The 72,089-nt window shown below is 44.4% G+C and overlaps 1 protein-coding gene across 1 annotated transcript; it reads left to right on the top strand.

The window, feature by feature from the left end:
* Positions 1 to 36,508: 36,508 nt before the first annotated feature.
* LOC145391906 (uncharacterized) lies at positions 36,509 to 37,456 on the top strand. The gene has a single exon (XM_080266401.1). It carries the CDS (start codon positions 36,509 to 36,511, stop codon positions 37,454 to 37,456), a length of 948 nt encoding a protein of 315 aa, XP_080122527.1.
* The last annotated feature ends 34,633 nt before the right edge of the window (positions 37,457 to 72,089 follow it).

The raw sequence follows: 72,089 nt of genomic DNA, 5'->3' as shown, positions 1-72,089 counted from the left end.
GATCCCTAATCCTGTTGAGGAAATCCCTCACTTTCCACAAAGGGTCAGTTTGGGACGGGTTTTCATTGTCAGCGAAGTGCAGGTATCCTAGCAGCTGTCGGAACCGATCTCATGACATGTATTTGCCGAATGTTGGGATTGAAGTGATGTCATCAACCAGCCAGTACTCCTCCAACTCATGTCTCTTGATATGGGGCATCAAGAACATGAGAGCAAAGAACACATACAGCTCTCTGATACCGACAGTCAACCACGACACTTGCTTTGGTGAGCCAATAGGTCCCAGCCCTTCTGCTGCACACTGAGCTGCATACCTATTGGTCTCATCGCTGACAAATTGCACGATTTCGTCATTCATGGAGGCCAGGAAGTAGTCCACAAAGTCATCTCCTTCGATACATGGGAAGGCAGGCTGTATTCCCGCGTTTGTAATGTCAAACAGCGGATTGTGTGGCTGAAAATCAGCACCGTCAGACCAAACAAATGCATCCACTTTCCCGATGCGTGGTTCAGTGGCAGTGGCAGGTCGCATTGCACTCTTTTTCCCGGTGAGAAGGAGTTGAGGTGGAGGCAATGGGTGAGGCAGGAGGTGAGCGGGAGGGGGGTGAGTGGGAGGGGGGTGAGTGGGGGGGTGGCGAGGGTGAGGGAGCTGGGCGGGGGGCAGGCTGGGGGGTTACTGACCTGGTGTGTGGTGAAATCTGACCCTTTCTTCCCCGCTTATCACCTCGCTTATCACCCCGCTTTGCCCTCCTGCTCCCACGCATCCCCTTTGTTCTAGGCCGGCCTGCCCTGCTTACCCTGCCTGCACGGCCTGCCTTCCCTCGCTGTGCAGGCTCTGGGAATTCATATTCCTCAGATGCTGTAGACTGCGGAGAGTGCACGGCAGAAGATGAAGATGATGTGAGGGCAATAGGGCTAGGGGAACCGGAAAGTGGTGGGAAATGCTTGCTAGGGCCGGGTGTAGGAGACGTAAGTTTCCACTTCACTCCCTTCCCACGTGCTACACCCATTTTCCCCATGGGCGCCTTCCCTTTCCCAGAGTAAGTTGTGGGCAGTGGGGGGGAGACAACATGTTCACTTTCATCACTGTCACTGTCAGTCATAAACGGTTCACCACCAATCACTGCATAGTCATCACTACTTGCGGTAAGTGTATCACTCTCACTGCCACAATCCAGAGTTGTACTCACAGTTTTATCCAGCTCTGTCCTAATTTCTGGGGTACTCAACCCCTTCTGCCTCGCCGTCGGCAGTTCCTTCTTCGGTGTAGAGGTCGAAGGCACACTAGCAATAGGAATTTCTGAGGAGGAAGCGAGCGATGATGACTCTGGACGGAGCGCCATTATCACGCACAGAGCTGGACAGATACTGACTGATGCATGTCAGGGCAGGGGTGGGGGGGGGCCCCGGGGGATGGGAGGAGGGAGGTGTGAGAGGGCTGGCGTGAAAGAACTCGACAGCTACTCTTGCGTGAAACAATTTGCGCACAGGAAAAACGTGCGGTGTTCAAAATATTCATGAACATTCCAGAATGACACCCGCGGTTTGGTCCAGTTTTTTCAATGTCATTCTGGAATGACACCCGCGGTTAAAGAGTTAACAAGGCCGTAACTGGGGAGACACTCAGTGCCAATGTCAGTACTGTGGAGCTGTTTGTCTAGCATTTTCAGGAGCTAATGGAGGATGAGTGCCTTCACAAGTTTCAAATTTACAGTGCTGACAAAACTGGGCTCTTCTGGCATGCTCAGCCTTAAAATATCCAGGCTTCAGAAGATATTGGCAGCAGTCCAGGGCATATGACCATGAAGGAGCATCTTTCCATTCTGGCCTGTGCTAGTGCATAGTGCTCTTATTGCCTACAGTCAGTAATAGTATGTAAGAGCAAGTGACCCAGGTCACTCAATGACATCATTACCAAGCTTCCTGCTTCTTGTAGAGTACCATGGGAACAGGTCTGCCTGGTTTTCCCAGGATATCATTCATGACTGGTTCTACCACAGCTTCAATCCTTTTGTAAGGCAACACCAAAAAAAGTATGGCATTTGCCCATTAATATGAACTCAGTGCTGCTGTTGGACAAGGCACCAACCCATCCCTACTCCACCAAACTCAGCAGCTAGGATGGACGAATCAAGGCTTTGTTTCTGCCAGCCAACACCACTGCCTTCATCCAGCCATCTGACCAGGGAGTTATAGAGAATCCAAAGAGGTACTCTGCCTGCACCAGTGCCTCAGTATAACTAAGGATGGGTATGGATCAGGAAGACTATGAGGACACCAGAGACAAAAAAAAAACATGCACGACTTGAAGAAATACACCATCGAGGATGCCAGCTTCTTCTGAGCAGAGGCATGGAAAAGTCTCTTGCCTCAGTCAGGAGTAAATGGTGCCAACTCCTCAGAACCCCCAAGACTCCGGCACAACTGCGTAATTTTGAGAGGTTTGAGCCATAGATGATTGTAGAAATGTTGGCAACTGCAAGGCAGAGGAGCCTTGCTGAGGAGCAGGAAAGGTGACTAGATGAGGATGCTGGTGTGTCTGGATACCATCATCAGATGAAAGAGGAAATTATGGTTGAACTACAAGAGAAGGCAGTGGCAAAGGAAGAGGTCAAAGAGGAGGAGGACTGAACTGTCTCTGGCTGCAGACACCATCCTCATCATGACATAGGACCTCTGGCTCAGAATTATGAAATCATGTGACTCATCAGGTTGGAGCTAATGCAGATGCAGCAGTCAAGGAAGATCTAGGCTTAGATTTCCCAGTTTTTCCAGCCTGTGCCCCCTAGTGCTTCCAAGAGGCTTCACACAGTAAGAGACCTTCAGTGTGTCTGTAGCATCACCATCCTCAACCAGCCTCCATATAGCTGCAGGATCCAGCGGTATAGCCTCCAGGACCCCCAACCCCCAGTGCCTCAGGACTTTCCATATCAGATGTCCCACCAGAAATTATCTTTGCTGACATTAATGATGAATGACAGTTTACTCTGTCTACAACATATGAGAAGAACAGGAGTGTGAGAAGTGTACACTTATCTCTTGGTTATGGCACATAATTGGTACTGAACATGGTGCATGATAACGAAATTGCATGATTACGAATACACAGTAGCTGTGGGATTAATCCTAATTGGTACCTGGCATCCCAAGTGCAAGCCCAATTTTTCCCTTTTATGACAATTTGGACCCACTGAATACATACATACTGTTATGGTAAGTACCAGAAACACATAGGCATGGTTAGGTTAAGAGATAGTGATAGACAAGGGCACAATGAGGGTGAATATTTAACTCCTTGACTGCAGCTAAGATGGCAAAAGTGAGGCCCCTGGTGCAGCTATCCACCCAAAGTTAGCCATTTTCAGTTCAATAATTTTCATAATAATACTCAACATGAAAAAATATAATACATGCACAAGAATGCTAAGCCTTTCTACTTGCTTGTGAGCACTTCAGCGAATGTCTGGATGCTAATATGTTGCTGTAGAGATAAGTGGAAGGAACATTATTTTTGGTGTTTTTGTGTTTCGCGTAGCTTTCCGTTGTCCTCAGCCACCCCCATCATCACCCACCACCTTTCACTTTACCATCACGCACCATTATACCCGTCACTTAGGTTTGCACTGTGGTGTATGTGTCCCATAGCACTTCAGGTTCATTGTTTTACAGTCATAAAATAAAATAGTGTTATATTGAACATTGAAAAAAGTGTCTATCTATCTATTGCCAGACGCCTCAATCCCGTTCGGGGTGGCCACAAACAAATTGCCTCCATGTCGCCCTGTCCCCCACCATTTCACTGCCCTGCTCCCAACTCACACACCCCTCTCTCATATACCTCTCCACCCCATCCCTCCATCTCATCCTTGGCCTCCCCCTCCCTTTCCCCCCCTCCACCTCACTCACATACACTCTCTTTGTCAGTCTTTCACCTTCCATCCTCTCCACATGGCCAAACCACCTCAGTGTTTTCCTCCTAATGCATCCTATCACATCCACATCCACGCCACAATGCTCCTTTATATCCTCATTTGTCAGCCTGTCTCTCCATGTGACTCCACAGGCTCCTCTTAAATAACTCATTTCCACTGCTCTCACTCTTGACTTGTGTCCTTCCAACAACGTCCAAGCTTCACTTCCATGTGTTAGAGTTGGTATCACAATACTGTTATGTAGTAACTTTTTCACTTCCATGCACACTTCCCTGTTTCTTATCACTGCTTTCAAGGAACCAGCAACCTTTCTTCCTTATTGTACCCTTTCAAGCACTTCACCCTCCAAACCTCCATCCTTCCCATCACACTACCCAAGTACTTAAACATACTCACATTTTCCAATTCCTCACCATCCAACCTCGCTGTACATTCACTGACTTCACCTCTCTCAAAGACCATCAAAACTCAAAAAACATTTACACAGCTTACACCAGACCCTTTCATTTTCCAGTTATTTTATTCACTTACAATCAGAGTGTTTCATTTACGTACATTTTATGAGTCACTGTTCTAGAAGTTGATGAGTGTGTGAAAGTCATAGCCACTGTTGCTCACCACCCTTCACTTCACCACCACACACCATTTTACGCATCACTTAGGTTTGCACCATGGTGTATGTGTCACTTAGCACTTCAGTATCATTATTGTACAGACATTATAAAAAGTAAAATAGTGTTATACTCAACAGTGTAAAACTAGTCAGTAATACAGTAGTAATGGGGGAGGCGGTGGCTCAATCAGTAGAAAGATGGCCTGCGATCCTACTGGACCCAGGTTCAAATCCCTGCAGGGGCAGGGAACAATTTAGGGATTTGAATTTCATGTAAAGCAGACTTTACCGATCTACCAGAAGACCTGTCAAATGTCGTAAAAATACCCCCGCTAATACCAGTACACCAGTCCTTTATGAGACAGCCCTAGCATGTATTCAATATGGACGGTGGGTGTTAGCCCCAAAGTGGTGACATGTACAGATGTATGATATGTAGGAGGACTACTGGGCCTTGGGAGGAGGCTGTGAAGCTTATGCCTAGAGTCGGACACAAAAAAAAAATATACAATACTAATCCTAAAGCCTTGGTTTAATCACAGTTGTTCTAATGCTGTCTGCAACAAGGAGAGGGCCTATAAAAGATACCGGAGCCAACTCACCCCTGAATCACATCATCTTTACGTTTCTGCCCGGAATCGTGCTAAGTCTGTTCTTCGCTCTGCTAAAAATGATTTCATCCGTACTAAATGCTCTCAGCTCTCCATCCCGAATTCTTCCCGCTCTTTCTGGCACCTTGCCAAAAACCTTTCTAACAACTTTACCTCATCATCCTTCCCTCCTCTTTTCTACTCTGATGGTTCTGTAGCTATTTCTTCTACTGATAAAGCAGATCTCTTCACCCAGACTTTCTCCTCCAATTCCACCTTAGACGATTCCGGTGCTGTTCCTCCATCACTTCCCCCCTCTGACTTCCTCATGGCTGACATTAAAATTTCTTCAGCTGATGTATTTTCTGCCATCACTGGCCTCAATACTAACAAGGCTTATGGGCCTGATGGAGTCCCTCCTGTTGTTCTCAAGAACTGTGCTTTTGTGCTTACATCCTGCCTAGGCAAACTCTTTCGCCTTTGTCTGTCAACTTGTACCTTTCTTGCTGGAAGTTTGCTTTCATTTAGCCAGTCCCAAAGAAGGGTGACCATTTCCAACCCTCCAGCTATCGTCCAATTGCTTTAACATCCTGTATTTCTAAAGTTTTTGAGTCAATTCTCAATAGAAAAATTTTAAGGCATCTTTCCTGTCACAACCTTCTTTCTGATCGTCAGTACGGGTTCCATCAGGGATGCTTCACTGGCGATCTTCTCACCTACCTTTCAGACTCCTGGTCATTCTTCCTTCGGGACTTTGGCGAAATCTTTGCCATTGCACTTGACATCTCAAAGGCTTTCGATCGAGTCTGGCATAAATCTTTAATTTCCAAACTGCCCTCTTACGGTTTCTATCCTCCTATCTGTGCCTTCATCACTGACTTCCTTTCTGGTCGTTCTATAGCCGCTGTTGTAGATGGCCATCGTTCTTCTCCTCGATCTATCAACACTGGTGTTCCTCAGGGCTCTGTCCTATCACCAACTCTCTTCCTTTTATTCATCAGTGACCTAAGCCGTACATCTAACCCTATCCACTCATATGCTCATGACTCCACCCTTCACCTTTCCATTCGGTTCCCGCAACGTCCATCTCAGCAGTTACTTTAACAAACAAGGGATGAGGCTATGGCACACCTAATGTCTGACTTTGCTCGTATCTCTGACTGGGGTAAAAATAATCTGGTTGTTTTTAATGCATCAAAGACTCAGTTCTTACACCTATCAACCCGACAAAATCTTCCACAGTTATACCCTATCTATCTATCTATCTATTGCCAGACGCCTCAATCCCGTTTGGGGTGGCCACAAACAAATCGCCTCCAAGTCGCCCTGTCCCCCGCCATTTCACTCCCCTGCTCCCAACTCACACCCCCCTCTCTCATATACTTCTCCACCCCATCTCTCCATCTCATCCTCGGCCTCCCCCTCCCTCTTTCCCCCTCCACCTCACTCACATACACTCTCTTCGTCAGTCTTTCACCCTCCATCCTCTCCACATGGCCAAACCACCTCAGTGTGTTCCTCATAACACTTCCTATCACATCCACATCAACACCACAACGCTTCTTTATATCCTCATTCGTCAGCCTGTCTCTCCATGTGACTCCACAGGCTCCTCTTAAATAACTCATTTCCACTGCTCTCACTCTTGACTTGTGTCCTTCCAACAACGTCCAAGCTTCACTTCCGTACGTTAGAGTTGGTATCACAATACTGTCATGTAGTAACTTTTTCACTTCCATGCTCACTTCCCTGTTTCTTATCACTGCTTTCAAAGAACCAGCAACCTTTCTTCCCTGCTGTACCCTTTCAAGCACTTCACCCTCCAAACCTCCATCCTTACTCATCACACTACCCAAGTACTTAAACGTACTCACATTTTCCAATTCCTCACCATCCAACCTCGCTGTACATTCACTGACTTCACCTCTCTCAAAGACCATCACTTTACTCTTCCCTACATTCACCTTTAGATTCCGTTTCTTACACACTCTCTCAAACTCATCCACCAAGCCTTGTAGCTCCCCTTCGTCTTCACTCAACAACACAGTATCATCAGCAAACAACAGTACAGGGAGTTTCCAAACACTATCCTCTCTCACCAGGGCCACTCTGACATCCGCTACCCTACCTTGTACCTCTTTTATTACCCCATCCATGTACAGATTGAACAACCATGGAGACATGGCACATCCCTGTTTCAACCCAACTTTCAAAGAGAAAAATTCACTTAGTTCACCATCCACGCGCACTGCAGCCTTCGCACCATCGTACATACTCTTCACAGCATTCAACAACTTCCCATCTACTCCATATATTCTTAACACTTTCCACAATCCTAGTCTATCCACCCTGTCATATGCTTTCTCCAAATCCATGAAAGCCGCATACAACTTCTTTCCCTTCTCTAGAAACTTTTCCACTAAAGATCTGAGAATGAATATCTGATCTACACAACCTCTTCCCTTCCTAAAGCCTCCCTGTTCTTCTCCAACTAATTCCTCTGTTCTTTCTCTAACTCTGTTAATAAGTATCCTACCATACACTTTTCCTATTATACTAAGAAGACAAATGCCCCTATGATTACCACACACTTCTTTTTCCCCTTTTCCTTTGTACAAGGGAATAATTATACCTGACTTCCAATCCTCCGGGACTCTACCTTCCTCCCATGCCAATCTGCACATCTTCCACATCCATTCTACTACTATCTCTACCCCATGCTTCAGCATTTCACCACACACTCCATCAATTCCTGGGGCTTTCCCTGATTTAACTTTCTTCATTGCTTCCACAACTTCTATACTACTGATTTCTTCCTGTCTTCTCACCTCCCTCCTTCTCCCAGCCATTCCCCAGCCACTTATACTCGCATTACTTCCATCCTCTACGTTCAACAATTCCTTAAAGTGTTCTCTCCATCTGCTCACTTTTTCTCCCTTCTCCACTAGTAATCTACCATTTTTATCTTTCACTCCCACAGTTATACCCACTAATGTTTAATAATATTCAGCTTAATCCTGCATCATCCTTGAACATGCTAGGGGTTTCATATACTCGGGACTTATCTTGGAAAGATCATATAACATCTCTTGTAAAATCTGCTTCTAAGAGATTAGTTGTGCTAAGCCGACTCCGTTCTTTCTTTACCCCTGCACAATTGTTGACTCTATACAGGGGTTTTATCCGCCCGTGTGTGGAGTACAACTCTCATGTGTGGGGAGGCTCCCCACATACAGTTCTTCTCAATAGGGTGGAGTCAAAGGCTTTTCTTCTCATTAACTCTCCTCCTCTTACTGACTCCCTTCAACCTCTGTCTCTTCATCGCACTGTTGCATCTTTATCTCTTTTCTATCGGTACTTCAATGGTCACTGCTCCTCTGAACTGTCTGCATGCATTCCTCCACCTCTATGACGGGCGCGTGGCACCCGTCTAGCAGCAAACTCTCATCCCTTTTCTGTCCAGCTCTCCAGTGCAAGAGTTAACTGTTACTCCCAGTCCTTCATTTATGCAACAGGTCAACTCTGGAACTGTCCCCCTCTATCTGTATTTCCTGCTGCCTATGATCTCCAGTCTTTCAAATGCAGCGTGTCCAGGCATCTCGAAATGATTGGATCTTGAATTTGGCTCTCTATTGTATTTTGTTTTTTTCTTGGAGGGAACTGTTATTGCTGGCTCATGGCCTTTGGTTCCTTCTTCCTTGCATAAAAGAAAAGAAAAAAAAAAAATTCATCTTAGTAGAGCCAAAGGCATGACCAGATTCGGGCAGTGAACAGATACGGAGCAATATCTTCTGCTGTACCCATACCCTACCTATACCCATACCCAGCCTTTACATTCAGTACCCCTCCTAATTTTGGCAGTGTTCTGCAGTCTTTTGGTTGTTTTTAGACATCAAAACACACATCACAATATGCATATGTAATCCTAAACACTAAGAAAACAATGCATAAACAACAGACCCCCCACACTAAGAAAACAATGCATAAACAACAGACCCCCCACACTAAGAAAACAATGCATAAACAACAGACCCCCCACACTAAGAAAACAATGCATAAACAACAGACCCCCCACACTAAGAAAACAATGCATAAACAACAAACACCCCCCCCCTCAAAAAAAATAAAATGCAAAACCCAGCCACTATGTACAGTACCTCTCCTACTTTTGGCTGTGTTCTGAGGTCTTTTGGCTGTTTTTAGACATGAAACACACATTGAAATATGCAGTGTAATCCTGAATACTAAGAAAACAATGAATTAAATATATATATATATATATATATATACACATATACACAGTAACCTCTCAAATAACGCGAGGGTTAGGTTCCTGGAGAGATTGCATTAGTTAAAAACGCGTTTTTTAAACAAAATTTTCCTATAAGAAACGATGGTATTATTGGGGGTTACGTTCCTGGACTCTGGGAAAGTCTACCCATTTGGGAAGTTATGCTGCACTAAACTTCATTCATTCATTCATTGCCAGACGCCATGTATCCCAAACGGGGTGGCCAAGGGCTCAGAGTTAATTGTTTTTACAGGGAGGGGCACTAATCCTCCACCAACCCCACTTGACACGTAGGGAGAACGTTACTTAAAAGCAACAATATTAATTTGAAGGAAAATCCACGAAAAAAACAAACTGTATATTTGGGGAGAAATAAACAACATTTGAGCCTTAGTTGGGCTAAAGCATTGTTTACTTCTCCCCAAATACATACTGTTTTCCTCTTTTACATGGATCTTCTTTCAATTCTGCTTCATTCACGGCATTGTGAAAATTCCTCAACATTATTTATGCATTAGTAGGTCATAAAAACACTACAGTAAAAGCAACAATTTCATTACAGTAAGTAGGTCACAAACAATAACAACACACAGCCTCATTTCATCTATGCATCACTCGTCGTCTGCTGCTGTCCCTTCTCACCTCGCTAACCCACCTCCCGCCACTCCCCACCCTAAATTTGTTGTCCCTCCTCTCTCTGCTGTCGTTCTTCTTCCTCTGACTCCCGTGCCACTGGTGATGAAGATAACTCCCTAAGGTTTTCTGTCTTCTTCATAAAGAACTGCTCTATCTTGGTCTGAGTGGTTTTCTTCTTTCTGTTCTGCAGCATCAAGTTGTAACAATTTAGATATGCCATCACTTTCCTGACCAATTTTTGTCCGAAAATGAGCCAAATTGCTCAGAATGGGGCCAAACTTCATTTTTGAATATAATAGTTAGAATAAAATCAGTTTAAGCAACAGACAAATAAAAAATTGTATTTATGCATAAACTGCCACACACGGTCTATCAGCTCGGGACTGTCCAAGGCGCACGGGGCTAATTTGAAACCATCACGAACGTGTAAAGTCGCGTTAAATCGAGAAAACCTTGTTAGTTAAACATATCTCCTTAAATATTTGCCCGTGTTAAAATGAAAACACGTTTTTTAAACTTTTGTTAGTTGAGAGGTTACTGTATATATATACTGTATATGCAAAACCCTACCAATATGTACAGTACCCCTCCTAATTTTGTTAGTGTTCTGAGGTCTTTCGAATGTTTTTAGATATCAAAACACACATTACAACATGCAGCGTAATCGTAAATACTAAGAAAACAATGCATAATCAAACAAACAAACAAAAACAGTATGCACAGTACCCTTCCTAATTTTGGTAGTGTTTTGCAGTCTTTTGGCTGTTTTTAGACATCAAAACACACTTTGAAATAAACAGTGTAATCCTAAACTTAAGAAAGCAAGCATAAACAATAACAATTATTTTAAAAAACAGAAGAAAAAAGTAAACAGTACACTTTCCACCCAGTGAACGGCAGATAGGCATCGTACCCTGCCAGTTTGCAGCAGGTGTGCAGGTATCCTATGTAGTCTAGTGGCTAACAGAGCAACCTAGCAAAGGTCAAAGAACTCCTCCTCCTCTTCCTCCACTTGCTGAAACTGGCCTGTGAGTGGGGACATGCGGCGAGGCAATGGAGCCTTACCCACCTTAGGACTCTCTGAAAACAGCCGCAGGCTCATGTGTAACGGCAAGTCAACGGCTGTGATGTGCTTGGTTGTGGGTTTGAGAGTGAAGACTGAGGTCAAGCAGGTGACAGTGGTGGTGGTGGTGGGGAGAAGTGGCTGGCACTTGTGGTGGTGGCGGGCTTGAAGAAGGAGTTGATCTTCGTCTGACGGTAGGTGCAGAGGACTGCAGTGTCCCTGACTGCCCACATATCCATGGCCAGCTTAAGTGGCACCAACTCTCTGTCGCACTGAGGGTGCTCAGCATACCCAAGCTCCTGCTCAAAGCCAGCTTGCAGTGCACCAAGACAAAGGAGTGATGGAGCAGTGGGTTGGCCAGAGTCAGGGTCCTTGTCCTCATCCTTATTGCTTTCCTCTGTTAGCCCTGCAGAGACAGCAGTGACAATGTCTGGTAATCAAGATCACCGCTGTCATCGTCTAGCCAATCCCTCACATCCTCGACATCCACATCCTTGTCTGCCGTTTGCAGCCGAAGATGGAAATAATCTATATAAAATCTTTCAAAGTTGTGCACAGGCCCGCATCCCTGAAGGAGACGAGACCAACCACTTTCCAAGGTTTTGATAGAAACTTCCTTCCAAGCATTGGCCCAGTTGAAAATCGCAACCTTGATGTTGTAATGCTGCAGATTCTCCATGGTCTTCTTCCCACGTGCATTGACCCCTTCCTCATCCTCAAGCACCACCATCACCTCATCAAGGAACCTCCAATGGTACAGTCTCTTGGCTGCCACAATACAGCCTGGTCCATTGGTTGAATGAGAGCAGTCGCATTAGGTGGCAGAAACTGGCACCTAATCCACCCGTCATCAGCAACCAAATCCTTCTCTGACGGATGCGCCGGGGCATCGTCGAGGATCAGGAGAGCCTTCACCTGGCTGCGAGGGGTTCCAAGTTCCTCCATCTGATAACAGATAACCTCCTTGACAAATTATCTGTGGAACCAATCTCTGAAAATCTTTGTGGTAAACTAGGTCTTCACAGTATGGTACCACACAACAGGCAGGCTATCCATCAACCCACGGAGACGATGTGGCAGTTTTGCATGTCCAGCAATAATGGGCTTGAGGAGGTGCTTCCTGATAGCGTTGGCACAGCGCAGCTCTGAGACACATTGACTGGACAACTTCTGACTAGGCACAGTCTTCTCTGTCTCTTCTGCTAGGGTGTTGGTGGGCACAGAGTGGAAGAACAGGCCAGTTTCATCAGCATTGTACACCTGACTGAAAGCAAAGTCCCCTGTCTCAATCAGGTGCTGCACTTTCTGGAAAAACAGCTCAACATCCTCCACTGCCATGTCCAAAGCCTTGCAATGTGCCTTATGGCCAGTAAGCCCATGTCAAAATTTGAACCGGAAGAGCCAACCCTCAGATGCCTTGAAGTCGTGCAGGATGTGCAGATGTGCAAATATATCGGCTGCAGCCTTCAACTCAGTCCCACGTACAAGCACACCAGCACCCTGTTGCTGGTGGAACCAAACCAAAGTTGACTGGTCGATGATGGTGTAGCAGGGCTGGGACATCACCTTCTGGTTGCCTTTCCTGGCTGTATCGTTGTAGTCCTGGCCGTACTGAGTCAGCATGTCCCGTAATCTCTTGATATCAGACAAAGTTGAGCAGGGCAAGTCAAATTCATGCAGAGTGCGTGAAGTTGGCCGGCCCACATCAATCTTCCCTAATATCTCACGCTTCTTCTCCAGAGTAAAAACCCTTCTCTTGCATTTCTTGGGTGGTGGTTGGGCCATCATCACGCACACAAGAATACCACAGAGGAGAATTAAGGCCTGTAGAAGGTAAGGCACCACCACAAATGCAGCAGTGGAAGCTGCCATTGTTAAGCCTCAGCCAAGCACTTCCACACACGGAGAGACAAAGGTGGGAACTGAGATGTGGTAATGCTTTGGAGTGTACAGTGTTGTCATGTCTCTACCCATACTTAGCCATGAGCATGCAAGCAAAAAGTGGCACACTGACCTACGAGTGCAAGGATCCTTTTTGCTCACCTAGGCAAATTTAACAACGTGGCAGAAACATTGGGTCCCAGTACATCATAGGCCTAAGGAGTGGCCGAGTAACCCGGAGGGCGATGCGACATTGACCATTTGGTAAGGGGGCAGATGGGTGTTCATGGCTGGGAGTTTCCAACTAATCCGGATGGCCAGAAAGGATTTCGACCATATGGTAGGGATCCATAAAGCCATTTTTGTTCACCTGGTGGGTTATGCTCTGTACTACTAGTGAATGCCCACGTGACAAATTATGCACGCATCAGTTCATTTCATAAACTGCAAGCAAGAATGCTGGCTCCCACCACACTGCCCTCACTGAGGCAGTTGTGGGGCTGGCATAGAACGGGGTGGACCTGTGTTTTTCTTCTCGAAATAGACTTCCACCGAAATTACATCAAGACCTCTGGATTACTCCTATCTGGGGATACGAGAGGGGGTGGAACATTAGTGTTCGTGCAGACATGGATCTGCCCTCTTTTTCATGCTTTTGTTGCCTTTGTAAGCAATAACGATGAACTAGCAACGTCAAGCTTGAGCAGATGAATAAACAAAGTTCCTGGGGCAGAATACAGGACACAACTTTTAAAATAGAATTATGTATTTTAAAAGGTATGATGCAGTCTGTCGATAGGTCCTTTCTGAAGGAATGTCGCAGTTAAGAGGTTACTGTTTCTGGAAACAAGTAACTCATTGAATCCCTGACCAGCCACAAGCCTTGCGCCTGACTGTTGTCTTGTCGATGGAAATGTATTGTTTAGTTTAAGTAGCAGCAAGACCTTACCAGCTCACTTTTTACACATGTTCTTAACCCAACAACTGCTGCATTAGGTTTCCTGGTCTACCCCCGCATGTGCAAAATATATATATATATATATATATACAGTACAATCCCAGCTATCCGGTATCCAGACAAACGGAATACTCAGAACAACGGGAAAATTCAAGGGCTGGTAAAAATGTCAGTAAGTTATAACTGTGCGCCAATTTGAATGGACCACCAAACCACCGTTTGATCGTGTCACGCGAGGCTGGGTGAAGTCAGACAAAGCGAGGTGAAAGCATTTCCGGCTAATGTAAATCCCTAGCAAATCCTCTTAACCACCCCTCCTCTCCCTCTCTTTCCCCTACTTGAATTCAGTCATCCTCCACACCCTCCAAAAATCACCAGTCTGCATTTTGCCACCAGACAGTAAACAAGCTCTCTTGCTATTGTGTTCCACTGATAGACGGTAATTTGTACACTCCAAAATGCCTAAAGTGCAAACTAAACGTAAGCGTATCGTGCTTACCTTGAAACAGAAGCTGGACATATGCAACAGACTTGAAAAAGGCGAACATTATAAAACACTAATGGCTGAATATAAATGTTAATAAGAATGAAAGTTTACTTTGTTGGAAGAAAAATAAATAAATAATATGCCTGCATTTCATACATACATCATTTATTTTATTTTCTGCAAAACAGCTGAGTGGCGGGTGAGGGGTGGAGGTCAAGTGGGGAAGAAGAAGAACAGTCGGAAACGTAAACTAACTCACGTGGGGGCACAAGTGTCGTGATAATTCTACAGTGCAGTCTTAACACATCATCAGTTCACTAATAAATGTTCAAGCTTTTATTTCTGTATTTTATTTTTCAATTTTTATGAGTATAGTACATATAATGAATACAGTAATTCGGTAAACAATGGACTGGTGCAATTTGCAGTCCTTCAAATTGCTCGACATTGCACGCACGTCCGTTATGACCATGGTGTGTGTTTACAAGGCAGTTTTTCAGGCGGAATCTCTTAGTGTAACCCCTAATGTGACTGGTGAGTACCTGAACTGTATTTACTGCTGTGATAGCCTTTGTACAGGTTTGACTTGAAAATCAGAAATACGGGAAAAATCTGTAACTGGGAAGGTAAATTCCCCAAGCCACCCGGTTAACTGGGATTGTACTTTCTATATATATATATATATATATATATATATATATATATAAATATGTATACAGTATATATATATATATATATATATATATATATATATATATATATATATATATATATATATATATATATATATATATATATATATATATATATATATATATATATATATATATATATAATATATATATATATATATATATATATATATATATATATATATATATATATATATATATATATATATATATATATATATATATATATATATATATATATATATATATATATATATATATATATATATATATATATATATATATATATATATATATATATATATATATATATATATATATATATATATATATATACAGTATATATACAGGTAACTCGCACGGAACACGATCTCACGGAACGCGCTCGCAGTTATACACGGTAAGGGCTGGGATACATATAAGACAACGTAAGATTAAAAAACCATTATGAAAACTACAAATTAACGCAGGAGAGGCCTTTGAAAGATCAAATCCTCGAACGTCACTGCAGCGCGCGGTTTGTTTTGATTACGTGACGATCTAGGCGGGAAATTATTCAGTGAGTGAGACATTCCCGAGTACAGTAGCACAGTATTTGTAAGTTAAACATTTACAGTACTGTACTGTTCTGGTAAGTTTATGTGCAACTTAAAGTACTATTAAATAACGTTAAAGCAAGAAATGAAGTCTTATAACCAGTTTACCTGATAGGCGTCAGAATATTGCCTTTTTTATTTGTTCGTTTTTTCCACAGTGCTGTTCAGTATTTGTAAGTTAAATATTTACTGTTCTCGTATGTACTTTACTTGTAAGCACTTAAATAAAGTTAAATCATTAAATAAAGCCTTGTAACCAGATAACCCGAATTATATGATTACCCATGATCGGCGTCGGAATATTGCCTTTTTTGTTTGTTCGTTAAACTCTTACTGTACTGCTTTTCTACAGTACTGTATTTGTAAGTTAAATGTTTACTGTTCTGGTATGTACTTGTAAGCAATTAAAGCATTAAATAAAGCCTTGTAACCAGTTAACCTGATTTATATGATTACCCATGATCGGCGTCGGAATATTGCCTTTTTTTTGTTTGTTCGTTAAAGACTTATAATAAGAGAAAAATACATTTTTGTCTTGGTATCTTTACCTATTTGCTCAGGTTTGCTGTAATGGTTTGCAACTTGTAGAAAACTGTGAAAACTTTCGGGAAGTGAACGAAAATCTGGGATATGACCTTGACTTCACCGTCTCATCATCTCATGTATCATCTGTCAGTTCACCACCGGCTATCGTGATGAGTGGATGTACGATTTTTTCGCTCGTGGCCATGCCTAACCACACATAGTAACACCCATTATCTCGACCCAGACAGAAAATACAACCTTTTTCCTCCCTTGCAAAACACAAACAACCACCCTGTTTACGAGACAGCAATATGTATTGCGAAAATAACAAGGTAAAATGATAAAGATGAACGTAAAATGATTGAGAAAGATGAACATGTTATGACGGAAGAAATACGTTTTCCCTGTCTGTAAACGTATTTATTTCTGCTTTGTATCTGTATTCGTAATAATTAGACTTATTGTTAGTTCTGAAACTGCATTACGATTCTATTTTTAGCCATTCTCGTGGTGTGGGAGCTGGAAGTTGTGACACAACTTCCTTATTGCTAATCGGACTGACCCTCCACTTTATTCTCCCGTGGCAGAGTCTAGCCTTGGAGGACGTGCAGTTTTCTCATTTAGGACTGAAAATTCAACTCTTTCGCTTCCTTTTCCAAGCATGGGCACAACGATAACGTAAAAAATAACTCGAAACTACCATAAACATTATATCAAAAAGGTGAAAATGTATTCATAACATTTTTTTTTTTTCCAGCCATTCCTAACAGCTTATGTACTGAAATCATTCGATATCACAGTACTGCATTTCTAAGTTATATATGTACTGTTCTGGTATGTACTTGTAAGTTAAAGCACTGGTACCAGTTAACCTAATTTATTACCTATGATCGGCGTCGGAATGTTTCCTTGTGTTTCCGTACAGTATTTGTGTGTTGAAATTTTGTTCAGGAGTACTGTATTTGTGAGTTATAACATTAAATAAACCTTCTAACCACTTAAAGTGCTTTCTAGTGACAGATAACAGCAAAACAACACATTTGGGGGGTCTAGGGAGCAAAATACGGAGTAGTTTAAATATACGCGATTTCGCACCTAACACGGCACGGTAGGAACGAAACCCTCGTGTTCCGTGCGAGTTACCTGTATATATATATATATATATATATATATATATTGAAAATAATTTTTGCTCATATTGAATGGAAGAGTGCATGGAAAAGTATAGGGAAAACATATGTGACGTCATTGTTTACCTTAGTTCAGCCGTGGTGAAGTAATGAAGTTGCGGAACTCCATACTAGTAATAGGGAAATACTGAGGATGCGTGGGTGGTGGCAGAATGTACAGATGGTGACGGAAATAGCTCAATTGAGATGCCAAAGGGCATTAGAAATGTGCCCATTAAAAAAAAAATAAAATAAAATAAAAAACATATGATGTATGTAGCAGCTACTGTATGTACCGGTGTATAGGATGACTCTTGAACCTTGTAAAAAAATGCCTATTGGGGTTCGTCCTAAACGCCAGGTATAACATCCTGACTTCTACATCCTGTGGTTATGGGATCTGTAGGTGTGATTGGGAACATAGCCAAACACTCACCATTGCCCTTGTTGCCCTGAACATAGTACATATTCAGTCAAAAACGGTTGAAATTACTAACATCATCATCAAACACAACTTGTTTTCTATATGAAGGGAAGCTTTTATAAATAATATCTTCATAGATACGGCCATGAAGACAAGAAAGATGAGTAACCCGTTGCGCCCATGCCATGAGCACCATCGTGTGTCTTGGTAGTGAGTGGCGACTGACTAGGTTGTTTACAAATTACCACCGATTGCAGGGTTGCTAGATCTGAAGCAAGGTTCATTACCAACACTGATAAACAACAGTGGCATTGCTGTTTTTCCTGATGGATTAACTTCAGTCCTACAACCACTTGATGCCTGTCTGAATAAACCATTCAAAGACCACATCCGTGAGCAATGGAGTGAGTGGATAATCAGTGGTAAAAAGTTGTATACAAATGGGAATAAGCGTGCTTCAGGTCTGCATGAACTGTGATTTTATTATTTAGGCATGAAATGATATTTTATGTGGAGACAGTCATCAACTCTTTCAAGAAATGTGGAATATTCAGTTCAGTGGATGGCAGAGATAACATTTTGTGGGCAGATGAGGATGAGGAAGCCGATGCCAAAGGTACAACTTTTAATTCATAGAGTGGTCCTTACAATGAAGAACTGGAAACTTTAACCCAGGATGAAGTCTATGAACTGATGATGTCAGATGTGGATGATACAGATTTTGAAGGTTTTTAATCACTGACAGTTGATGTGATGACTTTAATAAAATGTAACTTTCCTTTAACCTATTGTATAAAATTCACGGTGACATGATTTCAAGTTTTTGATACAGTATGAGCTTATACTCGAATATTAAATGCATTACCCATTTTGATATCGGAGGTTGCATATGCAGCCTAGATGTCCTATAAAACTCATAGAAGACGCTGGTTTTAAGTAAAACCTAACCAAAGGCCGTTTTGCTTAGCAGCGCGTTAATAGTATCACTTGACTGGCCAGTGGGAAGAGTGATAAAGGACTAGGGTTACTGGGGCAGCAAGCTCCCAGTGTCTAAAGAGTTGGAGCTCGTCTTATGCACAGAGTATACCTCTAAACCCACATTTTGTATGGAAATATTGAGAGTAGTCTTATACACAAGTTGGCCTTATACACCAGCAAATACGGTACACCTTTTCCATCAAATGAAGTACGTGCAGCTATCGGGTTAAAGTTTGTTTTCATATTTTCCTGGTGATTATTATTACTGTGTTAGGAGCTGAGCGCTTACCCAGTTTTTTAAAAATATATTTATTGATTTTTTATTTATTTATTTATTTATTTTTTTTTTTTAGGGACTATTTCAAGCAGTCAAAGTTCCATAACAGCAGCACATAGAACTTTCAGTTAAAGATCAGTTTACTCAACAATCCTTCATCTCTCCATGGCAAGTGTCCCCAGGTCTCTAGGTGGAAGCATTGAGGAGGTAGGAGGTGATGAACTGAGGCTGTTTGAAGGGTTGCAGAAGGCTGTGTTCTTACGAGCTGTTGATTCAATCACTACAGGTTGCAAACCGCACTCCTGCCGGGACCAGACAGGGATTCCCCGCTTGCACTTACTAACGCTCCCCTTCACCCCACTTGGACTGGACACTCCCATCCACTGCCCTCTGACTCCATGAATGAATTACTACCCCTTGTCAAAAGACCACTTTTACTTAACTGTGAGTAAGTGTCCTCATGTTGTGTAAAATCACTTTAGTTATCTGTGAGGTCTTTTCATTCATACAACAATAGTTTTCTTTATTTTATAAAACATGAATTTAGCTAATTTCTTACTTCTTAACAGGCTTTTCACAAATATATAAATTGTTTGATATTATAACACTTATTTGTAGTTTTCCTTAGCTTCTGTAGCATACTATATATATATTTTTTTTTTACGAATTTTAATTCATTAAATCAGCGGTTCTCAGACTTTTTAGTGTGTAACCTATCTATCTATCTGTTGCCAGACGCCTCAATCCCATTTGGGGTGGCCACAAACAAATCGCCTCCAAGTCGCCCTGTCCCACGCCATTTCACTGCCCTGCTCCCAACTCACACCCCCCTCTGTCATATACCTCTCCACCCCATCCCTCCATCTCATCGTTGGCCTCCCCCTCCCTCTTCCCCCCTCCACCTCACTCACATACACTCTCTTCGTCAGTCTTTCACCCTCCATCCTCTCCACATGGCCAAACCACCTCAGTGTGTTCCTCATAACGCTTCCTATCACATCCACATCAACACCACAACGCTCCTTTATATCCTCATTCGTCAGCCTGTCTCTCCATGTGACTCCACAGGCTCCTCTTAAATAACTCATTTCCACTGCTCTCACTCTTGACTTGTGTCCTTCCAACAACGTCCAAGCTTCACTTCCGTACTTTAGAGTTGGTATCACAATACTGTCATGTAGTAACTTTTTCACTTCCATGCTCACTTCTCTGTTTCTTATCGCTACTTTCAAAGAACCAGCAACCTTTCTTCCTTGCTGTACCCTTTCAAGCACTTCACCCTCCAAACCTCCATCCTTACTCATCACACTACCCAAGTACTTAAACGTACTCACATTTTCCAATTCCTCACCATTCAACCTCGCTGTACATTCACTGACTTCACCTCTCTCAAAGACCATCACTTTAATCATCCCTACATTCACCTTTAGATTCCATTTCTTACACACTCTCCCAAACTCATCCACCAAGCCTTGCAGCTCCCCTTCGTCTTCACTCAACAACACAGTATCATCTGCAAACAACAGTACAGGGAGTTTCCAAACACTGTCCTCTCTCACCAGGGCCACTCCAACATCCACTACCCTACCTTGTACCTCTTTTATTACCCCATCCATGTACAGATTGAACAACCATGGAGACATGACACACCTGTGTTTCAACCCAACTTTCAAAGAGAAACATTCACTTAGTTCACCATCCACACGCACTGCAGCCTTCGCACCATCGTACATACTCTTCACAGCATTCAACAACTTCCCATCTACTCCATATATTCTTAACACTTTCCATAATCCTTGTCTATCCACCCTGTCATATGCTTTCTCCAAATCCATGAAAGCCGCATACAACTTCTTTCCCTTCTCTAGAAACTTTTCCACTAAAGATCTAAGAATGAATATCTGATCTACACAACCACTTCCCTTCCTAAAGCCTCCCTGTTCTTCTCCAACTAATTTCTCTGTTCTTTCTCTAACTGTCAATAAGTATCCTACCATACACTTTTCCTATTCTACTAAGAAGACAAATGCCCCTATGATTACCACACACTTCTTTTTCCCCTTTTCCTGTGTACAAGGGAATAATTATACCTGACTTCCAATCCTCCAGGGCTCTACATTCCTCCCAGGCCAATCTGCACATCTTCCACATCCATTCTACTACTATCTCTCCCCCATGCTTCAGCATTTCACCACACACTCCATCAATTCCTGGGGCTTTCCCCGATTTAACTTTCTTCATTGCTTCCACAACTTCTATCCTACTGATTTCTTCCTGTCTTTTCACCTCCCTCCTCCTCCCAGGCATTCCCCAGCCACTTATACTCGCATTACTTCCATCCTCTACGTTCAACAAATCCTTAAAGTGTTCTCTCCATCAGCTCACTTTTTCTTCCTTCTCCACTAGTAATCTACCATTTTTATCTTTCACTTCCCTACTAACTTCACTTCCTTTCACCTCTTTCCAGAACATTTTCTTACAGTCTCTCCACTTAACACTCAAATTCCTTCCAAATTCCTCATCCACTCTCTTCTTACTCTCTCTTACTAATCTTTTCACCTCTCTCTTTCTTTCTACATATAACTCTCTTTTCCGCCTCTCAACTTCTTCCACGCCCTTCTTTTGTGCCACAGCCTGTTTCACCTCTTCAGTCCACCACGCTGTTCCTTGCACCCCCCTCCGTCGTCTCTTCCTTCACACACCACATCACATGCTGCACATATTTCTTCTGTAAATATCCTACACACACCTTCCACGTCTCCCATCTGCTCCAATTCATATTTGCCCAATCGTTCCTCCACTTCTCTCTTATACTCTGCCATTTTCTCATCCTCTTGTAACCTTTCCACTCTCCATGCAACTACTCCTTCCTCACGCCTTTCCCTTCTTCTATTCCTCTATCTTACTTGAATTCTAATTCTGGCCACCACCAAGTAGTGGTCAGAAAGTCCACTCCCCCAACCTCTATAAACTCTTGCATCCATTACACATCTTCGCATCCTTTCATCCACAGACACGTAATCAATCATTGCCTTCCTTTCATTCAGTTCACCACCCACCCTTCTCATCACTCACCATGTATACCTGTGGATCATTTTATGCCTGAAGAGGGTATTGGCTATCACCAACCCCCTCCCAGCACAAATGTCCACTAACGCACTCCCATTCTCATCTATCTCAGCAGGCACACCCCACTCACCAACTATTCCATCCACCTTCACATTCCCAACTTTACCATTCATATCACCAATCAAAAACACTCTCTCATTCCTTCCAAACTTATCCATGCACACTTCTACATTTGTCCAGAACTCTTCTCTCACTCTTCTAGCACGATCTTGCGTTGGCGCATACACACACACAATTGCCCACATTTGTATTCCAACTTTCAACTTTACCAACACAATCCTTGACCCAACTGATCCATACTGTCTTATGCTCCTCTTCCATCTTTTACTCACAACTATACATACTCCTTCCTTTGCCCTCTCATTTTCACCTACTCCTGCACATATACCCCATCCATACTCCCATTCTCTTACATTTTCTCCTCTCCATTTTGTTTCAGTTATTCCACATACATCCACTTTCGCACCCTCAGGCACCTGGACAATCTCTCTCTCTTTCACCTCATCATTCGCTCCCCGTACATTCCAGGTTCCAATAACCATGTCCTTTGTCCGGTCCTTGGTCGTCATCGTTTGGTCAGTCCTTGTCTGAGGCTTATTGTTTGTTTTTTTAGTTAGTTGTTTTCCGGGGAGGGGCACTAACCCTCCGCCAACCCTTTTAGTCGCCTTTTACGACAAGCAGGGATACTGGGGGAGTATTCTCGAAAAAAAAAAAAAACCTACCCCCAGGTGTGTAACCCTATTTGGAATATTTCAAGACTTCGCGACCTACAGGGTAAAAAAATCAAGCATACACAGTGGAGTATAAGCTTTATTTTCAAAACAAACTAAACATCCTCTCCATTTATCTTATGTAAACAAAATTAATGAGATCCATGGGGAGGAACACTTTTAACCCGCGTCGTCCTGGCGACGTGAATTAACATCCACACATGATGTGCACTCATGTCCCGGCGACGTGAATTAACGCGGCAACATTGCAAGGTCCCTAATTTGCACAATTTTCAATTTTCGCGAGTGATTTCACAAGTGATTTTTGGCACGTATACACGGGACACCTTCCTCTATTCCTCTACAAGATGCCAAGCAGGGACAATGCCTTACACCGCATAACCTCCCCCCCCCGCACGCCATTGTCTCGGCAATTCACCTGTTACCAGTGACCTGGCCAATAAAGACATTCAGGGCCAGAGTGATTCCCCAATCGATGACAATGTGGAGGACAAAGTTTACGTAGCATTAGAGGAAGAAACAGTCAGAAATGACGATCAGGTAATGTGGGAAAAAAAAGGTCATGAATGGTGATGAGTTAGTGAGTGAAACAATGCTTATAATGCCTATATTACTGTTTGAAAACCAATATACTCTTGTACTGCATATAAATTTGTACCAAGTAAGTAAATAAATACTGTTTATGAGTGGAGAAAATAGTTACCCTCCCATAGAACTCGTTTTCTTTGGTGCCAGCCTGTTAGAAAACCCAGCCAGGTAAGGAAGTACTTGTACCTAGATCGAGTATTTTAAACCTCAGGTGAGCGATTTCTCTATGAATTTTCGATGTTTCTCACCAAAAGCGGATGTTTGAGCCCCCCCCAAAAAAAGGGTCCAAAAATGTCGGGACTGGGGCGTACCACTGCCCAGAAAACGTCGGGATAGGGCGGGTTAAGGCTTCATCTCCTACAATAGGCTTCTCTTTCTTTATGTGTGTCCAGAATGCAGAAAGAGATACTTCCTTGAAGAGGTCCTTCAACAACTTTTCGTTCTGCACCTAATTAAGTTGCTCCATGAGTCCTGGAAAATCTTCTGGCAGGTCTTCGACATTCATGTTGAAAGGATTTCTCACCCATGACTGGGTTCGGATGTGCTCTTCTGGGATTCGCCTGTCAAACTCCGCGTTCAGCTCTGTCAAGTGCAGTACAATAAAACTTTTGGCATCATCGTGAGATGTTTTCTCCTTCCATGCTTCCAGAAATTTTGCCACAGTTGGAAAAGCTGCAAATTTCCCTCATTCCATGTTGCCTAGCCACAGCTTTAGTTTGTACTTTTTTTTTGTTTTGATAATGAATGGAGGAAGGAAAAGCAAAGGAAAAAAAAAAGTCCATGTGCCTAAAGGCATCCTCCATTCATAAAATACTTATAACAGTTTGATTTAAAATTGAGAGGATTAAATGTATGTGGGAAACAACTCCCAGGAAGTGAATTCCAGAGAGTAGTAGTACTGGGGATAAATGAATTTTGATAAGCAGAGGTTCTCCATTGTGGGGGGGAGAGTGTGAGTTCATGGGTTCTCCCAGCTGCCCGAGTATTTCAGGAGAGAATGTGAAGGGGAGGCACAATTGAAGCCAGTTCGTTAGAGCACTTACAGTAAAAATATCGATAAAATACACTCAACCCTCGGCTATCATGCCCAATTGGTCCCACTATGGCAGCGCTATAGCCGAAACCGTGACAGCCGAATTGAAGAACTTATGGTAATAATTCTAACTGGTGCCATGACCTCAATATTTACCCCTAAGATACCCATTTTGTACCACATTAACATATAACAATCTAAAAATGAGCATACCTCTCACAGTTGATTCATTGATGTTATATTTTTTCCCCACATTTCACTTAGTCTCACCATTGTCTATAAGTTTCACTATTTCTAGTTTATCAGCATAGCTTAGGTTCTTCCTCTTCTTTATTTCCCTGCCAGGTGCTGCAGCATGGTAGGGGGATGGGGAGGGGGTGCATTGGCCATGGACATATCACAAAAAAGGTTATTGTTCGCAGTCTGAGGGTGCATACTTGAATGGTTTGGCGGTCGGGAGACTCAGTCGGGCGGCCGATTAGCATTCGGCTGGCACTGACGTCACATAACCAATCACGGAGTGAATCTTTTATTGGCTGGGCGGAGCACCGGAGCCTGGCCTTTTTGAAATTTTCGAACATTTCTTGTGTGCGATAGCAGGCATTTAGTGCGTGGTAAAGGTATTTGGGTAGTTTTTTATATAGGCGTGATAGCAAGATACGCTATAATGGAACCCGTGATAGCCAAGAGTTGACTGTAGTGCTAAAGAAACAACATCTCTACATACTGATAACGGAGGAAGGTCCTGTGTTATGGCAGGATTATTGATTAATCTAATGGCTTTACAGTACAAGTCCCATTATTCGGCATCTATGGGACCAGGATGATGCCGAGAAATTAGATTTGCCGAATAATCAAAAACCTACCCACTCAGTACCTTAAATATATTGGTGAACACTCATCACCACTTATGGTACGGTATTACAACTGTGTTTGGAGAGAGTACTGTATACTGTACAATACTGCAATCAATACAGTACTATACCTGAATCTGAAGTATATATATATATATATTAGTGAACATTTACAAGGGTAATGACACAGTAGGCCTACAAGTCAGATAACACTTCCTGGATGGCTGAAATGATACGGAATATTACCTACCAGCTCAGTACATCACTTGTATTGGTGAACTCATCACTACTTATATTATTACAAATATGTTTGGAGTGAGTACTGTATACAGTACTTTTTCCAAACACAAAATAAAATAGTCGGAAAATTGCATAAGATAAAGGGATCTGAACTGGTAAGGTCTTTCTGATGAAAGTCATAAATTACATTTAGCACTCACTCTTTTGTTCGTTTTTTTTTTTTTTTTACATGTGAAAGGAGAGTACTGATGGAAACAGTAATGTATTCCATGAACCCCTTAATAACCTCCGACATTGAACAACCCTTTAAAGTACCGATGTCGAGTTAGTGAGCTATGGAAAAACTGTGAACAATTATGGGAATGGAACGAAGGTCACTGATATGTTTACACGACTCTATGCTACGATTCCAAGCAGTCAGGGGGTCAGTTAATCTCAGATGTTTTCGCCAATTTGGTAAATGCACCTTAACTTTATCAATTCTCCAGTCAATCATAGCGAATCATAGCATGGGTTTAGGGAGCTAAATAACACATTTCTAGGTGCGCCAGACGATTATCTTCACATCTTATAAGAAAATGGAAGAAATTAAATCCCTTTCTGAGTATGTAAAGTTCTTCCATTCTTCTGAAATCAATTTATTTTTCTTAAAGATGGGAAGATAATCGTCTGGCTCACCTAGCAATGTGTTATTTAGCTTCCTAAACCCATGCTATGATTCGCTATGAGTCACGGAAAGATTGATAAAGTTACGGTGTATTTACCAAATGGGCGAAAACATCTGAGATTAACCGACCACCTAACTGCTTGGAATCGTAGCGTAGTCATGTAAACATACCACTGACCTTCGTTCCCTCCCCATAATTGTTCAGTTTTCTTTATAGCTCACACTAACTTAACATCACTGACATCGGTACTGTAAAAGGTTGTTCAGTGCCGGAGGTTATTAAAGGATTAATGGGATGTATTAGTTTGCATCAATGCTCTCTCTTTCACGTTAAGCACAAAAACAAACAAAAGAATGAGCACTAAATATACGTTTAACTTTCATCAGAGAGACCTTAGCAATTCATATTCCTCCAGTTTATTTTTAAGTATTTTTCTGACTTTAGGTTAGGTTAGGTTTGGTTAAATTATAAGGTACAGTTAAACTCGGTTAGGTTAGGTTCAGTTAAACAGGACAGTCCCTTCCACCATTATGCTGAGGAATAAAAATACTAGAGCTGTCACAGCCGTACAGCTAAAAACAACGGGGAAACTGATTTAACAAGCAGCATTTATTTATGGGTAATATATTACAGTGTCAGTGGTTCATGGGCTACTCAATTACCAGTGTCATTTTCAGGAAGGCATCAAGAATGAAAGAATTTCAAGAATTAGCGTGGGGGCTTGGAACGAAACCCTCGCTAATTTGGTGGGGGTGGTTACTGTAGTGTATGATACTGTGCAATATTGTAATCAATACAGTACTATACCAGAATCTGAATAAAAATATAGAAATTAGTGAACATACAGAAGTGTAATGAAACATTAGGCCTACAAGCCACAGATAACACTTCCTAGACTGCCGAGATGATTCCGGACATCTGCCGAACAATCAATGATTTTCGTAAATGGGACTATTTCTCAAAACTGCCGAAATGTCGGATCTACCGAACAATCAGCTGCCGAATAATAGGACTTTTACTGTATTTTGAATTTTGTCCAACTGCCTCAATGCAACCGCTCCACATCCACTCCACAGTGGTGAACAGTATTCGATCTGAGAACGCACATGACATTTGTATATTGTGGCCATCTGCTCATCAGTGAAGAACTCACGAACTCTGGACATAAGTCCCAGTTTTTTAAAGCATTTTTAGCAAGGGATTTAACATAAGCTGTCCAGCTTAGGTTGGGGTTTAGAGTAACACCTAGGATATCATTTGTAGTGGATATGGGAATACTGACATCATTTAAAATTATGTGAGAGTCTGAGGGATTCTTTCTAGTGGAGAAATTATGTACTGTATTTAGTTTTCTGAGCAGTAAATGAGACCAGATTTTTTCTGTCCCCATTGATTAATTTTAGAAAGGTCCTGGTTCAGAGAAATTGCTGTGTTTATTTGGGAATTTATAATATCAAATTGTGTAAAGGAGGTACTAAATGTGAAAGAACTATGAAGGGTCAAGTCATCAGCATAAGAGTGTATTGGGTTGTGCGTGACAGATAGGTCATTTATATGAATGAGAAAGAGGGTTGGCGCCAAAACTGATCCCTGAGGTACGCCAGCATTCATGGAATGAAACTGAGAATAAATTCCATCTACCATGACCCGTATTTTTCTACTATGAAGGTAAGAAGAAATTAGAGGAACCAGTGATGCAAAGCCATAGTGTGACATCTTAGACAATAAGGCCTGGTGCCATACGCTGTCAAATGCTTTTGAAATATCAAGTGCTACTGTGTGTGTTTCACCATGTTGGTCTATTGTTTTGTTACTCTGATGGGTAAGAAGGCAAAGAATATCTACAGTTGAACGTTCTTATATAAATCCATACTGCCGATCATTGATCAATTTATTGATTTCTAGATGCTTGACTATGTGTTTGTTAATTAGTGTCTCAAAAACGTTACCGAGAACGGAAGTTATTGCAATTGGTCTATAGTTTGATGGATCAGAAGTTGCCCCCTGTTTAGGAACAGGATGGAAATTTGCTTCTTTCCAAGGGGCTGGAAAAATTGAGGTACGGATGCGTAAGCGGAAAAATTTTGCTAATACAGGAGCCAACACTGAGGAGCAATTTTTAAGTACTATTGAAGGAATTTCATCTGGACCAGTGGCCTTGTCTGCTGATAGATTCTGTAATATGGCTTGTACGTGTCTGGTGTGAATTATGAAAGGAGGTATTTGAGGGGAATCAAAATCAAGTACAGGAATATTTTGATTTTCTGAATTTAGGGTTGAGTTTGTTGAAGAAATGTCAACAAGAAGGTTGGCTTTTCCGCGTGGGTCACTTACTAGATTTCCATTGGGGGACTGTAATAGTGGAATGGAAGAGGTGGTAGTGAAGTTAGTTTTGAATGATTTAAGGGTTGACCAGAATATTTTGTTATCATTTGGATTGTTTGGTAGTTTGTTAGCTTGTCTGTGTAGAAAGTTTGATTTAGAATGATTGATAATAGTTTTTGCATGGTTTCTGATATTTTTATAATAGTTAAAGGCTTCTTTGGTTTTGGTCCCTGTATAAGTGTTATAGGCTATTGTTTTATGTTCTGTTACTGTAGCACAATTGTGGTCAAACCATTTAGGAGAATTACATCTTTTTCTGTAACTATGATGAGGAATGAATGTTTCCATGCCGACTTTAATGAAATCCTGTATGTGGCCCAATGTGGAATTTGCATCATGGGAGAAAAAGGAGGTCCAAGGAACATCCATGAGAAAATTTTGAAGTTCCTCCCAGTCTGCCCTGTCGTAGTGCCATTTAGTCATCACAACAGGTTCAGAGCAGGAGGGTGTGGTAGGTGTGAAACTGGTGTCTTGAATCAGACAATGATCAGAGGATCCGAGGGGGGACTTCACTTCGACACTATAATTATCTGAATTGGTTGTTAGAAACAACTCCAGTACGTTGGGATTTTGATCGGGGTTGTCTAGTACACGGGTGGGTTGACTGACCAACTGGGTGAGATTAAATGAGTCTGCAAATAGCTCACATTCAAGACCAGAGTCATCAGTTGTGGGTGAATAAGTGAGCCATTTGACATTATGGACATTAAAATCACCTGGAATAGTAATTTCTGATGCAGTATTAATGTTGAGGACACTTAGTTGTGAAGACAGAGAGTCAAATATACTCGGCTTTGAAGGGGCATTAGGGGAACGATAAACACAACAGAAATACTTCTATCTATCTATCTGTTGCCAGACGCCTTAATCCTGTTTGGGGTGGCCACAAAGAAATCGCCTCCAAGTCGCCCTGTCCCCCTCCATTTCACTGCCCTGCTCCCAACTCACACCCCCCTCTGTCATATACCTCTCCACCCCATCCCTCCATCTCATCCTCGGCCTCCCCCTCCCTCTTCCCCCCTCCACCTCACTCACATACACTCTCTTCGTCAGTCTTTCACCCTCCATCCTCTCCACATGGCCAAACCACCTCAGTGTGTTCCTCATAACGCTTCCTATCACATCCACATCCACACCACAACGTTCCTTTTTATCCTCATTCGTCAGCCTGTCTCTCCATGTGACTCCACAGGCTTCTCTTAAATAACTCATTTCCACTGCTCTCACTCTTGACATGTGTCCTTCCAACAACGTCCAAGCTTCACTTCCATACATTAGAGTTGGTATCACAATACTGTCATGTAGTAACTTTTTCACTTCCATGCTCACTTCCCTGTTTCTTATCACTGCTTTCAAAGAACCAGCAACCTTTCTTCCCTGCTGTACCCTTTCAAGCACTTCACCCTCCAAACCTCCATCCTTACTCATCACACTACTCAAGTACTTAAACGTACTCACATTTTCCAATTCCTCACCATCCACCTCGCTGTACATTCACTGAATTCACCTCTCTCAAAGACCATCACTTTACTCTTCCCTACATTCACCTTCAGATTCCATTTCTTACACTCTCTCCCAAACTCATCCACCAAGACTTGCAGCTCCCCTTCGTCTTCACTCAACAACACAGTATCATCTGCAAACAACAGTACAGGGAGTTTCCAAACACTATCCTCTCTCACCAGGGCCACTCCAACATCCACTACCCTACCTTGTACCTCTTTTATTACCCCATCCATGTACAGATTGAACAACCATGGAGACATGACACATCTGTGTTTCAACCCAACTTTCAAAGAGAAAAATTCAATTAGTTCACCATCCACACGCACTGCAGCCTTTGCACCATCGTTCATACTCTTCACAGCATTCAACAACTTCCCATGTACTCCATATATTCTTAACACTTTCCACAATCCTTGTCTATCCACCCTGTCATATGCTTTCTCCAAATCCATGAAAGCCGCATACAACTTCTTTCCCTTCTCTAGAAACTTTTCCACTAAAGATCTAAGAACGAGTATCTGATCTACACAACCACTTCCCTTCCTAAAGCCTCCCTGTTCTTCTCCAACTAATTTCTCTGTTCTTTCTCTAACTTTGTCAATAAGTATCCTATCATACACTTTTCCTACCTACTAAGAAGACAAATGCCCCTATGATTACCACACACTTCTTTTTCCCCTTTTTCTTTGTACAAGGGAATAACTATACCTGACTTCCAATCCTCCGGGACTCTACCTTCCTCCCAGGCCAATCTGTACATCTTCCACATCCATTCTGCTACTATCTCTCCCCCATGCTTCAGCATTTCACCACACACTCCATCAATTCCTGTGGCTTTCCCCGAATTAATTTTCTTCATTGCTTCCACAACTTCTGTCCTACTGATTTCTTCCTGTCTTCTCACCTCCATCCTTCTCCCAGCCATTCCCCAGCCACTTATACTCGCATTACTTCCATCCTCTACGTTCAACAATTCCTTTAAGTGTTCTCTCCATCTGCTCACTTTTTCTCCCTTCTCTACAAGTAATCTACCATTTTTATCTTTCACTCCCCTGCTAACTTCACTTTCACCCTTTCTTACTCTTTTTACCTCTTTCCAGAACATTTTCCTACAGTCCCTCCACTTTACACTCAAATTCCTTCCAAATTCCTCATCCACTCTCTTCTTACTCTCTCTTACTAAGCTTTTCACCTCTCTCTTTCTTTCTTTCTACATATAACTCTCTCTTCCGCCTCTCAACTTCTTCCATGCCCCTATTTCTCATCCATTCATTGTATGCTTTCTTCGTTTGTGACACAGCCTGTCTCACCTCTTCAGTCCACCACGCTGTTCCTTGCACCCCCCTCCGTCTTCTCTTCCTTCCACACACCACATCACATGCTGCACATATTTCGTCTGTAAATATCCTACACACACCTTCCACGTCTCCCATCTGCTCCAATTCATATTTGCCCAATCGTTCCTCCACTTCTCTCTTATACTCTGCCTTTTTCTCATCCTCTTGTAACCTTTCCACTCTCCTTTGCAACTACTCCTTCCTCTTGTCTTTCCCTTCTTCTATTCCTCCATCTTACTTGAATCCTAATTCTGGCCACCACCAAGTAGTGGTCAGAAAGTCCACTCCCCCAGCCTCTATAAGCTCTTGCATCCATTACACATCTTCGCATCTTTTCATCTACACACACATAATCAATCATTGCCTTCCTTTCATTCAGTTCACCACCCACCCTTCTCATCACTCGCCATGTATACCTGTGGATCATTTTATGCCTAAAGAGAGTATTGGCTATCACCAACCCCCTCCCAGCACAAATGTCCACTAACGCACTCCCATTCTCATCTCTCTCAGCAGGCACACCCCACTCACCAACTATTCCATCCACCTTCACATTCCTAACTTTACCATTCATATCACCGATCAAAAACACTCTCTCATTCCTTCCAAACTTTTCCATGCACACTTCTAATTTTTCCAAAAGAATTTAATTTGTTTATGGAATAGTCGAAAAAAGGACAATTAAATTTAGTAATCTCCTCCAGGGCAATTTCTGATTTAACAAGGCAATATACGCCTCCTTTGGGTCTGAAATTTTGAATGAAGATATAACCAGGGAAATTCAATCTAGCTAAATCAGAGGTGGAGCTTACTTGTGTCTGTCAGAAATAGCTGATCAGGGGATTCAAACTGGAGGGAATTTTGAACAGAGTTGATGTTGGGGTGAAGTCCCCTAATATTGCAAAAGAAAATTTTACTGCACTGACGAGCAGATTTATGGTGCCGCAGCACTGGAGGTGGCACAGTCGCTTGATGACAACCGGGAGGGCCCTGTGCAGAAGACCCAGCCCTGCCGGTGGTGGTCCCCTGAGAAACCACCGCACTGATTCCCAGTATGGCAGCAGCCATAGTTCTTTTTATGGGGGGGAGAACAGGGATGTGTTGTGGAATGGGTATGATATGTAATGACTAGATTGGTGTTTTTTGGAGAGAGGATAGCTGGTTTAAGGTAAAGTAATATAATGTGGATGTGTGTGTTGTGTAAAGAGGGCAGCCTGATGTCCTTCGGTGTGTGAGGCAGAATTATGTGTAACCAGCTACCAAGGCCTAGGAGAGAAAATGGAATCCAGGCTATTCCTTGAGTCTCCCGTAACCTTGGCGGTAGTAGATATGTTTCCCGCAACTCCGACAATCATCTGGTTACGGCCTTGCATGCTGGTATTTAGATTGTTGAGTTTAGCAAAAATGTCAGTGGGATACCCCAGTTGTAGGAGCCACATCTTGTTCAACAATTTGTCCACTAAACCACGCTTCTTTTCAGTGAGGAAAATTTCCCGAAGATCTAGTAGTAGCAGTACTTTTCCTCTCGAAAGCCACCTAATGTTTGAGTGAAAGAAAAGATGCTTGTGTTCTGTGCTGAAATCAGCACATAATTGCTCAAACAATCGAGTGTTCAATGCACCACCTTTGATGTAGTTGACAGTTTGAACTGCCTCGTTCATTACTTCTCTCAGTCGCGGTGACAGGTGTTGAGCAACCAGATTTTCACGATGTAGCAGGCAATGAAAAACATTCACCTTAGGATTAACTTGCTTTACAAATGCTGTGAAACCTTTTCGCACTCTGAGCATTGCTGGTGCCCCGTTAGAACAGATGCTGAAGCAGTCTGCTCATGGAAGTTCTTCCTCTTTCAAGAATTGGTCAACCATTTGAAAAGCATCTTCTCCTTTATTGGTCGTTGGCAGTGCATGACGAAAGAGAAACCCCTCTTCTAGATCCGTTGGACCTTCATACCTGACAAACCAACAGTTGGGCATTATTACTTACCTCTGTTGAGTAATCTAATTGCAAGCTATATGTTCCTGTGGCCTTGATGTGATCTACCACTTGCTGTTTGATATCATATATCAAGTAACAGGTCCATGATTCTCAAGTGTACTGTGTCATGTACGGGATAATTTCCAATTTCCCTGCAATGTCTTCTCCACACGCTGTTTTCACCATGTCAGTGGCTGCAGGTTTAATGAGATCTCCAACAGTGTGGGGTGTTCTTGTTTGAAATTCTCAATGCAACCTTGTATGATGCCAATGTGGCTTGCTTCAAAGCTACTACAGTATTGCTGGACTGTCAGGAGTCTCGAATCTTTGTCTCCTCAGAGCAGTTTCCTTCCTTTCAAATAAAGCTCGCTCTTGGTGAGCGTGTTCAGCCACACACACACACACACACAGCAGAGAGAGAGAGATTGAGAGAGAAAGTAACTGGTATGCTGTATAGCCCATTGTAGTTATTATGAAAATGCTAATAGTGTAATAAGGATATTTACAATTTCAGTTAAGTAAATAAAATACATTAAAGCATTAGGCCTATTCTACATCCTTGTGACCCATTGTCTGAGAATCACTGCACTAAATGAACATCAGTCATCACTATCATGAACACTTATTCTCTTCACTGAAATTTTCTGCGTTTCACTATGCCACATTTATATTGTTATGTACAAATTTACAGTACAGGCTGTCCTTGTTATAACGACGAGATGTGTTCGGGAAAACCCATTGTTGAGCCAGGGTATCGTTAAACGGGGACATTTTAACAAAGTATAGGGAAGCGTTTGGGAGCCATGGGATTTCCCCCCAACCAAGTCCAAAACCCACCCAGATGAGTCCAAAAACAAGTTTCTAGCTCACCTAAACCCCCTGGAAGGGTAACTTTTTTCAGCTTTGACGGGCAATAGCTCATGAACCAGTTGGTCTAAAATGCTCTGGTTTTGGCTTAAGGTGTGTAAGTTCAAGCTCTAAAATTTTGGCATAACATTTTTTACTTCTGCAAAAGTTGAAAAATTGACTCCATATACAGATTTTCACGCCGTTTCGGTCAATTGAAATTGCGTACCCTAGGGGTTAAGTGTTACTAGTGTCTATATTTCCTCAGGAAGTACACATTAATATGTTGATTCCAGGCCAGTGACTTCTGATAGTGTTACATGGTTCCATTGAGTACTTGTCCACTAGACAATTTACTGTTCTGTATGTAATGAAGTGATCTGTGATTCAGGTGTATGGTGAGAGAGCAACTCTACATACACAAGGCAACTTGCAGTCAGTTCATCAGAGGAGCTGATGTGGACTCTGCAGACCCCAGCTAAATGGTAATGATTGTGCCACGACTCAGATATGTTTATGTTTCTGGCTGTGCCTATATACTTTTGTACTGTAAGCCATTGTTTGCATGGCCAATGTATTTCCAAGTTGTACTATGAATTCTGCAGATGGAATATGCATTAAAAAATGTTTAAGAATTCCCCTTTTTTAAAATACTGGGGAAAAGTGAATGATAAATATTCTCAACAGTTCCTCTAAAAAGTTTATCTTCAATACAAGAATGATATGCAGTATACTGTGGCTTACAGTCAAACTGTGCCACCATTGATATTGGCCATGCCTCTGTTGCACAATAATGAGGTGGCAGGAAATTCTAAATACATTGCAAAAGTAATGTAGCAGTTACTTGATCATAGCCCTTGGAAGGAGTGTCACATTACGGGGGTTGAAGATGTATTGATCATGTTTATTACAGTTAATACTGTATATATACACAGAATTTGGCAAACCAACACTTAGTAATACTGAAAGGCACAAGATTTTTTATTTGGCTGTTTTTATATAATTTCCATGTCTTTTATTGCTGTGCAGATTGAATAATCATAATAATTAATCTGAACATTTTTTCTCTGTCACATGGTGTAAATGAGCTCCATGCAATATTAGGGTTCAATGGACAGTGCTATTAACATCATGGAGGTGCTGGTCTAATGGCAGCTGTTGTTCCAGGTTCATAGCTGACGTCAGAGCAGCGAAACAGTCATAAACAATGTCATCATCAGGGTGCTGCCTGAGTCATAGATGATCAGTGTAAAGCAGGACTGAGGGCACATCTTGTGTTGTTGGCACATCCAACAAGAGGTACCTCGGCCAACAACTGATGTGTTATTATCCTTGTAGTGTCCTCTGGAAGATTACCCCCCACACACATAGGAGCTGATCTTGGGTGATTTGGCGGGTATGGTATCCTATGCAGTATCTGTTGCTGCAGAGACAGTAGATAACAGCTATTGAAATAATGAACACAGTTGTAATTTTAGTCTGAATTGACAGCATGACTCAGCAGTGATCGCCTGTATATTTAAAGTTACGGTTCAGAAGTATTCATGTGTGTTATTAATTGTGTCTGCAATACTGGAAAGGAGTAATAGTCTGCATTGAAATTTTATCATTTATATGTCATTACCTTATTATTTAGCTATAGTGATAAGTTTTTGACAGTTACTGTTCAGTTGTAGTGGGAGCATCTTACAACTGAGCACTGATAATAGTGATACAGTATGGTAAAGTCATCATATTGGTGGTAGACAGTAAGATGGACAGTAAGGTAGAGTAGCTGAAGTATGGTGGAAATTGAGAGAGGCGGAAGGAATGATATAATGGAGATGATAAAGGAAGAACCAAGTGTAAAGTTAAGTGAGGAGAGTTATGAAATAATGGAGGTGGTAAAGGATGAACCAGATGTAAAGTTAGAATGTGAGGTGAGTGATAAAATAATGGAGGTGGTAAAGGAAGAACCAGATGTAAAGTTGGAGTGTGAGGTGGGTGAAGAACTGTTCCTCTGTGAGAATGAGAATAGCCAGGACACAGTGTCTCATGCAGCTGAAGTTAAGCAGTTCAAGTGTTTAGAGTGTGGTAAAGCATTTCCTAGCAAGAGCAGGCTTATGCAACATGCAGTAGCTCATTCAGGAGTGAAGAATTTCATGTGTAATGTATGTGGTAAACTGTTTAGCCTGAAACATCATCTGGCAGAACACCTGTTAATTCATTCAGGAGTGAAGAATTTCAAGTGCGATGTGTGTGGTAGACAGTTTCGTAGGAAAAATAAGCTCGCCAGACATCTATTAAATCATTCAAGAGTGAAGAATTTCAAGTGTGATGAATGTGGTAAGCTCTTTCATGTGAAAAGTAACCTTGCCAATCACCTATTAATTCACTCGGGAGTGAAGAATTTCAAGTGTGATGAATGTGGTAAACTGTTTGGCCTGAGGCATAAACTGGCCAAACACCTTTCAGTTCATTCAGGAGTGAAGAATTTGAAGTGTGATGAATGTGGTAAACTATTTGCTCGGAAAAGCCACCTCAACCAACACCTGTTAATTCATTCAGGAGTGAAGAATTTCAGGTGTGATGAATGTGGTAAGCTGTTTGTTCAGAAATGCAATCTCACCCAACACCTATTAGTTCATTCAAGAGTGAAGAATTTCAAATGTGATGAATGTGGTAAACTGTTTGGTCACAAAAATAGTTTCACCAGACACCTAGTAATTCATTCAGGAGTGAAGAATTTCAAGTGTGATCAATGTGGTAAACTGTTTGGTCAGAAAAATAATCTCACCAAACACCTATTAATTCATTCAGGAGTGAAGAATTTCAAGTGTGATGAATGTGGTAAACTGTTTGGTCACAAAAATAGTTTCACCAGACATGTATTAATTCATTCAGGAGTGAAGAATTTCAAGTGTGATCAATGTGGTAAACTGTTTGGTCAGAAAAATAGTCTCACCAAACACTTATTAATTCATTCAGGAGTGAAGAATTTCAAGTGTGATGAATGTGGTAAACTGTTTACTAGGAAATGTGATCTCAGCCAACACTGTTTAATTCATTAACCCTTATCCCACAGGTCATGGTATATCAGATAATGACTGAGGGGTTCTAGCTCCTTTGGTTCACAGGATTTTACATAATATCTGCTTCATTGTAGCTTTTTTTTTTTTTTTTTAATGCAAGGAAGAAGGAACCAAAGGCCAGGAGCCTGAAAATCATTCCCTTCAAGAAGAAAATAAAAACAACACAAACGAGAGCCAAATTCAAGATCCGTTCATTTTGAGATACCTGGACACATTGCGTTTGAAAGACTGGAGATCATAGAAGTAGGAAATACAGACAGAGGGAGACAGTTCCAGAGTTGACCTGTTTTATAAATGATGGATTGGAAGTAACGGTGAACTCATCCATTAAAGAGTAGCACAGAAGAGGGATGAGCATTTGTTGCAAGAGGGTGCTACGTGCCCATCGTAGAGGTGGAGGGATGCAAGCAGACAGTTCAGACGAGCAGTCACCATTGAAGTAACGATAGAAAAGAGATAAATGTGCAACAATGTGGTGAAGAGACAGAGGTTGAAGGGAGCCAGTAAAAGGAGGGGAGTTAATGAGAAGAAAAGCCTTTGACTCCACCCAATTGAGATGAGCTGTATGTGGGGAGCTTCCCCACACATGAGAACTGTACTTACTCTACATGGGTGGATAAAACCCGTGTATAAAGTCAACAACTGTGCAGGGGTAAAGAAGGTACGGAGTTGGCTTAGCACACCTAATCTCTTGGATTTTACAGAGATGTGATATGATCTTTCCAAGATAATTTCCGAGAGAATGAAATCCCAAGTATGTTTAAGGATGATGCTGGATTGAGCTGGATATTATTGGATATTATTAAAGATTAGTGGGTACTCCTGTGGAAGATTTTGTCAGAATGTTAGGTGTAAGAACTGAGTCTTTGATGCATTAAAAACAACAAGATTATTTTTACCCCAGTCAGAATATGAGCCAAGTCAGACATTAGGTGTGCCATAGCCTCATCCCTTGTTTGTTGAAGTAACTGCTGAGATGGACGTTGCAGGAACCGAATGGGAAGGTGAAGGGTGGACTCATCAGTGTATGAGTGGATAGGGTTAGATGTACAGCTTAGAAGGTCATTGATGAAGGAAGAGAGTTGGTGATAGGACAGAGCCCTGAGGAACACCACTATTGATAGATCTAGGAGAAGAATGGTGGCCATCTACAACAGCAGCTGTAGAACGACCAGAAAGGAAGCTATAGATGAATGTGCAAATAGAAGGATAGAAACCGTAAGAAGACAATTTGGAAATTGAAGATTTATGCCAGACTCGATCGAAAGCCTTTGAAATGTCAAGTGCAATGGCAAAGCTTTCGCCAAAGTCCTGAAAGGAGTTTGAAGAGTGCACCCATAAATGTGGTGTCAGTTGGCCTCTTGTATCTCATTAAAGTCAACTGAGTGCATATTGGGCAGCATCAATCATGCTAATAATGTCTGTCAGTCTACCTATTTATATCTATAGCTTGTCGCAATAATCCCGTTAGGAGTGGCCGTTTGTCTTTGAGTTAGTTGTTTTATGGGGAAGGGCACTAACCCTCCACCAACTCACTTGTTGACACGTAGGGAACATACTATGTCCTGATATGAAATTATAATGTTGCTTTATATAATTCATTACCTGCGAACCTCTTATGTACCAATATCACTCCCACCAGGCCACCACTGCTGCTGCTGTCCTCACCCCCCCCCAACCTAATTCGTTGTCATGAGAGGAGACACATCATATGGAAACATGGCACCAACCTAGCTCCCCTCCTCGTGTATGATGCTTTGCCACCCTCTATACCCTCCTCCTACATTATCTTTCCTAAGCAGAAGTGATGTGTTTGTGTGTGTGTTTTTTCCTTGGTTTATGCTCCCACAGTGTAAATAGTGTACCTCATTGTTGTTTGTAAGTAGATTACAGCAGTGACTTTAAAAAATATGCATAAATGATGTGCAAGTAGCAGGTGATGTGAAGCAATAGTGCGACATGGATGTAGCAGGTGACGAGTGAACAAAAAGGGCACAGTGAAGTAATGGACGAAAGTGACATGGTAAAATAATGTGTGCAGCAGTGACGACTACTGTATATATTTTACAATTGATGGTTGTATATAGGATTTGTAAATATTTATTTCTAGACAAATGAGGCTTTCTTCAGTAATTATCCTGGATAGAAAATAAGTGCCTGTTCATGTAATACAGTATTTTGATTTAGAAAGAAGAATGAGATATTTATAGAAAAATATGTTTAGGGCAGTAAACAGTAAGGGCACCAAGTTATAATAATGAAGTAAGGTGAGAAATATAAAGTATATGTACATATCATGACTAATGTATACACTCAATCCTCGTAAATCGCGTGTTTATAAATCACGGATTTGTAAATCACGGCTAAGTGGCTGTCAAACTGCCGGCACCCTTAAATCGCTGTTAAGTCACGAAAATCGCGGACCTAGGCACTGAAGTGGGCCTTTTCCGAGGAGAATCGTAAACCGCGGCATTCAGTTTGAAAATCGCGACCCAACATCCAATCACCACCCGTCCCTGGTGGCAAGTGTGCATACTAATGCCGCCTTGTTGTTGTTCTTCTTCCCACCAGTCCGCACACTACAGACCATCGCGGTGGAGTATGAGAGCTACCTGCCTTTTTTTGTGCACCTTCCCCCTCGCCTCCTACTTTCCATGGCCCCTCCCAAACCCCCGATGAAGTGCTCTAAGCAGTATGGCATCAAGAAGCAGCCGCCGTTGTTGTACAGTCAACGTTTGGAGCTCATTTGTCATATTGAGAAGGGAGAGAAGTTTTCAAGGCTGGCGAAAGAATTTGGGAAGAACGAGTCGACCATAAGGACGATCTACAAAAACAGGGAGAAAGTGAAGAAGTGCGTCAAAGCTTACGGGACAAGGCTCATTGACGGCCGGGTACGGTGCAGAGACGAGACAGTAATTTGGACAGAAAGATGTCTGGAGATGTTCGTCCTGAGGCAGGCAAGGAAGAATATTCCGGTCGATGGCTCAGTCATCAGGGAGAAGGCTAAGAGTTTTCACAAACTGGCAAGTCAACAGCTCTGTATCAACCCCCCTAAGCCCTTCCATGCTAGCCATGTGTGGTTGGCTAACTTTCTGACAAGGAAGCACCTTAAAAACCTGCACGCGACTGGAGAGAGAGCATCTGCTGACATGGCCGCGGCAGAGGACTTTTCAACCGTCCTCCAGGCAGTTATGGAGGAGGGGGGTTATACAGCAGAAACTGTTTTCAACATGGATGAGACTGGACTCCAGTGGAAAAAGCTGCCTAGCACCACATACATCCCACGTCAACACTGAAAGGCCCAGGGAAGGAAGCTCAACAAGGGGCGCTACACAGTCATTTTTTGTACCAGTGCCAAGGGAACATTCAAGATGAAGCCTTTTGTAATTAATAAGACAAGAAAACCCCGCACCTTCCACAACCTCGAAGACATGGATCAGTTAGGTGTATTGGCGTCAGCAGGCTAAGGCATGGGCTACTACAGGCGTAGTCGTGGACTGGTTTGACAGATTTGTTGAGGATGCGAAGGCTTATTGCAAGCGTGTTAAAGTGCTGTTCAGAGTGTTGTTGCTCATGGACAGTGCTCCCGCTTACCCACAAGCCCTAACCTCACGTCTCCCCAGCGTCAAAGTTCTGTTCCTCCCACCCAACACCACCTCTCTTCTCCAACCACTTGACCAGGAGATAATAGCGAATATGAAACTGTTTTACACCCAGTTATTTTATCGCCAGTTTATCTCCACCGTCATCGACGATGCACTGAAGCGGCAGCTGCTGAGAGAGATCACGGCAAACAGCAGCAACAGTGAGACAGAGGTGAGTGTTGTTGAGCCTGACCCCGGAGAAAGTCGGGAGGTGTTGTCTGTGTACCAGTTCTCGAGGAAAGTTAACATCAAGGACTCTATCGATGCACTACTAGAGGCTTGGGGCAAGCTTAATGTTGCAACGATTGCACGTGGCTGGCGCTTTCTCCTGCCTAACCTCACGAGTGACAACGCGCCAACTCAGAGTGTAGATGACAACGTACAGGCCATTGTTCAACTGGCTCGGAATCTGCCCGCCTGTGGTGAAGTCTCAGCTAGTGACATAATGGACGTGATTATTGAGAAGGTTGATGATGCTGAGGCTGTCTTGGAGGCTGTTATACAAGACGACAAGCACTTGGAAAGGCAAACTAACCGTGAAGTGAGTGAAGTGAATGAGCAGGAACGTGGCGAGCCTTCTATGAAGGAGCTCAGTGATTTGCTTGTTTACGTAGACTTGGCCAAGAAGATTGTGAAATCCATTGAACTTGATGAGGAAAGGTGTAGTGAGAGTATTGGTTACATAGAAAAAGCTGTGTGTTTTTGCAAGGAATTGCATAATTGCAGAGTTAATGAGAAACATCAGGAACTCATCACCCACTATTTTGCCTGAGTAAGGGCAGAAGCTGAACCTGAACCACTGCCTGGCCCTTCATGCACTGAGGACATGGATGACGTAGCGTCTGTCATCTCTGAGGCAGACTTTGAGGGCTTCCTGAGGGAGGCAGAGGAGCTGGAGAAGGGAGAACAGCATGAGGGAGCACCCCCACCTCATGCTGAGAGGTTCTGAGTTCTTCCCAACACCACCCCACTCCATTCACTTAAGCAATATTGTCGTAGGATTAAGGTGAGATCCCTTAACATGGCTTATTTCTATTTAATACATGCACTGAATATTCCTAAATTTGTATGTGTTTGTTTGATGGTGCCTAGATAGGTGTAGGTAGGGTGCTGTGGGGGGTGGTTGGCCAAAGTCCAGACCCAAATTAATTTTTCACATGAGTTATTATTTATAAACTGCGGAATTTGTAAATCGCGGCAGTGGTCCAGACCCAAATTGCTGTGATTTACGAGGATTGAGTGTACATTTAACAACTGTGACGTGTGTATGTAGTAGGTTGAAGCTTATTTTTTGGCCTTTTAAAATATTACCTTCTTACCCCATAATTTGTTTGAATATATGAAAAAAAAAAAAAGAAAAAAAAAAAATCAGGGAAAACATCAGTGAAATTGGTGAACATTTATTGGTAGCTCAAAAACACTGTTGTTCTGAATGCATCTAATAGTGGTTCAACATAGGACATTCTTGAGTATAGTGAACCATTACTGTACCCATGTGAATTACAGTTAGCCAAGTCATAATACCGTATCATGAATCACCCTCTATGTTAGCTGAAAATGTAAGCCTGGTACAGTATAGTTGTACATGATACTGCGATGTTCAGTGTTTATTCTGCATCAGAATTTCCAGTGTTATAAAATTTCCATCCTGCTGAGTCACATGGACAATATGCAGATACTATCATCATTTTTGTCCCATAGATCTATAATTCACCTGTGTGTGTTTTACAGAATAAAGATTCTGTCATAAAAGAGGTATACTGTTTCTATTGAAGTTTATATGTAGCAGATGCAAAATTGTTGCAACACACATTTCTGATCAACTGAGCAGCACAGAATTGCAGGTAAATGTATCATATTCTCTTAAAACAGTTGCCCATAAATGCTTACATTTCCGAATTTTGAATATAATTTCAATTTTTGTTTTAAACATGACAGCCCCTGCAATTTGCATGTAGTCAATTGTACAATATATTATTTTTTCAATTTGAGTGTTTTCTACTGTTTATTTGTCAGGTTGATTCACTATCTATCTGTTCGCCTCCATGTTGCCATGTCCCCCACCATTTCATTGCAGGGTTAAAAGCAGAGTTCCAAAGCAAAATACCCGGGACTCCAGTTCAGACTGAAAAGTATACCACAGTCCCGGCTCCAACTGTGTCCAGAAACCACTACCGGGTAGCTGAACTAGGACACAAAGAGCTGGCATGCCAAGCATCTGGAAGTCCCTCTAGCCCGGAGCTGCCACACCCCCACCTTCGCAACCCGAGCCATTAATACCAACGACTGTGGGGGCTTGTCAGCTTAGTGCCTGCTAGAGGCAGCACAAGCGAGCTTGCTAGATACAGCTTGGCAACGCAAAAGGAGTTCCAGTGTTCAAGAGTGCTTCCTAGATGCCGCACAACCGAGCTTGCTAGAGGCGGCTTGGCAATGCAGAAGGAGTCCCAGGGTGTGCCTGCTAGACGCAGCACAACTGAGCATGCTAGAGGTGGCTTGGCAATGCAGAAGGAGTCCCAGGGTGTACCTGCTAGACGCAGCACAACTGAGCATGCTAGAGGTGGCTTGGCAATGCGGAAGGAATTCCAGTGTTCCAGTGTGCTTGCTATACGTGAAACCGAGCTTGCTAGAAGCATTTGGCAATGCAAAAGAAGTTCCAGGGTGTGCCTGCTAGATGCAGCACAACTGAGCATGCTAGAGGTGGCTTGGCAACGCGGAAGGAGTTCCATTGTTCAAGTGTGCTTGCTATATGCACAACCGAACTTGCTAGAGGCTGCTTGGCACCGTGGAATGAGTTCCAGTGTTCCAGTGTGCTTGCTAGGCATGGCACAACCGAGCTTGCTAGAGGCGGCTTGGCAATGCGGAAGGAGTTCCAGTGGTCCAGTATGCTTGCTAGACGTGCAATCAAGCTTGCTAGCGGTGGCTTGGTAACACAGGAGTTCCAGTGTTCCAGTGTGCAGCTTGCTAGTCATCGCACAACCGAACTTGCTAGAGGTGGCTTGGCAACACAGAAGGAGTTCCAGACCACCCTCCCCCCCCGGAGTCCGGGCGGTTTCCCCAACGTGACACTGAAGCTGGAATCAGTCTCCCTCCCCCCCACACAGGTAAGGAACACCCTCCTTCCCCTGGAAAATGGATCCCAGGCTTAGTAATATAAACTTGATTGCCCCATCCATTTTGGGTCCTTTCTAACTTCACCGCTATACCCACTCTGGGTACACTATTAATTACTCTATCCCCAGGCTGAGAGAAAGAGAGCCAGACATTAGGTCTTCACTTTGCCAGAGTCATAATCTATGTACCCCTTGGTCCTACCTCAAATAATACACTACATCTCAACTCCCCCTACAGACGCAGAGACAAAACCCAGCCCCATCCTTTTGCAGAGAGTCCTTGTGACGGGTGTCAGCGTTATATGCGGAACGTCCCGTCCAGCTTTCCCCTTCCAATTCCCTTTCACCCTAAATGACCATTTCTTGTACATAAATCCCACGATATTGGATGCAGAGTTGTATATAGAGGCTTGTGCAATATTAAATCTTTTTTCCTGTCCACCCTGTTCTCTTAAGGTGTGTTGAGTCCTACTATGGTGGTCCTCCCTGTTTAGAAGAACCCCACTGGGCTGGAAGGACCCTAGCATAACTCAAAGCAATGTACAGCCGAGGAAAGTTCCGCCTTATACACCTGCCTGCCAGTTCGGACCTTTATGCGTGAGACAACCACTAGTGAAGCAGTAACCAGACACTCAAATGTTTGGTACCACTGTGTGGGAGGGGAGAGGTTAAGGGAGGAGGAAGATTGGGAAAGCTGATAGTTCCTACCCTTCCCTCTTCCATCCCCATCCTTCTCACACAGTTACCAGATTGATAAATGTTGGCTACTGCTTCACTACCACTTGTAACTTCGAAGTGGTGAGCTAGTGTATAACGCAGAACTTTCCTCGGGTGTACCTTTGGTTGTTCACTGGGATGGCAAACTTATTGTTGACCTGATAGGATCGACTCCCTTTAACCATGGATTGCAAGTCACAGCTCATGCTGGGTAGCGTCGCGTTGGAAGGCACAGCTCGGACTGTGCTGGCCGTGCAGCACTGTAAACAACTCGACCCCTACGCAAGCTTGCGCATGGCGCTACGCAAAGACAGATTCTTTTCTTTTCACCAGATGATGCCCTGGATGTTTATCTTCAAGTTTACAGTAAACAAAAACTTTTTTTTTTTTTTCATTTTTTCACTACTCCCATACATAAACTTAGGCATGGCCCTACGGAGAGAGAGAGATTTTTTCTTTTCACCAGATGCCTTGGATGTTTATCTTCAAGTTTATAAGGCCGCTTTCACACGAGGCCACCAGTGGCCTCAATTAGTTGCCTCCCATAGTTTTCAATGGAGCCTTTCACACGAGGCCACTGGTTTCCCGGCCGGTGGCTCGCTCGCGGAACTAGTGTCCGCCACTGGCAGTTGCTGTCACTCGCTGTAAAGCATTTTTTTCAAATTGGAGCTTTCATACGGCTACACTAGTTGCCGGCCCCTTCACATTGGGTCACCAGTGGCAGCCACTGGTGGCCTCATGTGAAAGCGGCCTAATAAACTTGAAGATAAACATCCAAGGCATCTGGTGAAGAGAAAAAATCTCTCTCTCTCCGTAGGGCCATGCGTAAGTTTATGTATGGGAGTAGTGAAAAAATGAAAAAAAAAAAAGTTTTTTGTCCACAACAGGGTGGGATTAAAAAAAAAAAAAAAAAAGTAATTGTGCAATCCATGGGTTGTTTCTGGCAGAGAACTTTGTCAATTGCCAACAGTCACAAAGCTGCCAAATGGAACTGGTCAGACCCAGGCAGCAGTCATCCACAGGGCATTAGAAGACTAGGGCTAAGCTAACAGTGTTCATGCTGTGTGCTATGATACAAGCAGCTCAAACACCGATCAGATTACTGACACTTGTGTCCTCTTGGAACAAAAGTTTGGTAAGGAGTTGTCATCTTTAGCATGTACACATCACATCATGGAACTGGTCATTGGCATATAGTTTCAGGTTTGTCAGGTTATCACATCACGTCCTGAGGTTCCTCTTCAAGTATTTCAAAGAATACTGGTCATTTGTTAATCAAGAAATATATGGAACAAGAAAGGCAAACGATACTATATTTGGCCTAGTTGAAGATATTGGTGAAAGCACCATCGAGCTGGGAATTAGACATCTGGAAGAGAACAAGCCAAGAGATGACTATAGGGAATTTTTAGAATTGGTCGTTGTCTTTCTTGGTTCTGTTTCAGTAAGAGGACACCTACTCATGGCATCTGGGGCCATGTACCATGCTCAATGGATGTGTAAAGTTATTTATACCTTCAAGATCTGGATGTTTCATGGCCAGTCCAACCTGACACCGAAAAAGGAAAAGGGACTCCCAGGATGTGTGTATTTTTGCAGTACTTGTTTATAAAGGGGTGGAAATTGGCTTCCCTTGCAGCCAGTGCTCCATACAAGACTACCAGCTGTTGACATGATTCCCGAATTACACCATAATCAACCCTGCAATATTAGTGGCTACAGCACAGAAGTTTTGTAATCAATTATGATACCTGTCACTGGAATTGGTTGGATTGGCCCTATTTGACTGCCAATTAAGTACTTCAATAAAACGGCTGATGGTGAGCATCATGAAAAAAAAAGGATGATGAAGTTGACAGGGTCATCTATCTATCTATTGCCAGACGCCTCAATCCCGTTTGGGGTGGCCACAAACAAATCGCCTACACGTCGTCCTGTCCCCCGCCATTTCACTGCCCTGCTTCCAACTCACACACCCCTCTCTCATATACCTCTCCACCCCATCCCTCCATCTTATCCTCGGCCTCCCCCTCCCCCTCCCTCTTCCCCCCTCCACCTCACTCACATGCACTCTCTTCGTCAGTCTTTCACCCTCCATCCTCTCCACATGGCCAAACCATTTCAGTGTGTTCCTCATAACGCTTCCTATCACATCCACATCCACACCACAGCGCTCCTTTATATCCTCATTCTTCAGCCTGTCTCTCCATGTGACTCCACAGGCTCCTCTTAACTCATTTCCACTGCTCTCACTCTTGACTTGTGTCCTTCTAACAACGTCCAAGCTTCACGTCCATACGTTAGAGTTTGTATCGCAATACTGTCATGTAGTTACTTTTTCACTTCCATGCTCACTTCCCTGTTTCTTATCACTGCTTTCAAAGAACCAGCAACCTTTCTTCCCTGCTGTTCCCTTTCAAGCACTTCACCCTCCAAACCTCCATCCTTACTCATCACACTACCCGAGTACTTAAACGTACTCACATTTTCCAATACCTCACCATCCAACCTCGCTGTACATTCACTGACTTCACGTCTCTCAAAGACCATCACTTTACTCTTCCCTACATTCACCTTTAGATTCCATTTCTTACACACACTCCCAAACTCATCCACCAAGCCTTGCTGCTCCCCTTCGTCTTCACTCAACAACACAGTAACATCTGCAAACAACAGTACAGGGAGTTTCCAAACACTATCCTCTCTCACCAGGGCCACTCCAACATCCACTACCCTACCTTGTACCTCTTTTATTACCCCATCCATGTACAGATTGAACAACCATGGAGACATGACACATCCCTGTTTCAACCCAACCTTCAAAAGAGAAAATTCACTTAGTTCACCATCCTCATGCACTGCAGCCTTAGCACCATTATACATACTCTTCACAGCATTCAACAACTTCCCATCATACTCCATATATTCTTAATACTTTCCACAATCCTTGTCTATCCACCCTGTCATATGCTTTCTCCAAATCCATGAAAGCCGCATACAACGTCTTTCTCTTCTCCAGAAACTTTTCCACTAAAGATCTAAGAATGAATATCTGATCTACACAACCTCTTCCCTTCCTAAAGCCTCCCTGTTCTTCTCCAACTAATTCCTCTGTTCGTTCTCTAACTTTGTCAATAAGTATCCTACCATACACTTTTCCTATTATACTAAGAAGACAGATGCCCCTATGATTACCACACACTTCTTTTTCCCCTTTTCCTTTGTACAAGGGAATAATTATACCTGACTTCCAATCCTCCGGGACTCTACCTTCCTCCCAGGCCAATCTGCACGTCTTCCACATCCATTCTACTACTATCTCTACCCCATACTACAGCATTTCACCACACACTCTATCAATTCCTGGGGCTTTCCCCAATTTAACTTTCTCCATTGCTTCCACCACTTCTGTCCTACTGATTTCTTCCTGTCTTCTCACCTCCCTGCTAAACGAATCAGTGCCAATTTAATTTAATTCAGGGACTAGACCCTTGAAAATTTTGTCTCATGAATGAAATGATGTAGCTTCCAGACATATTTCTTGAATTTGATCCAGACTCGGGACACACGGGAAGATTTCCAGGAAGCTGCAGGGTAATATGGGGAAGGGAGGAAGGGGAAAATGAGCAGACTGGGAAGAAAAATAGATAGGGAGTGAGGGAGAAAGAGGAAGGAGATTGGTGAGGCAGTGGAGAGTGCGGCAGAGGGAATGAAGCGGTAAACGAAACCAGGATGAGTGAAACAGGAAGATGCAAAGAAAAATGTGAGGCAAGAGGAATAGATCTTAAGGGGGAAGGAAGAGTGGGGCATGGGGAAGTAAGGCAGGAGGGTAAGAGAAGGGTGTGAGGCAGGAGGGTAAGGCAAGGTTATGAAGCAGAAGGGTAAGGCAAGGGTGTGAGGCAGGAGGGGTGGCAGCATGGGGGGCAAGAAAAGAAAATGAGGTATAAATTGAAACATGGATGTGGCATGAGGCAGGAAGGAAAAAGGAGGAGCAGGGGTGAGGCAGAGGTGGGGAGGAAAAGGAAATTGTTATGCTAAGTGTTTTTAAGTTGGCTTCCCGTCCTACAAACACCTAGGATGGCTTATGTTAACTGTTTTCAGTCCGGCTTCGTGTCCTATCAACACCCTAGGTATAGCTGGGTTCTTTTTCTAGAGCTAGGATACTGTATGAGAAAAACAGGGCATAAAAACTCTGGACAACTACCTTACATGTATTGAAATGATAACAGCGGACAACGTCACGACACCCCAAAGAGGTGATAACAGAGGGTTAGATGCAGCGTATGGGGTGTCCGTACCATATAGGCACAAGTCCCGGGAAGCTGCACCCCTACTCCCCGGAACCAACCCGACCCGTACACCTCAGCTCAGGCGCACTACCTTCTTGCCAGCCCGGCCTGCGTCAGGATTGGGGTGAAACTGAACCTTACGCTCCTTACAGCTCCATGGAGACGGCCTCAAGCCACTCCAATTTAGAGACGGCCTCCAGCTGCTCCACATCAGAGACGGCCTCCAGCTGCTCCACATCAGAGACGGCCTCCAGCTGCTCCACATCAGAGACGGCCTCCAGCTGCTCCACATCAGAGACGGCCTCCAGCTGCTCCACATCAGAGACGGCCTCCAGCTGCTCCACATCAGAGACGGCCTCCAGCTGCTCCACATCAGAGACGGCCTCCAGCTGCTCCACATCAGAGACGGCCTCAAGCTGCTCCAATTTAGAGATGGCCTCCAGCTGCTCCACATCAGAGACGGTCTCCAGCCGCTTCACATCAGAGATGGCCTCTAGCCGCTCCACAACTGAGACGGCCTCAAGCCGCTCCTCAGAAGAGACGGCCTCAAGCTGCTTCTCGAACAAGACGGCCTCAAGCTGCTCCTCAGAAGAGACGTCCTCAAGCTGCTCCTTGAACAAGACGGCCTCAAGCCGCTCCTCACAATAGACGGCCTCAAACTGCTCACCTACTGAGACAGCCTCAAGCTGCTCCACCAGGACTACCTGCAGGGTTGGTAGCGGTCCTGAGGACAAGACACCAGCAACGGCCTCCTGCCGTGCCCACAGACGAGAGAGAGCCTCTAGCTGCTCTACGCCTGCACGTTGTCCTCCCGCGTCCACCTGCCGTTGTACCAGTCCCTACCCAGGGAGCCCACCATTGACAGCCTGGTGGCAGGGCCCTGTACTGTCCCTGGGGTTATTCTCCCTGCAGCTGGCCCCTGAGGAGGACCTGCCCCTGATGGACCCCTCCTTGGAATGATCCCACAGTCCCCTCCTGATGGTGAAGTACCCTGGAGTGGACTGTAGCCCCCGGGTCTCTGATGGCGCCTCCAGCTCCCCAGGGCAAGACCCACCCCACTCCTGGCCGAGGCGACGTAGATCCTCCACCTAGTGGCTCAGAAGGCGTATGGAGGAGTTGTTTGGCCCCTACTCCGCCAGCCAGACCTCTGCCCCCACCCCCAGCACCTGGGGCCTTTCATCACGCCCACGGAGGACGACATCAACCTACCTGGACTATAAGACTCAGGTGTGAATCAGTATGAGGACATAAATAGTAGATTGCCAAAAGTGGAATCATTAAGTGACCGTGATCAGACAGTGACTTAAAGTGCAGTGTGATGAAAGTAAAGCTTCCGTACCTGAAGTAGTGATTTCATCATTCAGCAACCCCCTCCCTTGCACCTGTACCAACCTAGACTCCCCCCCCCCCCGCAACCAGATCAAGTCAGTGTCCCCCCCAGTGATCATCACAAGGTTGGATATAAGAACTCTCATGTGACTCGGAGCCAGTGTTCCTGGAGACTGAATATAAATAATAACCCCGAGGCACCTAGAATCGTACTGTGAACTGTATCACTCCATACTGTGAACTGTGCCACCCTGAATTGTGAACTGTGACTGTCACGTATCCTGTGAGACATGCTCACCCCTGTTCAGTAATCCCAGAATTGATGAATCAGAAATAATGTGAGACATCTCATTGCCCTTGCGTACACTTAGTAAATATACGTGTAAGGTGTTGCCTTGAGTTTTTATGCCCTGTTCCTCCTATATTTGTAGTATCGCCCCGGTCCTGAAAAGTACCCAATACTAGGCCAGGCGTTCTTAGGATGGGAAGCCACCCTTAAAACACCAAGCATAACGCTGGTGGACAGCGGTGGTTCTTGACCCGGGCCGAGTTAAACTAAAGGAGAAACAGCAACAGGGAAAATGCCAAAATGGCGACCAAACCACACGTTCAGGTACCCAAATTTGAACAAGAACAATATGATATCCACACTTATCGATCATCAAGCTGCTGCTTGATATTGGGTTTGAGGATGATAGACAGAAAATTGGTGTGACATTACCACTGCTTGGCAAGGCAGCAGCCAGCATTGCCCCCAGAGTCGTCCCTGACCTATCCTGGGCAAATTTCATGACGAATGACAGAAGCAGTCACGCCCTCTCTGGGGAAAGTCGTAGCATTATCACAATTGGATAACCTAACATACGACGGGAACCTGGACAATACACTGATCCAGGCAAAGCGGCTCATCACTGCTGCATACTCAGAAGCAAACGCAGAGACCCAGGAACAACACATTTTCAATACCTGATTAGAGTCCTCCCCAACATGGTCAAGGAGCATTTCACAATTCACGACCCAACGGGGGACCTAGACAGGGACATCATGCTGATATGACGGCTTTTAACCTGCCACTCCACATTCCAAGAAAATGCGGCTAGCAAGTTTCCAACCAACAACCCAGCACCACACGGCAAACCTCAATCCTTACCAACCCACAGCAGCCCCGCGCTGGTGCCTCCCCCACCCAGGGCCTATCCTCCTAGCAAACGCCCCAGCCAGAGGGAGAGCCAGAACCTTATATCAATCAACCCCTGGGAATTCTCTGCATGTAGCCACCAATGCCCTCTCCACTACATATGGGAGCAGCTAAAGGCTGCCTGGCACAAAAGGAACATCCCGGGGCGATGCAAGGTATCCTCCCTGGGAGACGAGGATCCTGGAGATGACACCCCACCCATGGAAAACACCGACGTAGAGGAACCGGAGCTAGAGGAAGAAAACACGCCCCAGCAGCCGGATTTTTAGGACCGCCCCCACACCTCCCCACGGTGAGGGAGGCCGCCTCTTGCAAGTATCGCCTTCCAGTCTATGAAAAGATGAGACTGAACGGGGTAAAAACAAGGCTGCTGGTCAACACGGGAGCAACTAGATCCTGCCTCTACAGCCACTTCTACTCCCGTGACAAGTCTGCCTTCAGCTCGCTTTTTCCCACTTCTGCTCAACTCATAGATGGGGGGGATGGCCCCCTGTCTATCCGTGGGGAAACACGGGCCCTATGAGTCGACACGCACTAGCACACATCCACCCAACACAAGTTTATTATCTTCGGCTCTACCTGCCACAACAATGATGGATACCTGGGGCTAGATCTCCTGCAGAAATTACACACCACGATAGACTGCCACAAGCAGCAGCTCCAGTTTAGCAAGAGTCCAGCCCCTGCTTCCCAACCCGTGAAAGCAAAATGCACCTGCCCCCTGCCCCCGACTCCCACATCCCTGCCACCCCCCCTCTTGCCTTCTCTCCCCTCCCACCCCCACCCCTACTCCCTCCCCCCTTGTGTTCCTCCTGCCCCCACCCACGCCACACCCCCCTCCCCCTCTGACCTCCGCCCCCCCCCACCCTTCCTGCCATTATTGCCTCCACCATGACAATACCCCCACACCACGAAGCTTGGCTCCCCTTGAGAAGGCCCACCAGAACATCATCCGTCCTCTTCTCCCCCAGACTGCCACCAGGAACACTCTCGGTCTGTCTCCTACCCCCTACCTTCCTACCCCCACACATTGTGGCAGTGAGAATCGCTAACATCTCCACAACCCCTCTCACGCTACCAAAGGGGCTCAGTGTGTGAGAGATGGAGGAAGCAGAGCTTCACTGCCCTCCCTCCACCCCCACCCCCTTACCCCCCCATTCCCAATCACCTTTCTACCCACCAAGCTGACACTCTTCGCCACCTCATCCTGGACTTCAGGTCCCTCCGACATCAACCACACCACCTACGTGACGCACCAAATACATACCACAGGACCACCAATCTGCCAACCATCCAGATGGAAAAACCCTAAGCAGCGGGCGGAGGAAGACCGGCAGGTCCAGGAAATGCTCGATGCCGACATAATCTCACCCTTCACCAGCCCTTGGTCCTCCCCCGTCGTCCTTGTCCAAAAGAAAGACGGTACCATGCGCTTCTGCATCGACTACCGCTGTCTTAACGACATGACCATCAAAGATGCCACTCCCCTCCCCAGGATAGAAAACTCCCTCGACTCCCTATACAGAGCCTCCTGGTTCTCCACCCTGGACCTCCAGTCGGGTTATTGGCATGTCCCCGTGCAACCCGAGGACAGGCAGAAGATGGCGTTTTCCACTAGCAATGGGAAGTACTACGAATTCAATGTCCTGGCCTTCGGTTTCTGTGATGTCCTTGCAACATTCTCCCAATTGATGGAGTCCATCCTCATTGACCTGACCTGGGAAATTTGTCTGGCATATTTGGATGACATTATCTTCAGCAACACATGGGCCAATCACCTCTATCGCCTCAGAAGAGTATTCCAGCAGATCCGGCAGGCCGGCCTGAAGCTCCAGCCCTCCAAGTGCGTCTTGGCAGCCCGAACCATCTCTTTCCTGGGGCACATGATCTCACAAGATGGGTTCGCACCCGATCCAGACAAGTTGCCCGCTATCGCTGACATTCCCCCACCCGGGGACGCCCTTGAAGTACGGGCCTTCCTGGGCCTTGCTTTCTACTATCGGTAATTCGTGAAAGGCTTCATTGATATCGCCAAGCCTCTCCATGACTTGACCCGGAAGGGAGAACCCTTCAACTGGACTACTGAATGACAGGAAGCATTTCAGGCACTGAAGCACATGCTCACCACCGTCCCGATCGTTGCCTTCCTTGACTATACCCTACCCTTCTGGCTGTATACTGACATCTCCCTGATAGCCATTAGTGCCATCCTTGCCCAAGTGCAAGAAGGGCAGGAACACATCATCGCCTGTGCCAGTCGCACCTTAAATCAGGTGGAGCAGAACTACACTGCCACTAAGAGGGTGTGCCTGGGCATCATCTGGTCCTTGGAGCACTTCCAGGCCTACCTCTCGGGCACCTGCATCACGATCATTACTGACCACCAGTCGCTTCAATGGCTCCACCAATCAGACACCCATAACACCCAGCTCACTAGATAGAGGGAGACCCTAGAAGAGTTCAACTACGAAATCTACCGCCCCGGCAAACTCCACATTAATGCCGATGCCCTCTCCCACCTCCCCATCCATGCACTCCAGCCTGGATTGGACCTCCTGGCACAATGACATAATAAGGACTGTCCATCTTGGATCCCACCCCACCTATTCACCAAGCTACAGCAACAAGGCGACCATCTATTCAAGAGTCTGGGCACATCGTCCTTGCCCCTGATGTCGCCCAGGATGCTATGAGACATCTTCATTCTAGCAATGGGATCCACCACGGGACGAAAAGGGTCCTGAATCAGATATTCAGTGACATCTGTTGGACCCCCAACCCCTCCCAACTAGCCAAACAGATCGCCCAATCCTGCCGAGCATGTGCCCTTGGCAAAGATATCACCTGCACACCCAGCCCTTCAGGAGGCATGACTGCCCATAAGCCCTGGCTGTTGCTATCTGTGGACGTGGTGGGGCCCCTGCCACCCAAGGCAGGCTATCGGTACAGTATCACCTTTGTAGACACCTGTTCCAGGTTCCTCATAGCGTGCCCGGCCAAAGAACACCACGCCGTCGCCATAGCCGAGGCCCTGGTCCACCACGTTTTCCCTTTGGGATTCCACAGGCCCTGCATTCGGACAATGCCCCCCGAATTCACCAGCACCGTCTGAGAGGAATTAGCCAATCTATTCGGCTACCGTATATCTCGCTCCTCCCCGTATTAGCTGCAGGGCAACAGAATATGTGAAAGGAGCCACCACACCCTAATGAATCAAATCCAAGCCCGAATAGAAGAAACGAAGAATGAAGACTGGCCCGCCCACGTTAAGATCATCCAATGGGGGATGAACTCCTGCCCCAGGGAAGATGCCATCTCTCCCCACGAATGCGTCTTTGGGGAAGTGCCACTCCTTCCTCTACTCCAACACCTGCAACCTCCCTCTACTCCTCCCCCGTCCGATCCCCTCCACCATCTTAAGAGACGCCTTCACTGCCTACATAACAACCTGGACTTGCAGCCAGATGCTATGCCCTCCAACCTCTACAAGCCAGGCAACACTGTGATGGTGGGAAAGCTGCCTGTCCACCACAAACTTGCCCCACATTTCATGGGCCCCTACACAGTCTCCCATGTCCCAAACCCCTACCAAGTGATCATAGATTATCACAACACTCCCCGCACATACAGAAACCGCCACGTCCGTCCTTTCCATGCCCCCGCCCTCTCCCCAGCCGACCCCATCTGCCCTAACCCCACCTCGTCTTCCTCTGCCACCTCAGACCCCCTTCCCATTTCCTACAACTGCTACGTCACCCCCTCCTCCTCCCTCCCCACCCTCCTCGATGCCACCCTCTGCCATGCCACATCACACCTCACTGCTACCTTCACTCGCGCCGTAACAACCATCCACCCCACCACCCTCATCCCTCACTGCCACGCCGCCAACCTCCCACCCACTACCTGCCCTGCACACGCCCACACCACTCCAGACCCAGACGCCCTCAGCTGCCCACTCCCTGCCCCCGATCACGACCACGCACCCACCAGCACACCACCAACCCACCGACACCACCTCCATACACACCACCCCAAACCCAACTGTTACGATATGAGGCCGCACACCCACATCACCACCAACCTCCACCCTCAAAACCACCGTCACTCACTCTGGCTGTCTTTCATGCCCTCCTGCAAGATACACCACCATCCCATCCCCCACCCCTCCACCCTCCCCTTCCACCCCTCTCACCCCTAACACAACACTCAACCTTCCATCCTCTTCTTCACTTATGCCCCACACCATAACCTGGACAAGATGACCTACTGCTGGACCGTTCTCCTGCAACACCTGACGCCGGCACACATCACCAACATCACCCACACGTACTACCTCCAGGCATGGGGACTTGACTTTTTCCACAACGACTGTGGTGAAATGATAACAGCAGAAGACATGATAACAGTGGAAGGTGACACGACACCCCCAGGAGGCAACAACAGAGGGGTAGATGCAGTGTATGGGGTGTCTGTACCATATGGGCACAAGTCCCGGGTAGCCACGTGGCCCTACTCCCCGGAACCAACCCGACCCGTACACTTCAGCCCAGGCGCATTACCTTCTTGCCAGCCCAGCCTGCATCAGGATCGGGGTGGAGCTGAATCCTACGCTCCTTACAGTCCCACAGAGACATCCTCAAACTGCTCCACTTTAGAGACGGCCTCAAGCCGCCCCACTACCGAGACGACCTCAAGCCACTCCACACTCGAGACGGCCTCAAGTCGCTCCACACTCGAGACGGCCTCAAGCCGCTCCATATACGAGATGGCCTCCAGCCGCTCCACATACGAGACAGCCTCCAGCCGCTCCACATATGAGATGGCCTCAAGCGGCTCCAATAACGAGACGGCCTCAAGCCACTCCTCCACTAATTAGACGGCCTCAAACCATTCCACAAGGACTACCCGCAGAGTCAGTAGCCGTCCTGAGGACAAGACACCAGCAACGGCCTCCAGCTGCACCCACAGATAAGAGAAGGCCTCTAGCCACCCTACACTCGCACGTTGTCCTCCACCTGCCATAGTACCAGCCTCCAGCCAAGGAGTCCATGACTGACAGCCTGGTGGCAAGGCACCATAGTGTCACCGGGGCTATTCTCCCTGCAGCCGGCCACTGAGGAGGACCTGCCCCTGACAGACCCCTCCCCGGAATGACACCACAGCCCCCTCATGATGGCAAAGCACCCTGGAGCGGACCGCAGCCCCAGGGTCCCCAACGGCCCCCCCGGCTCCCAGGGGCAGAAACCACCCCACTCCCGGCCAAGGCGATGTGGATACTCCACCCAGCGGCTCAGAAGGCAGTTGTTTGGCCCCTACCCCACAAGCCAGACCTCTGTCCCTAGCCCCCAGCTCCCAGGGCCTTTCATCACGCCCACGGGGATGACCTCAACCTGCCCAGACTGTAAAGTAATTCAGGTGTGTAACAGTTTGAGGATACATATTGAAAGTACCAACAGTGAAATCATTAAGTGACCGTGATCAGACAATGACTTAAAGTGCAGTGTGATAGAAGTAAGGCTCCTGAACCCAAAGTAATGATATTAAGATTCAACGAACTCTCCCTCCCCTTGCACTTGTGCCAACCTAGATTCTCCCCCCCCCCCTGTGTGCTCCCTGCAACAAAGTCAAGTCAGTGTCCCCCCCCCAGTGATCATCACGAGGTTGGACTTATGGACTCTTATGTAACCCGGAGCCAGTGTTCCTGAACTGTAACACCCTATACTGTGAATTGTAATGCTCTGTACTCTAAACTGCCTTGTGAACTGTAACACCCTATACTGTGAACTGTACTGTGAATTGTAGCACCGTGAATCGCGAACTGTGTCAGTCAAGTATGGTGCACGATATGCTCACCCCTATTCAACAGCCCTAGAATTGATGAGTCAGTAATATTGCCTTTGTAGACCCTTAGTGAATATACGTGTAAGGTGTTGCCTTGAGTTTTTATGCCCTGTTCCTCCTATATTTGTAGTATCACCCCGGTCTTGAAAAGAACCCAATACTAAGCCAGGCTTTCTTAGGATGGGAAGCCGTCTTAAAAACACCTAGCATAACAGAATGTAAAAATGCAAAAGAGAAAAGAGATTTGCTGTGGATAAGATACAGGCGACATAATAACGAGAGAGCTTACAACAACTACAAGCAGGCAAGATATGATTATACAAGGATAAGGAGAGAATCCTCCATCCAACATATTACCATTAACAATGCCCTCAGCTGGACCTTTTATACCAGATCACTTGCTAAAATTGCCTCAGAGAAACTTGGATTATTTTACAGAGGCCGTAACGTCTTTAGGGATTAAGAGCAGTTAGCTATAATTTGTGTCTTGCATTCTCAGCTGGAATATTGCTCTCCCTTGTGGAATGGATGTGGAGAGGTCACATTAAAATAATTAGACAAAATTCAGAACTAATCTGTTATTATTATTAATGACCATGCTATTACTACTAAACTATCTCCCCTACAAGTAAGAAGGAATGTTGCCTCCCTTGCATTATTTAGATACTTTTATTGCAAATGCACAGATGAAGTTACATCCACTATGCCACCCTCTCCATGCCTTCCCCTGTGCTACACAGGCATCTGCTAACACTCATGACTGGACTATCACACCGCCATATTGCAGAACTTCTACCTATTAGAATTCTTTTATTCAGTGAACTGCATGTTTTTGGAACTCACTTCCCGAGAGTTTGTTTCCCCCCAAATTTCAACCTACTGCTGCTCAAGTCCAACTGTTACAGATTTTTTATTATTGGAGGATACGAGAAGTCTGGTGTATGGATTATTATTATTATTTTTTTTAACCAGCTGTGTGCTGGCAGACTTTGGACCCTCAGGAGCCAGCCAATTTTTGGCCTTTTTTTTGTTAGATAGGTTAGAAATGATAAGAAAACATGGAGAACAGCCATAAAAGTACTCACAGAAGCCATTTAAGTCAATTTTGAAGTCAATTCTCCCTGACAGGCTGCTGAAAACTTCTGAGTAATGCCCGTAGACTTCACCGCCCGCTGCTGCCACGGAGCGAGAGGAGGTAGCTCTGCATTTTCTTCATTGGTAACTATTCTATTCAAGCCAAGAACACTCTTGTTGGGTATATAAATGATGTAGCAAGGCCCAGAGAGGTGCGGGAATATCCCAGCCTATTTTTGGCTCCTAATTTGAAATTTTGAATTTTGGTATTTATATCAAATAGCCGACATACATGTACGTCGCTGGTACTGTCTGCGCATATAGGGACCGATGTACATGTACGTTGCCAGCACATGGTGTGTTAAATTCATTTGTTTTTCTTTCCCGTTTTGTTATTTAACCTGATAGCTGCTACGTACTTCATATGATGGAAAACGTGTAGCTGCTTCATACATCATATGAGCAATTTTTTTTTTTTTTTAATGGGCGTGTCTAATGCTGTTTGGCATCTCAACTGGGCTATTTCCATCACCATCTGTATGATTCATCACCACCAATTCATCCTCAGTATTTCCCTGTTACTAGCATGGAGATGCTGAACTTCATTACTTCACCATGGCTGAACTAAGGTAAATAATGAACTCATATATGATTTCCCTTTACTTTTCCATGCACTTTTTCATTTCATATGAGCAAACATTATTATTATTTTTTTTATTTATTTATTATTTTTTTGGCGCATGGGGGGATAGAGGACTCCGAGACAGATTGTACAGTTGGATGCAAGATTTTCTCAGAAAAAGGAAAATGAGAACAGTATTAAGGGGAAATTACTCAGCATGGAGAGAAGTGACTAGCAGAGTTCCACAGGGCTCAGTGCTGGCACCAATTATGTTTTTAGTGTATATAAATGACATAGACAGTAACACTAGAAATGAAGCCTACCTAATACGTTTGCTGATAATGCAAAAATACAAAAGAGAATTACTAACACAGACTCCTGTAGAGAGCTACAAGAAGAATTAAATAAACTTTATGAATGGAGTAACAAATGGCAAATGGAATTCAGTATGGACAAGTGTCATGTAATTAAGTTTGGTAAAAGTGGAAGAAGACCAAATAGAGATTATAAGTTAGGGAGTAAAACCCTACACATATCAGAAAGAGAGAAAGATCTAGGTGTGATTATCAATAACAGACTATCTCCGGCTGATCACATCAATGAGAAGGTGCGGAACATGAATACATTGCTTGCAAATATTCGTCAGACTAACCCTGGAGTATACATCAGTAGTCTGGAATCCTTATTTAAAGAAACACATAGATAAGATCGAAAACGTTCAAAGGGCCGTCACAACGTGGGCAGCAAGCTTAATGGATCTAAGCTACGAAGAAAGACTTGAAAAACTGAATCTGCCAACAATACAGGGGAGTAGGAAAAGAGGAGACATTATGCTATATAAATGCATATCAGGGTTGGAGAAAATAGACATAAATGAGTATATAACCTGTGGGGAAACATCAGCAAGAGGACACTGCAAAAAAACTGAATAAAAAGAGAGGTGATGAAGACATAAAGAAATTTAGATTCTCAAATAGGGCAATTGATCAATGGAATGCGCCACCAAATGATATAGTGTCAAAACAATTACTATAATAAATATAAGGATATGTATGATAAAAATGCTTTAAAACATGGGACAGTACGAGCTTGACTCATTCCTGTAAAGATACAATTAGGTAAGAACCAGGAAACCTAATGCAGCAGTTGTTGGGTAAAAAAAAAAAAAAAAATTGGAATCGAACCCAGGACTCTCAGGTGAGACCCAGGCAGCAAACCACTACATTATGACCAGATAAAAATTGCCTCACATTGTCACAATCTTGTAGCCAATGTCCCTCCGGCCCCACTGTGGGCCTGAAGAGGATGAGATAACCCCCTGGCACTTGGTCAAGTAGGTGCTTTTAATCAGTCCCAAGCACTTACATGGGGGAAGCGGTGGCTCAATCGGTAGAGAGGTGGCCTGCAGTCCTACCGGACCCAGGTTCATTTTGCTGCTGGGGCAGGGAACAGTTTAAGGATTTGAATTTCATAAAACTACTAGACTTTACTGATCTACCAGAAGATCTGCCGACAAATAAAAATACCCCCACTAATACCAATACACCAGTCCTGCATGAGACAGCCTTAGCATGTATCCAGTATTGATGGTGGGTGTTAGTGCCGAAGTGGTGACATGTAGAGGTGTATGGTATGTAGGAGGACTACTGGGCCTTGGGAGCAGGCTGTGAAGCCTACGCCCGGAGTCGGATACATAAAAAAAAAAAAAAAAAGAAGAAGGAGAAAAGACAGAATGAAGAGAGAAACCTGTCCTTTACACAGGCCCACAATGGGGGTGGAGGAACATTGGTTACAAGATTGTGACAATGTGAGATAACTTTTACCTGGTAGTGGCATAGTGGTTTTGTAGCTCTCACCTAAAAGTCCTGGGTTCGATTCCCGGCATGATGGAGTGAAGACGAAGGAGAGCTGCAAGGCTTGGTGGATGAGTTTGGGAGAGTGTGTAAGAAACGGAATCTAAAGGTGAATGTAGGGAAGAGTAAAGTGATAGTCTTTGAGAGAGGTGAAGTCAGTGAATGTGCAGCGAGGACACTGCAAAAAATTGGAAAATGTGAGTACGTTTAAGTACTTGGGTAGTGTGATGAGTAAGGATGGAGGTTTGGAGGGTGAAGTGCTTGAAAGGGTACGGCAGGGAAGAAAGGTTGCTGGTTCCTTGAAAGCAGTGATAAGAAGCAGGGAAGTGAGCATGGGAGTGAAAAAATTACTATATGACAGTATTGTGATACCAACTCTAACGTATGGAAGTGAAGCTTGGACGTTGCTGGAAGGACACAAATCAAGAGTGAGAGCAGTGGAAATGAGTTATTTAAGAGGAGCCTGTGGAGTCACATGGAAATACAGGCTGACAAATGAGAATATAAAGGAGCGTTGTGGTGTGGATGTGGATGTGATAGGAAGCGTTAGGAGGAATACACTGAGGAGGTTTGGCCACGTGGAGAGGATGGAGGGTGAAAGACTGACGAAGAGAGTGTATGTGAGGTGGAGGGGGGAAGAGGGAGGGGGAGGCCGAGGATGAGGTGGAGGGATAAGGTGGAGAGGTATATGAGAGAGGGGGGGGTGACTTGGGAGCGGGGCAGTGAAATGGCGGGGGACAGGGCGACGTGGAGGCGATTTGTTTGTGGCCACCCCGAACGGGATTGAGGCGTCTGGCAATAGATAGATAGATAGATAGATAATATTTTGGATGATTTTTCCTGTGTGAAGTACAGGTTTATCTCTTGATAAGGAGAGAAGCTCAAATGCAGTTTGAGCAAGACATTATAAATAAAAGTACTGATCAACCGAAGCTGCTTTACAGCTACATATGAAGCAAGCAAAACTAAAGTCAAGGATAAAAGACAGTCCATCATGGATGTGGGGAAAATCTATATCAATGAAGAAGAAATTTGTGAAGCACTAAATAAAAAGTTCCAAATATTTTTTTTACAGAAGAAAGTAGATTTGAGAGAGAGGAAAAGGAACAAGCATGCTCACACATAATAACAAATATATGTATATTGGAACAAGAAGTCCACACAAAGGAAAAGCAAATGGTCCTGACGAGATTTCAAGTTGGGTATTAAATGAATGTGCAGAAGAGTTAAGCAGACCAATACTTTTGATATTCAGGAAATCCTTAAGACAAGGTAAACTACCTGGTATTTAGAGGAAAGAAAACGTTGTTCCCCTCTTCAAGGAAGGAAATAGACAAAATCCACTCAAATACCGACCAGTACTGACCAGCGTCATGAGATAATAAAAGAGCTGATAAGGAAAATTTTGGTAATTCATCTAGAAAAACAATAACAGAAAGTCAGTTCGGTTTTAGAAAGGGAAATCATGTGTTACTAATCTATTAAGCTACCATGATAGAGTTTCAGAAAAACTACAGAAAAGAGAAGGATGGGTAGACACTAGACAGCATCTATTTGGATTTCAAGAAGGCATTTGACAGAGTGCCACATCAAAAACTTTTATGGAAACTATACCATCAAGCAGGAATCCAACGTAATCTGTACTGTTGACAAAATTTTCTTAGAAAAAGGAAATAAGAACAGTGCTAAGGGGAAATTGCTCGTCATGGGAGAAGTGACAGGTGGAGTTCCACAGGGCCCAAAGCTGGCACCAATTATATTTTTAGTATATGTAAATGACGTAGACAACAACATTGGAAATGGAGGCTATCTAAGTATGTTTGCTGATGATGCAAAATACAAAGGAAAATTACAGCCACAGACTCTCGCAAAGAGCTATATGAAGAATTAAAAAGCTTCATGAATGGAGCAGTAAATGGCAAATGGAATTCATTGTGAACAAATGCCATGTAGTCAAGTTTGATTTTAATAACTGAAATGAAACTTAACAAATCACACTGTCCTGGTCAGGATTCGAACTCCGGCACCTGCACTCCAAATACGTGCATTTTGCCACTGAGCCAAACACAGGATCCCCCACGCTGCCTACCGGCAACAAAGGTATTTATAGACCCCATTACTCCATTCTTTTCTCCCCTTGATGATTAATTTGGTGAGTTTCATATCAGTTATTACATTGATGGCAGCAGTAGGATGTGAGACAAGGCTTGGGTGGCAATTTGATGTTGTTCCTTGGTTAGCTGACAGCGTCCTTGTCCTTACATCCCGGGGATGAGCTGCTTGGTGTGGTCCACAGCGTCCCCCATGGTGGCCCCCCATGACTGTGCTACCATGTTTGTTCGAAACTCACCACATTATTCACCAAAGGGAGAAATGAGGGATGTACTGGGGTCCATAAATGCCAGTGTTGCCATAGGCAAAGTGGGGATCCTCTGGTTCAGAGGTAACGTGCGCACATTTGGAGCACGTGGGCCTGAGTTCGAATCCTGGCCAGGACAGTGTGATTAATTTGTTAAGTTTCATGTCCATTATTATATACATGGTAAAAGATTAAGCTAGGAACTAGGAAGTTCAACCCTACACATATCAGAAAAAGAGAACTTAGGAGTGATTATCAATAATAGACTATCACCGGCTGACCACATCAATGAGAAACTAAGGAACATGTACACACTGCTTGCTAATATGAGAGTAGCATTCATATATATAAAATGAAGACATGCCAAGAAAGATAATCACATCATTCATTAGACCAGCTCTGGAGTATGCACTGGTAGTCTGGAATCCACATAAAAAAAACATATAGATGAGATTGAAAAGGTACAAAAGGCCACCACAAGATGGACACCAAGCTTAAGGGATCTAAGCTACGAAGAAAGACCAGAAATATTAAACCTACTAACATTACATGAGAGAAGGAATAGAGATATGATTATGCCAAACGCCTCCTATCACATCCACACCACAATGCTCCTTCACCTTCTCATATGTCATTCTGTCTCTCCATGTGACTCCACATGCTTCTGTCAAATAACTCATTTCCACTGCTCTCACTCTTGACTTATGTCCCTCCAGCAATGCCAAAATTAAGTGGGGTACTGTCCGTATGGTAGTGTATAGCTAGTGTGTTTTTGGTTTTCAATTTTTTTTTCATAGTTTTCTTGGTGTTAAAATTTGTGTGTTTCGATGTCTAAATATTTCTGAATGACCGGAAAACACTGCCAAAGTAAGCAGAGATACTGTACAAATAGGTTAGGTATAGAATGGATGTTGGGTATAGGTAGGGTCTGGGTATAGTAAGAGGGGATCTTGTTCATTATCCGGACGTTGCAACTACACGGACATGTCTTTGGCTCTTTTATGTCGGATAATTGTGGGACTACTGTATATGTACCAGATTGTGTCCCCCCCATGGCAGGGGGGACACAATCTGGCCGCATTATGGGGTGGTACTACTACATGGCTTATTTCTATTTAATACATGCACTGAATATTCCTAAATTTGTATGTGTTTGTTTGATGGTGCCTAGATAGGTGTACAGTAGGTAGGGTGCTGTGGGGGGTGGTTGGCCAAAGTCCAGACCCAATTTAATTTTTCACGAGTTATTATTTATAAACTGCGGAATTTGTAAATCGCGGCAGTGGTCCAGACCCAAATTGCCGTGATTTACGAGGATTGAGTGTATATTTAACAACTGTGACGTGTGTATGTAGTAGGTTGAAGCTTATTTTTTGGCCTTTTAAAATATTACCTTCTTACCCCATAATTTGTTTGAATATATGAAAAAAAAAAAAAGAAAAAAAAAAAAAATCAGGGAAAACATCAGTGAAATTGGTGAACATTTATTGGTAGCTCAAAAACACTGTTGTTCTGAATGCATCTAATCGTGGTTCAACATAGGACATTCTTGAGTATAGTGAACCATTACTGTACCCATGTGAATTACAGTTAGCCAAGTCATAATACCGTATCATGAATCACCCTCTGTGTTAGCTGAAAATGTAAGCCTGGTACAGTATAGTTGTACATGATACTGCGATGTTCAGTGTTTATTCTGCATCAGAATTTCCAGGGTTATAAAATTTCCATCCTGCTGAGTCACATGGACAATATGCAGATACTATCATCATTTTTGTCCCATAGATCTATAATTCACCTGTGTGTGTTTTACAGAATAAAGATTCTGTCATAAAAGAGGTATACTGTTTCTATTGAAGTTTATATGTAGCAGATGCAAAATTGTTGCAACACACATTTCTGATCAACTGAGCAGCACAGAATTGCAGGTAAATGTATCATATTCTCTTAAAACAGTTGCCCATAAATGCTTACATTTCCGAATTTTGAATATAATTTCAATTTTTGTTTTAAACATGACAGCCCCTGCAATTTGCATGTAGTCAATTGTACAATATATTATTTTTTCAATTTGAGTGTTTTCTACTGTTTATTTGTCAGGTTGATTCACTATCTATCTGTTCGCCTCCATGTTGCCATGTCCCCCACCATTTCATTGCAGGGTTAAAAGCAGAGTTCCAAAGCAAAATACCCGGGACTCCAGTTCAGACTGAAAAGTATACCACAGTCCCGGCTCCAACTGTGTCCAGAAACCACTACCGGGTAGCTGAACTAGGACACAAAGAGCTGGCATGCCAAGCATCTGGAAGTCCCTCTAGCCCGGAGCTGCCACACCCCCACCTTCGCAACCCGAGCCATTAATACCAACGACTGTGGGGGCTTGTCAGCTTAGTGCCTGCTAGAGGCAGCACAAGCGAGCTTGCTAGATACAGCTTGGCAACGCAAAAGGAGTTCCAGTGTTCAAGAGTGCTTCCTAGATGCCGCACAACCGAGCTTGCTAGAGGCGGCTTGGCAATGCAGAAGGAGTCCCAGGGTGTGCCTGCTAGACGCAGCACAACTGAGCATGCTAGAGGTGGCTTGGCAATGCAGAAGGAGTCCCAGGGTGTACCTGCTAGACGCAGCACAACTGAGCATGCTAGAGGTGGCTTGGCAATGCGGAAGGAATTCCAGTGTTCCAGTGTGCTTGCTATACGTGAAACCGAGCTTGCTAGAAGCATTTGGCAATGCAAAGAAGTTCCAGGGTGTGCCTGCTAGATGCAGCACAACTGAGCATGCTAGAGGTGGCTTGGCAACGCGGAAGGAGTTCCATTGTTCAAGTGTGCTTGCTATATGCACAACCGAACTTGCTAGAGGCTGCTTGGCACCGTGGAATGAGTTCCAGTGTTCCAGTGTGCTTGCTAGGCATGGCACAACCGAGCTTGCTAGAGGCGGCTTGGCAATGCGGAAGGAGTTCCAGTGGTCCAGTATGCTTGCTAGACGTGCAATCAAGCTTGCTAGCGGTGGCTTGGTAACACAGGAGTTCCAGTGTTCCAGTGTGCAGCTTGCTAGTCATCGCACAACCGAACTTGCTAGAGGTGGCTTGGCAACACAGAAGGAGTTCCAGACCACCCTCCCCCGGAGTCCGGGCGGTTTCCCCAACGTGACACTGAAGCTGGAATCAGTCTCCCTCCCCCCCACACAGGTAAGGAACACCCTCCTTCCCCTGGAAAATGGATCCCAGGCTTAGTAATATAAACTTGATTGCCCCATCCATTTTGGGTCCTTTCTAACTTCACCGCTATACCCACTCTGGGTACACTATTAATTACTCTATCCCCAGGCTGAGAGAAAGAGAGCCAGACATTAGGTCTTCACTTTGCCAGAGTCATAATCTATGTACCCCTTGGTCCTACCTCAAATAATACACTACATCTCAACTCCCCCTACAGACGCAGAGACAAAACCCAGCCCCATCCTTTTGCAGAGAGTCCTTGTGACGGGTGTCAGCGTTATATGCGGAACGTCCCGTCCAGCTTTCCCCTTCCAATTCCCTTTCACCCTAAATGACCATTTCTTGTACATAAATCCCACGATATTGGATGCAGAGTTGTATATAGAGGCTTGTGCAATATTAAATCTTTTTTCCTGTCCACCCTGTTCTCTTAAGGTGTGTTGAATCCTACTATGGTGGTCCTCCCTGTTTAGAAGAACCCCACTAGACTGGAAGGACCCTAGCATAACTCAAAGCAATGTACAGCCGAGGAAAGTTCCGCCTTATACACCTGCCTGCCAGTTCGGACCTTTATGTGTGAGACAACCACTAGTGAAGCAGTAACCAGACACTCAAATGTTTGGTACCACTGTGTGGGAGGGGAGAGGTTAAGGGAGGAGGAAGATTGGAAAAGCTGATAGTTCCTACCCTTCCCTCTTCCATCCCCATCCTTCTCACACCAGATTGATAAATGTTGGCTACTGCTTCACTACCACTTGTAACTTCGAAGTGGTGAGCTAGTGTATAACGCAGAACTTTCCTCGGGTGTACCTTTGGTTGTTCACTGGGATGGCAAACTTATTGTTGACCTGATAGGATCGACTCCCTTTAACCATGGATTGCAAGTCACAGCTCATGCTGGGTAGCGTCGCGTTGGAAGGCACAGCTCGGACTGTGCTGGCCGTGCAGCACTGTAAACAACTCGACCCCTACGCAAGCTTGCGCATGGCGCTACGCAAAGACAGATTCTTTTCTTTTCACCAGATGATGCCCTGGATGTTTATCTTCAAGTTTACAGTAAACAAAAACTTTTTTTTTTTTCATTTTTTCACTACTCCCATACATAAACTTACGCATGGCCCTACGGAGAGAGAGAGATTTTTTCTCTTCACCAGATGCCTTGGATGTTTATCTTCAAGTTTATAAGGCCGCTTTCACACGAGGCCACCGGTGGCCTCAATTAGTTGCCTCCCATAGTTTTCAATGGAGCCTTTCACATGAGGCCACTGGTTTCCCGGCCGGTGGCTCGCTCGCGGAACTAGTGTCCACCACTGGCAGTTGCTGCCACTCGCTGTAAAGCATTTTTTTCAAATTGGAGCTTTCATACGGCTACACTAGTTGCCGGCCCCTTCACATTGGGTCACCAGTGGCAGCCACTGGTGGCCTCATGTGAAAGCGGCCTAATAAACTTGAAGATAAACATCCAAGGCATCTGGTGAAGAAAAAATCTCTCTCTCTCCGTAGGGCCATGCGTAAGTTTATGTATGGGAGTAGTGAAAAAATGAAAAAAAAAAAAGTTTTTTGTCCACAACAGGGTGGGATTAAAAAAAAAAAAAAAAAGTAATTGTGCAATCCATGGGTTGTTTCTGGCAGAGAACTTTGTCAATTGCCAACAGTCACAAAGCTGCCAAATGGAACTGGTCAGACCCAGGCAGCAGTCATCCACAGGGCATTAGAAGACTAGGGCTAAGCTAACAGTGTTCATGCTGTGTGCTATGATACAAGCAGCTCAAACACCGATCAGATTACTGGCACTTGTGTCCTCTTGGAACAAAAGTTTGGTAAGGAGTCTTTAGCATGTACACATCACATCATGGAACTGGTCATTGGCATATAGTTTCAGGTTTGTCAGGTTATCACATCACGTCCTGAGGTTCCTCTTCAAGTATTTCAAAGAATACTGGTCATTTGTTAATCAAGAAATATATGGAACAAGAAAGGCAAACGATACTATATTTGGCCTAGTTGAAGATATTGGTGAAAGCACCATCGAGCTGGGAATTAGACATCTGGAAGAGAACAAGCCAAGAGATGACTATAGGGAATTTTTAGAATTGGTCGTTGTCTTTCTTGGTTCTGTTTCAGTAAGAGGACACCTACTCATGGCATCTGGGGCCATGTACCATGCTCAATGGATGTGTAAAGTTATTTATACCTTCAAGATCTGGATGTTTCATGGCCAGTCCAACCTGACACCGAAAAAGGAAAAGGGACTCCCAGGATGTGTGTATTTTTGCAGTACTTGTTTATAAAGGGGTGGAAATTGGCTTCCCTTGCAGCCAGTGCTCCATACAAGACTACCAGCTGTTGACATGATTCCCGAATTACACCATAATCAACCCTGCAATATTAGTGGCTACAGCACAGAAGTTTTGTAATCAATTATGATACCTGTCACTGGAATTGGTTGGATTGGCCCTATTTGACTGCCAATTAAGTACTTCAATAAAACGGCTGATGGTGAGCATCATGAAAAAAAAAGGATGATGAAGTTGACAGGGTCATCTATCTATCTATTGCCAGACGCCTCAATCCCGTTTGGGGTGGCCACAAACAAATCGCCTACACGTCGTCCTGTCCCCCGCCATTTCACTGCCCTGCTTCCAACTCACACACCCCTCTCTCATATACCTCTCCACCCCATCCCTCCATCTTATCCTCGGCCTCCCCCTCCCCCTCCCTCTTCCCCCCTCCACCTCACTCACATACACTCTCTTCGTCAGTCTTTCACCCTCCATCCTCTCCACATGGCCAAACCACCTCTGTGTTCCTCATAACGCTTCCTATCACATCCACATCAACACCACAGCGCTCCTTTATATCCTCATTCTTCAGCCTGTCTCTCCATGTGACTCCACAGGCTCCTCTTAACTCATTTCCACTGCTCTCACTCTTGACTTGTGTCCTTCTAACAACGTCCAAGCTTCACGTCCATACGTTAGAGTTTGTATCGCAATACTGTCATGTAGTTACTTTTTCACTTCCATGCTCACTTCCCTGTTTCTTATCACTGCTTTCAAAGAACCAGCAACCTTTCTTCCCTGCTGTTCCCTTTCAAGCACTTCACCCTCCAAACCTCCATCCTTACTCATCACACTACCCGAGTACTTAAACGTACTCACATTTTCCAATACCTCACCATCCAACCTCGCTGTACATTCACTGACTTCACGTCTCTCAAAGACCATCACTTTACTCTTCCCTACATTCACCTTTAGATTCCATTTCTTACACTCCCAAACTCATCCACCAAGCCTTGCTGCTCCCCTTCGTCTTCACTCAACAACACAGTAACATCTGCAAACAACAGTACAGGGAGTTTCCAAACACTATCCTCTCTCACCAGGGCCACTCCAACATCCACTACCCTACCTTGTACCTCTTTTATTACCCCATCCATGTACAGATTGAACAACCATGGAGACATGACACATCCCTGTTTCAACCCAACCTTCAAAAGAGAAAAATTCACTTAGTTCACCATCCTCACGCACTGCAGCCTTAGCACCATTATACATACTCTTCACAGCATTCAACAACTTCCCATCATACTCCATATATTCTTAATACTTTCCACAATCCTTGTCTATCCACCCTGTCATATGCTTTCTCCAAATCCATGAAAGCCGCATACAACTTCTTTCTCTTCTCCAGAAACTTTTCCACTAAAGATCTAAGAATGAATATCTGATCTACACAACCTCTTCCCTTCCTAAAGCCTCCCTGTTCTTCTCCAACTAATTCCTCTGTTCGTTCTCTAACTCTGTCAATAAGTATCCTACCATACACTTTTCCTATTATACTAAGAAGACAGATGCCCCTATGATTACCACACACTTCTTTTTCCCCTTTTCCTTTGTACAAGGGAATAATTATACCTGACTTCCAATCCTCCGGGACTCTACCTTCCTCCCAGGCCAATCTGCACGTCTTCTACATCCATTCTACTACTATCTCTACCCCATACTACAGCATTTCACCACACACACTATCAATTCCTGGGGCTTTCCCCAATTTAACTTTCTCCATTGCTTCCACCACTTCTGTCCTACTGATTTCTTCCTGTCTTCTCACCTCCCTGCTAAACGAATCAGTGCCAATTTAATTTAATTCAGGGACTAGACCCTTGAAAATTTTGTCTCATGTAGCTTCCAGACATATTTCTTGAATTTGATCCAGACTCGGGACACACGGGAAGATTTCCAGGAAGCTGCAGGGTAATATGGGGAAGGGAGGAAGGGGAAAAATGAGCAGACTGGGAAGAAAATTAGATAGGGAGTGAGGGAGAAAGAGGAAGGAGATTGGTGAGGCAGTGGAGAGTGCGGCAGAGGGAATGAAGCGGTAAATGAAACCAGGATGAGTGAAACAGGAAGATGCAAATAAAAATGTGAGGCAAGAGGAATAGATCTTAAGGGGGAAGGAAAAGAGGGGCATGGGGAAGTAAGGCAGGAGGGTAAGAGAAGGGTGTGAGGCAGGAGGGTAAGGCAAGGTTATGAAGCAGAAGGGTAAGGCAAGGGTGTGAGGCAGGAGGGGTGGCAGCATGGGGGGCAAGAAAAGAAAATGAGGTATAAATTGAAACATGGATGTGGCATGAGGCAGGAAGGAAAAAGGAGGAGCAGGGGTGAGGCAGAGGTGGGGAGGAAAAGGAAATTGTTATGCTAAGTGTTTTTAAGTTGGCTTCCCGTCCTACAAACACCTAGGATGGCTTATGTTAACTGTTTTCAGTCCGGCTTCGTGTCCTATCAACACCCTAGGTATAGCTGGGTTCTTTTTCTAGAGCTAGGATACTGTATGAGAAAAACAGGGCATAAAAACTCTGGACAACTACCTTACATGTATTGAAATGATAACAGCGGACAACGTCACGACACCCCAAAGAGGTGATAACAGAGGGTTAGATGCAGCGTATGGGGTGTCCGTACCATATAGGCACAAGTCCCGGGAAGCTGCACCCCTACTCCCCGGAACCAACCCGACCCGTACACCTCAGCTCAGGCGCACTACCTTCTTGCCAGCCCGGCCTGCGTCAGGATTGGGGTGAAACTGAACCTTACGCTCCTTACAGCTCCATGGAGACGGCCTCAAGCCACTCCAATTTAGAGACGGCCTCCAGCTGCTCCACATCAGAGACGGCCTCCAGCTGCTCCACATCAGAGACGGCCTCCAGCTGCTCCACATCAGAGACGGCCTCCAGCTGCTCCACATCAGAGACGGCCTCCAGCTGCTCCACATCAGAGACGGCCTCCAGCTGCTCCACATCAGAGACGGCCTCCAGCTGCTCCACATCAGAGACGGCCTCCAGCTGCTCCACATCAGAGACGGCCTC

This window comes from Coenobita brevimanus, chromosome 20 (assembly GCF_032717465.1).
Source record: "Coenobita brevimanus isolate Jiangsu-jjx chromosome 20, ASM3271746v2, whole genome shotgun sequence".
Classification (NCBI taxonomy): domain Eukaryota; kingdom Metazoa; phylum Arthropoda; class Malacostraca; order Decapoda; family Coenobitidae; genus Coenobita; species Coenobita brevimanus.
Note: the sequence above shows the minus strand (reverse complement) of the source record. Positions and strands in the feature narration are given on the sequence as shown.

Bases quoted from the DNA above. Each gene is read 5' to 3' on its own strand.
- LOC145391906 (XM_080266401.1), top strand. From the start codon at position 36,509: ATGCAACATGCAGTAGCTCATTCAGGAGTGAAGAATTTCATGTGTAAT.